Genomic DNA, 72089 nt, shown 5'->3' with positions numbered 1-72089 from the left:
CTCATCACCAGTTTACTCATCAGGATCTCATCTATTTCTCTTTCCAAAAGTGATCCTTACAGCCCTCTTAGGGTCCTCCTTGTTTCCTAGCTTCTCTGGAGCTGTAGGTAGTGGTCTCATTATCCTTTGCTTTACATCTAGTATCACTTATGAGTGAGTACATATCATGTTTGTCTTTCTGACTCTGGGTTACCTCACTCAGGATGATATTCACTTTCTACTTTATCCAGAGGAGCCATCCATGGGTTATATGGGGAGGATGACTGACATTTTTTAAACAAGCCTGCTGATTTCCAGTATCACTTTATAAATACAACCTCATATTCTAGTCATTAAACAAATATTTGGATACCCCTATGAAATTAGCACAATTGAATGAACACAAAAGTAGACATGTAACACAAATCCATGTTACATTTTATTCTGGAAATTTTCTGATATCCATTTGTAGAAATATTCACAACAAACCTATGTGTCTTCTCTTTAACTGGCTTCTAGATGAGATGCACCTGTATTTGTATTGATGTGGTGGAAAAGTATTGCATGAAAAATTATTGAATATGATAATATAGTCATTTGGGTTTTTCACCAGATATCTTGAATGTATCATACACCTTTTATTTGGGTTTCACTCTTCCAAACAAGACACTGACATTTGGATCCCAACACACTACAATGCACAGGTGAAGACAGCAATTCAAGCTCTTGAATTCAGTGTAGAATGAGAAAATATGACTCAGAATAGGGTTAAGACGAGAGAAGTGATTCCAGATAGTGTGCACTCCAAAAAGTTAAACTGAAAACTGTAATATTATTTTGATCTCAATACAATCTTTGTGAATGCATTCTTCACCTCCTTATTCCTTAGGCTATAGACCAGAGGGTTCAACATGGGGATTGCCATGGTGTAGAAGACAGATGCGATTTTGTCAGTGTCCATGGAGTGACTGGAACTGGGCTGCAAGTACATGAATATGACTGTCCCATAGAAAATGGAGACAGCTGTGAAGTGGGAGGCACAGGTGGACAGAGCTTTGCGATATCCTGCCACTGAATGCATCTTTAGTATATTGATGAAAATGAACATGTAGGATATTAAGATAAGTATAAGAGCAAAAAAGATATTGAAGCTGGCTACATAAATAAGAATGAGTTCATTGACATGTCTATCAGAGCAAGATACAATCATGACTGCTGGAATGTCACAGAAAAAATGATGGACCACATTAACCTCACAGAAGGAGAGACTTAATGCATTTACAGTATAGATGGAAGCATTCAGGAATCCACATATATAACAGCCAATGACTAGAAATGCACACACACTTGTTGTCATGGTGGTGGCATAGTGTAGGGGCTTACACACTGCTACATAGCGATCATAAGCCATTGAGACCAAAAGGTAGTTCTCCACATTGGCAAAGGTTGCAAAAAAGAACATCTGAGTGGCACAAGCATTGTAGGACATAATCTTGTCTCCTGTAAGGAATCCAGCTATGACTTTTGGAGTGACTGTTGACGAGTAACAAAAGTCCACTAAGGACAAGTGACAGAGGAAAATGTACATGGGGGTGTGAAGCCGAGAGTCCAAGAGAATCAACAGAAACATCCCCAGATTCCCCACCAAGGTGATGGTGTAGATGAAGAGGAAGGTAAAGAAGAGGGGAAGCTGCAGGTGTGGGTTATTGGTCAGTCCCAACAGGATAAACCACGTCATTTCTGTCCTGTTCTCCATCAATGATATCAGTTGATCAATAGAAGGCCTTAAACAATTACAAAAAAAAGAGATGAATAAGGGACTGGAGAGATAATTCGGGAGTTACAAGCAATGGCTTTCTATTCCAAAGGACTCAGCGCCTACCTGGCAGCTCACAATTGTCTGTAACTCCAGTAACAAGGAATCTAACACCATCTCCTGGCCACCTCAGGCATGAGGCACACATTGTGCACAGATACACATGTTGACAATGCACCCAAACACACAAAATTATTTTAAAAAAAAAAAACTTTAAGAATAGTGCAATAAAGGAATTGAAATCTGTGAAATCTTAATTTATTTTCCACCAAAAATAAAAATTACATGTATTTGTTAACCAGATGCAGAAAGTTTAGTAACTGTGTGAAAATGGTTTATATTAATGTATCTACATGCCTGTTCACATTTCTTGGGCTCTGTAGAACTACTACTGTGCTTCCCTGCCAAGAGATACTATAGAAACAGCCTGTTCTCTGTCAATAACATAATGACTTTGATAAATTGTTATATCGTTCTAAATTGTGAAGCACAAGAGATATAAATTGTATGCATATTTAAATAATATAATTACCAACTTCTGCTTTCAATTCAGGTAAACTTTTCACCCATTGCAAGCTAATTATATAAAATAATTTAACTTAACTATAATGAATAATTGTTTTCTTTTATTTAATGACAGTGAATTTAGTGGCACACTGTATGTTAATTTTATCTTGGTCACCATATAGTTGCTCTCATTAAAGATCAAGCAAGTGAGCTTCCCAACTATAAAATGTTTCTTCTGAATGCTAAAAGTTCTGAATGAAGTAATGAGCTTGAATTGCATTTTAACTCTTCTTTGCACACATATCCTCATGCTTTTATACAGCACATATAGATCCATTGATATAGATATATCCAGAAGCATAAAATTATGATTAGCCCAAAGAAGACCTTATCTTAAATCAATATTGCTAAATGCTGTACATACTGGATTTGTTGAGTTCACAGGTATGTTGAGAGAGTGTTCAATCTCAGAAGCAGTTTGGAATGAAGAAATATCATTAACTAAAACAGAGTTCAAGTTCTTGGAAGAAATACATACCAGAACACCTGCTGACTACCTAGAAAACACCTAACTCCTCTACACACCACATAGCTACCTACAAAATGAAGACTGTAATGAGCCCTACTTGGGGTATTATTGGGAAAATAAAGTAGCATATCAAAGGCAAGAAAATGCTGGTTGTTTAGCATGGTTTAGTGAGTACTACAATCATGTTATCATTACTATGTGATAATAGCACCCAGGTCTTTAGTTCTGGGTAAGTTTAAGTATTAAAAATTCTCTTTCCAAATTTTCCATCCTGCCTTTGGGCCTGTGCCTTCTCATGAATCGGTTTGTTTTTACACTAAGAAACATTGCGGGACATGCAATCTCACATGAAACATCCTTTTCAAAAGTTTCATTCTTGTAATCCATAAATTTAGATAATGTGTTCCTCTTTTGGAATTTTTAGTTTTACTTTTCTCAGAATATCATCCCACAATAAGAACAGAAGTCCAGATTCCCTAGTTCCTAGTTTATGGGCGTTGTTTATTTCATAGACATAGTATTCTTATAGTCCAACAATACTTAAACTTTCTTGATTGGCTGGGAATATTTGGAAGTATATCCACTCTGTTATTTCCTATCATTAATTTCTTGAGCCTTTGGCCACTTTAATTATGTACGTCTACCTTGAAAACATTTATTTGCCAATCATATGCCATACGATAAGTTTTAACATTTGCTATATTATCTACAAATGGAGTGTGTGTGTGTGTGTGTGTGTGTGTGTGTGTGTGTGTGTGTGTGTAAAATAGAATTGAAAGTATTGTTTCTTACTGTGTTTATAGGAAAATTTAATATCTAAGAAGTTACATGGTAATTGCAATTTTTAAGCAGTGTGAAAAACACTCAAAGCGTAACAGTTAAGATTATATCCAACAATGAGCTGGACCTCATGGTATAGGGTGGAAATATGATTGAAAGAATATGCATTTCTTTCTAGCCTTTCATCAGTGTGCAGAAAAATTATTTTATCTTCTGGGTTTGTGTCTTTTATGATTATTTCTAATCTCCAAGTAAATCAAACATATAGTGAACAAAATAAAGTTACATCAACCAAATTACATTTTATATTTATAACTTATATGAATCATTAAATCTCCTGTGCTATTTTGACAACTATTCCTAGACTCAGCATTTCAAAACTAGTTTTAGAAGAATAACCTTAGCTTTTAAACTATTTTAGCACTCAAGACTATATTTAAACAACTGTTTTCAAGTAACTCATAGGTGGTATTCATAGGCCATTTCTTTTTCAGGAATTATTCATCACACTAAGATGTTAATGAAAAGTAGGTAGCCAGTTTTTAGTAGTGGAATGTTTTACATAAAATGGTCACTCTAAAATCTTAAAAGTCCATTATTCAGTACTTCACAAATCCTCTTCCAGGAGCTTGGTCATAGAAGGTGATCAATATTTAATCTTTTCTAAAGGAAGAGAGGAAGAGAGAACTTCTGCTTAGACCAAGGTCTGAATTCACCATGCATTACTTCTCTTCAAGGGTCACTTACCTCTTTATTAGGAATACATACTCTAGGCAAACCAGACAAGATTACTCCTCTCCCCCAGTTTACAGATTGTGTCTGTATATAAAAACAGAAGGAAACACATGAAGAATTTGCCAGATAAGAGTCAATCAATGTAACTTTTATCTTTGAGTGTTTTTCTTCAACTTGTTGAAGTCCCATAGCTGATCTTCAGGTCAGGCAGAAGACCTGCATGTGTTAACAATGACTGCCATTCAGGAAATAAACAGCATCTAATGGATAATGGCAAGCAATGTGCCACCCGGTGTGCCACATTGGGATTTGAGATACTAGTGCACAGAGATGTAGAGAGGATTATAGACACTCAGAGAGCTCTGGAGAGTTCCCTGAGAGTGTATCTGAAGATCCTCATCCTGTCTTCTTAGGAGAAAAACAATTAATGAACCTTGGGGAACAAACTAGTTTCTGTATCTTAGAAGTCAAATTTCCATTATAGTGGATAAATGAAAACACAAAACTCATTACTGAGTATTACTGAGGTACCATGCAATGTTTCTATATATAATGTCTACAGTAAAAGATAAAGCTAGGCAAAGAATGCCTGTCCTCTCAAGCACTATTTCTCTGTTTTAAAAACTTTTAAAATCCTTCCTTATAGAATTTTCATTTCTTCTACTATTTCCAAAAACATAATATATTATTGCCATCAATATTAACCCTTGTGTCCAATAGCACATCTCAACTTCTTGTCTGTGGCCAAGTGTAACTTATAATAGGTGATGATCCTTGATCATTCTTTTATGTGACAACACTTATAGTACTCTACAGAATGTTGTGTGCCTCTTTTTACAAAAATGTCTGCTAATTTCTATTGACCAGAAATTAATTTTTAAATTTTAACACATTTTTGTTTTTATTTATGTCTTTATTTACTCATCTATGATGTTTGTGTGTAGACCTCTAAGAATAACTTATAGAAGTCAGTTCTCTCCTTCTTGCATGTGGGTCCCAGAATTTGAACAAAGACCCTCAGGTGTGGAAATGAGCTCCTTTACCAACTGAGGCATCTCACCAGTCTACATTCAGGAATTATTCACTATTGAGTTTTGCAATTATTTGTCTACTCTATAAATCAGAAATAGCTTTACAGATGCACAATTTTAGCTGGGTTTTTTCCTATTTTGTACATTTTTCTTTTTATTTTGTAGACTTTTTTGCCAAACAGAATCTTTCTTCCTTGAGGCAATCATATTTTTTGTTGGTTTCTATTTGTTTGTGTTTTCCATGTGGTCATCTGTGAGACAAAACAAGAAAAAATGCAAACACTCAATACATTGAAATGAAATGTCTTCAAGTGTCTACCCTATATTTTCCTCTAGTATTGTCATAGTTTGTGGTTTCATTTAAGTCACTTATTTTAAAGATATTCTTGTAGCTGACAAGTTCAGGTATATGTATTTTTCTTTTTCATATGGATAAATTGGTCTCCCAATCTCATTTATTGAAAACAGACCCTTGTCTCAGTGTGTTCTCTTGGGAAAAATTCAAGCATCATGTGGCTATGGATATAAGGCTTTAATTCTACAATCTATTTTTTATTAATCTTTGGGACAGATCCCATTTGATAACAGTAAAACTTTTTCTAATGCACTTCTTGTCTTAATTTCTAAGTACCATGTTGAGGAATTTTCAGCTATACTCATGAGAGATAGTGAGCTTCCACTTCCTCATTTATTGTGCCCTGTTTCCCACTCATTCTGCCACCCTCCATTCATTCTGCCCTGTCTTCCATTCATTGTGCCCTGTCTTCCACTCATTGTGTCCTGTCTTCCATTCATTGTGCCCTGTCTTCCATTCATTGTGCCCTGTCTTCCATTCTTTGTGCCCTGTCTTCCACTCATTGTGTCCTGTCTTCCATTCATTGTGCCCTGTCTTCCACTCATTCTGCCACCCTCCATTCATTCTGCCCTGTCTTCCATTCATTGTGCCCTGTCTTCCACTCATTCTGCCACCCTCCATTCATTCTGCCCTGTCTTCCATTCATTGTGCCCTGTCTTCCACTCATTGTGTCCTGTCTTCCATTCATTGTGCCCTGTCTTCCATTCTGCCCTGTTTTCCATTCACTGTGCACTGTCTTCCATTCATTCTGCCACCCTCCATTCATTCTTCCTTGTCTTCCATTCATTGTGTCCTGTCTTCCACTCATTTTGCCCAGTCTTCCATTCATTGTGCCCTGTCTTCCATTCATTCTGCTCTGTCTTCAATTCATTGTGCCCTGTCTTCCATTCATTGTGCCACCTTCAACTCATTGTGACCTGTCTTCCATTCATTGTGCCCTGTCTTAGCTTCATTGCCTGTTGCTATAATAAAATATCTGATAAAAGCAACTTAAAGTTTAGGTAATTAATTTGGGTCACATTTCCAGGTTACAGTCCATCATTACAGGGAATTCAAAGCTGCAGAAACCTGAAGGAGTTTCTCACATTAATCACAATCAAGAGCAGATAACAATGAATTAATGTTGCATGCTAATGATCAACTCACTTTCACTCTTACAAAATTCAGGATCCTCTGCCCACAGTGTCCAGAACTTCCAGTAAATCAAGAAAATCCCCAACAGACATTCACAGGTCAGTCTATTCTAGATAATCATTCACTGAGACTCTCTTCCCAAGTGGCTCTAGATTTTGTCAAGTTGACAAAACTATTATATTTCCTTATCTGACCCTGGTATCAAGATAAAGCTAGCTGCACAGAATGTTTTTGACAGAATTTCTTCCCCATCTATTGCTTTTTAGTAGAAAATTTAAGCATGTTGAAGGTGAAAAATGAAATTAATTAAAATATAATAGGAATAAACTCTCATTTTTCTGTCCTATCTATGAACCTTCTAATATAACCCAACTCCAAATGGATCAAACACCTTAACATAAAATCAGACACAGTGAAGTCAATAGATAAGAAACTGGGATCATCAGCACAGAAAATGACTTCCTGAACAGGAATACCAATATTGCAAGCACTAAGACTGGCAACTAATAAATGGGACCTCATGTAATTGAAAAGGTTCTGCATGGCAAATGACACCATCTTACTGACAAAGCAGGAGTCTGCAGAATAGGAAAATATTTTTACCCATCCCATATCTGCTAGAGGACTAATATCTAAAATATATAAAGAACTCAAGAACTATATATCAAAAAACCAAATAACCCAACTAAAAAAATTGAGTACAGATCTAAACAAAGAATTCTCAATAGAAGACATGCAAATGGCTGAGAAACAAAGAAACATTTAGCATCCTTTGTCATCAGGGAAATGCAAATCAAAACTAATCTAAGATTTCATCTTACACCTGTCAGAATGGCTAAGATCAATATCACAAATGACAGCTCATGCCATTGAGAGCAAGGAATAAGAGGGAAACTCACCCCTTGCTGATGGGAGTGCAAAGTATAGCCACTATGGAAATCAGTTTAGCAGTTCTTCAGAAACATAGGAATTGATCTATCTCAAAACCCAGCTGTATCAAAATTGGCAATACACCCAAAACATGCTTCATCCTACCACAAGAACACTTGTTCAACCATGTTCATTGCTGCTCTATTAATAATAGCCAGAAACTAGATGTCTCCCAACAGAAGAATAGGTAAAGAAAATGTGATACATTTACAAAATAGAGTATTATTCAGCTGTTGAAAAAACAACATCATAAAATTTTCTGGCAAATGGATTTAACCAGAAAAAAAAACATCCAGAGTGAGGTAACTTAGCACCAGAAAAATGTATATGGTATGTATTCATTTATAGGTGGATATTAGCCACTAAAAAAATCATAACCAAGTTGTGATTGATGACTCAATGAATTTAGGAATGCAAAATACATGGGTTTCCCTTACAGAGAGGAAATTGAATAGATTTTGTGGATGGACAGATAGCAGAGGAATCATGAAACAAATGCAAAGATCAGGTGGGACAGGTGAGGGGAGATGGAGTTGAGGGAAAGATTGCAGGGAGGGACAGCTAGAATTGTGAGACATTTGAGGGGTGGTATGGAAAACTAGTGCAGTGGAAGCCTCCTAAAATATATGAAGGTAACTTTAATGAATTCCCCAAATAATGAGGGGAGACAGAGTCACAGCTTGCCATCTCTTGTCACCAAATGAAGCTTACAGTACCAGGACAAGTTTACACCCAATTGGGCTGTTGACCAAAGGGGTGCCATGAAAATTCCCAAACGACCCAGGCCATTGCAAAGACACTAGGTTGCTCTCCATAAACTGACAGCAAGGCCCCATTGCTGACGACAACACTCACACAATACACAGAAAATGGAGAGGTCAAACTGGTGCCTACATATAAACCTTCACCCCCATGTTTTAGTGTCTTTGCTACAGGAAGGTACTCAGAAGGCTACCAAAAGAGAAATGTAATCATGAGCCCAGCCATGAAACCTTTATTCTACTCTGCAGTCCTGCCTGTAAAATATTCTAGGACCATGGTGGAACAAAGCTTATGGGAGTAAGCAACCAATCTCTTATTTGACTTAAGGCTCACTTCACAAGATGGAACCCATATACGACCTGCTTGGCTTGTCAAGAACCAGAGACTATATAGTCCAGAAATCTAGAGTAAAGCCAAATACTACTGGTCTTTAAAACAAACAAAAAGTAGTGATAAAAATGACTCCTAATGATATTCTGCCTTCTTGAGCCACATCAGAGAAGTTTCCTCCTTCAGCAGTGGGAACAATTACAGACCCCACAGCCAGACATTAGGCAGAGAGACAGACCTTAGAACACACATCTCTAAATAAGATCCATCAAATCCCTTCCCTCAGATGTAGGTGAATTTCTAAAGGGTCTTATTAAATAAAAAAAGAAAAAACATGGAGCCTAATATATGGGTGAAAGCCTTAGAGAAAGATTAGGCAAATAGGGAAAGTCACAGTTAAGCTTACCTCACCAACCTGGGAGCTTCCTAATGCAAGTTGGCTCCTGTCTACGCTACCTTTATTGCCTTGCTGTTCTACCCTCTCATTGGCTCGCTTAGCCCAGCTACCTCACTTCCTCTTCCTACACAGCTCTGTCACTTTCTGTCTAACTGTACAGACCTCTAGGTCTCTATGGTTGGTATTGGGATTAAAGTTGTAGGTCACCATGCTTGGCTCTGTTCCCTAGTGTGGCCTTGAACACATAGAGACCATGCCTGCTAAGTGATAGGATTAAGGGCATATACTACCACTGCCTGACTTCTTTGTTTATGTAAAATGGCTTGCAATTTCCTCTGATCTCCAGGCAAACCTTATTTATTAAAGCACAAATAAAATATCACCACATTTCAGCACAAATTAAAATATCATCACATTTCCCCTTTTCTGTCTAATAAAAAAATAAAATAATAATTTAAAAAGTTATAACATAAGAAAAACTATATACAATAAGTATAATAGCTATATACAATATATACAAGCAATCAATACATCAACATTGTCTACTCCATTTGCATTTGACAAATTCAGAGAAAATATTTCATTATCTATTTTGGTGAGTCCAAAAATACCTAATTCACTTTCTATCCTATCTTTTATTACCAAGAGAAAACTATCTTATGATATCTTTCAAATTTATATACTTTACACCTCTTAATGAATTTCTTTTTTTAATTTTATTTTATAATTAATTTAATTTTACATATCAGCCACGGATTCCCCTGTCCTCCCTCCTCCCAGCCTTCCCCTCCAATCCACAGCCCATTCCCATCTCCTCCAAGGCAAGGTCTTCCCTGGGGATTCAGCTCAGCCTGGTAGATTCAGTTGAGGCAGGTCCAGTCCCCTCCTCCCTACACCAAGGCTGAGCAAAATGTCTCAGCCTGGGCCCTAGGTTCCAAAAAGCCAGCTCATGCACTAAGGACAGGTCCCTATCCCACTGCCTGGGGGCCTCCTAAATAGTTCAAACTAATCAACTGTCTCACTTATCCAAAGGGCCTATTCCAGTTCCATGGGGGCTCCTCAGCTATTGGTTAATGTGTTTTCACTAGTTTGGCTATTTGTCCCTGTGCTTTTTCCAATCATGGTGGTCTCAATATCTCTTGCTCATATAATCGATCCTCTCTCTTGCCAATTGGACTCCTGGAGCTCCACCTGGGGCTTGGCCGTAGATATCTGCATCTGCTTACATCAGTCACTGGATGAGAGTTCTATCGTGACAGCTAGGGTATTTGGCCATGCAATCACCAGAGTAGGTCAGCTCAGGCTTTCTCTTGACCATTGCCAGTAGTCTATTGTGGAGGTGTCTTTGTGGATTTCTGGGGACCTCTCTAGCACTCTGCTTCTTCCTATTCCCATGCCTTCATTTATCTTGGTATCTCTTTCCTTGTTCTCCCACTCTGTTCCTGATCCAGGTGGGACCTCCCACTCCCCTAAGCTCTCTTTCTCCCAACCCTTGCCCTCCATTAACCCCTTCATGTCTAGTTTCCTCATGTAGATCTCATCCATTTCTCTGTCATTGGGCGATCCCTGTGTCATTTATAGGGTCCTCTTTACTAAGTTGCCTCCCTGGAGTTGTAAGTCGCAGTCTGGTTATCCTTTACTTTACATCTAGTATCCACTTATGAGTGAGTACGTACCATGTTTGTTTTTCTGAGTCTGGGTTACCTCACTCAGGATGATATTTTTCTACAAGACAAAATGACAGCCTACAGAATAGGGAAAGATCTTCACCGACCCCACATCTGACAGAAGACTGATATCCAGAATATATAAGGAACTCAAGAAATTAGACATCAAAATAACCAACAGTACAATTGAAAATGGGCTATAGAGCTAAACAGAGAATTCTCAACAGAAGCAGCTCAAATGGCTGAAAGACATTTAAGGAATTGCTCAACATCCCTAATCATCAGGGAAATGTAAATCAGAACAACCCTGAGATACCACCTTACACCTGTCAGAATGGCTAAGATCAAAAACACTGAAGACAGCTTATGCTGAAGAAGATGTGGAGCAAGTGGAACACTCCTACACTGTTGGTGGGAATGCAAACTTGTACAACTACTTTGGAAATCAATATGGCAGTTTCTCAGAAAATTGAGAATCAATCTTCCTTTATACCCAGCTATAACACTCTGGCATATACCCAAGAACTGCTCAATCATACCACAAGGACACATGCTCAACTATGTTCATAGCAGCATTATTTGTAATAGCCAGAACCTGAAAACAACCTAGATGCCCTTCAACTGAAGAATGGATAAGTAAAATATGGTACATATACACAATGGAGTACTACTCAGCAGAGAAAAACAATGACATCATGAGGTTTGCAGGCAAATGGATGGAATTTCTTAACAAGGAAAATTGTTACTACAACTGTCTAATCTTCAACTCCCTCAGAGACCCAATAAGGAAATAATATTACCTAGTAAAACAGGAAGTACAAACAAGTAACTTCCAAAAAATTTATTATGACAGAAACCTGGACAGTCACCTTAGGTTTCTCTGCACATTGGGGCATCATCTTTGGCTTACAGGCTTAGCGTATCTGACAGACTAATTTGTGAAATAGGATGTACACAAGGCCTACAGCTCAACCTCACATTTGGTGTTGAGTATATCATGTACCAGATAAACTTGAATTCCGCCAGTGTCTTGTCATGATTCAGGATTTTAAATTCTGGAAATTACTGGTGTTTTGGGAATTCAGCTTCCCATTCTTCTTGACTTGTAAAGGTGGCTTTATCTCCTTTATTAAATGCAAGTCTACCATTGAAAGGTTAGACTCTATCAGTCTAGTTATTCCTTCAAGATTAACTGTTTCAGCTACTGTTCCACTGCACACCAGAAGCCATTGGGCCACTGCCTATTCAGTTGCCTTGAAAGGGGCACTGTACCTTTTCCACATTGCAAAGCAACTTTAGTGATGGTGCCATATTGTCCTGACCTCAGAGGACACCTGTTGCCAAAGCTGCAATGACACTTGCCTTGGCAAGGATTGGTAGTCCTTTGTTTTGTGTCCTTTTGTCCATTTTAGATAGCATACTGTTAGCAATTGATGTGAGGGCACTTTGCTGCCCAGTGGCTAACTTTTGCCACAATGAAAGTGAATACCATGTGTAGTTTCTTCAGTGCCCATATCTTCTCTGTAGTAGATTGTACTGCCAGGAGTCAACATGTCTCATTGTCTTAAAAAAAGAAAAAATTCTAAGTTATTATAACATTTTAAATGCCATATTCTGTACATCTCTGAAGGGTTTGAAGATGACCTGTCGAAAATGTATCTCTGCTTGATCTTGAAAATATACCAAATATAACTACAAGTTTGATTGTAATGTCTAACTACTAACTTTCATTTCTTTATATCCTAATAGTTGGTAATAATAACATTCAAAGATTAGCAAATTACATTACATTGTTAAATGAACTGTATAGGTACAATATCCTGAACAAGATTAGAAATATATGTACAGCATTTTCTAACAATATCAGTCTCAATATATATAATTTGTATGCAATACATAAAAATCCAATCCAATGTAAAGTATTTGAAACTAGTAGCTCTTTTAAAAGTAAATTCAATAATCTACCTTTTTATCTATATCATATCTACATTCTCTCTTTTTTCTTTTCAGAGTAGATTCAATAATATACCCTTTATTCTATTATTTCTATATATCTTTTTTTTCAGAGTAGATTCAATAATCTGCCGCTTATCCATATCCTCTTTTTGTTTTTTCCAAACAAGAACCTTAAATCTAATCTCCTTTGTTTAGCCCTTTTCCTAACTATTAAAAACAACAACTTGTAACAAATCCTCCTAAACAATGAGGATTGTTATCCTCATTGTTATCCAAAACCCAAAACCCATTGAAAGACCAAAAACCACCCACCCCACCTTTTGGGAATATGGGCATTAGGTTCTTGAAATTACTTCCTGCTGTTTGTGGGGGAAGGAATCTTTAGGGGATCCTGAAAAGAAAATTTTTGAGTTAATTGTAGTTCTGGAAGAGGTACCTGTATCATTTGTTGTCTAGTCTCTGAATAATGCAAAAGTGCAGGGCTTGTCTCAAGTTTTTGCTCAAATAGTCTGTGAGGCTGGATCATCTCAGCTAGCCATCTCGAAATTGTCCTGAGCAGTTCGTAGTCCAATGCTGATCTTTTGGAGATGTTTGTCAGCTTATTGGTATTATTATTGTCCACGTGGAATCATCTTTGTGGGGCCCCATCATCTTTCTGGAAACTCCAAATTCACTGTTAGGCCTGGTCATGATTCCCTGCACTAAACTGATAAAGACTCCAACACAAAAACATGTATAGGCAGCTAAATGAAGCCTTTTTTCTAGAATTAGTTAGAACTCTATATGACCATTAATATCATAACAAAAGTTTAAAATATATATTTATATTAATCTTATAAATTTTGATATAAAATTCATACCTTATGAAAAGTATAAAGACTCAAAATAAAACCAAAGAATTGAGATTAGTGGCAATAGAATAGTCCCTTAATTTTTTGGTTTTCTTCTGTCCCACATCAGAAGATGGCTCTTTCTTCTGACATGATACAGAGATTTTGCATTTTCCTTTTAACAAGGTGCTTGTGTTTAGAGAAGGAGAGAGCCATTCTCCAACTCCAAAGCTAGCTTTAATTTTTTTAATTTAATTTTATTTTATTTTATAGTACAATTCAGTTCTATATATCAGCCACGGATTACCTTGTTCTCCCCGCTCCCGCCCCCCTCGCTTTCCCCCCAGCCTTCCCCCCCCATTCCCACCTCCTCCAGGGCAAAGCCTCCCCCAAGGACTGAGATCAACCTGGTAGACTCAGTCCAGGCAGGTCCAGTCCCCTTCTTCCAGGCTGAGCCAAGCGTCCCTGCATAAGTCCCAGGTTTCAAACAGCCAACTCATGCAATGATCAGAGGACCTGGTCCCACTGCCTGGATGCCTCCCAAACAGATCAAGCCAACCAACTGTCTCACCTATTCAGAGGGCCTGATCCAGTTGGGGACCCCTCAGCCATTGGTTCATAGTTCATGTGTTTCCATTTGTTTGGCTATTTGTCCCTGTGCTTTATCCAACCTTGGTCTCAACATTTCTCACTCATATAAACCCTCCTCTTTCTTGCCAATTGGACTCCCGGAGCTCCACCCAGAGCCTAGCTGTGGATCTCTGCATCCAGATTCCTCAGTCCTTGGATGGGGTTTCTAGCACGACAATTAGGGTGTTTGGCAATCCCATCACCAGAGTAGGTCAGTTCCGGCTGTCTCTCGACCATTGCCAGCAGTCTATTGTGGGGGTATCTTTGTGGATTTCTGTGGGCCTCTCTAGCACTTTGCTTCTTCCTATTCTCATGTGGTCTTCATTTACCATGGTCTCCTATTCCTTGTTATCCCTCTCTGTTCTTTATCCATCTGGGATCTCCTGCTCCCCCAAGCTCTCTTTCCCTTGACCCTCGCCCTTCATTACCCCAACTCGTGTCCAGGCTGTTCATGTAGATCTCATCCATTTCTCCGTCATTGGGTGATCCCCATGTCTTTCTTGGGGTCCTGTTTTCCAGACCTAATTTTTAATTGAACTGTAACTACAAAAAGATCATTTGTGTTAAATGTCTGTAGAACATAGCAGAAACAAACATTTAGGAAGACTTAGGAAATTTTGTATGTGATATACCAATATGCCAATTTACTCTTTTTCTTGGGACATTTTTTTATAGATGATTTGTCCTTTTTCTTCAGATATCTTATTTGTCCAGTGTTCTTCAGATTCCTTAGCCTTCCTTCTTCTGAAAGACAAAAACAAAAACCCTTCCCCAAGCCTAACTTTGGGGAGGTTCCCTTTTGGTAAGTTATATCTGATTAAATGAAAAATATTTGTTAGTGGTATAAGTTAGTTTAAATTGGATGGTCATGCTAGTTGATGAACTATCACCTCTTTTAAATGAGAGGCCTCTCTTGTTCAGATCAAACCTTTATCAATTTTGATGGTATCCACAGCTTATCTTCTCCTGTAGAAACAAAAGCAAAACCTCGTCCCCAACATAACACATATCCTGGTTTCCATTCTAAGGTCAGCACATCCTTAAAGTATATAGGCTGATTTAATTCTGTAGTTTTTCTATTATCCAATGTCTCTCCACAGCTGTTTTTCATTTCTCATTAGCATTGAGAAAATTCAAAGTTAATAGAGCATTAAGTAATCTATTTCTGGGGGATTTGTTACCCCTTTCTGATTATTTAGCATATCCATTAAAGTTCGATTTGATCTTTCTATAACTGCTTGGCCTGTATTATCAAACAGAGACCAAATTCATTCCCTTATAAAAAATATGTCTCTTTTAACTAATTCTCTTTTAACTAATTTCACCCTGTAAAATATCTTAATTGACTTACCAAATCTGTTGACTATGTAGAACAATAGAAGTCCAAGAGAATTTTAACTATATATGTATATTTATACACTTAATTGCATGTATTATAAGGTCTGTTTAGGTAAATAGCTAGTAGTATGATTCCTTGTAACTTTTTCAGACTTCCTAATTGTTATTTTATACACTTTCCCCCTTCTTCTGTATTTATCTCCATCTTCTCCCTAAGAGCCTCCCTTTTACCATTGTCTATATGAGTTCACTTGCATTCTGCAATTCCCCTTCACTCTCCTCCCATGAAAACCAAAAAAATATAACCAACCAAGATGCACACTTGTAAAGCCCTGTTCCAATAGATACATCTACAAAACATTCATGCACTTAAGTCATGTAAAACATTGCGGAAGAGGATGTAGAATGACTGTAAGAGTCAGAGAATGAGGGAGTTTGCTATGAGATTCTGTCTCCTAGTAACATAAAAACCTACGTCCATGAAGCATCACCTACATGACTGGCCAAATATGAGCTTAAAAAGATGACACCAATGAACATGCCAAAGTAGACAGGGAAAAGTCCATAATACCTCAAGCCTTCACAAAGAACTATAGGTAACTCACAAAAGTTGGGAGCATACGCCAATTTCCCAAAGGAAGAGCATATCAACTAGACATCCAGTACCAAGCCATAAACGCTGAAGACATACATAAAAGTAACATTATATTGACTGAACCAGTATATATAGTAATATATGCATATATGTGTACATGTGTGCATGCAATAACAATTAGTGAAATGGTGGGCTATCAATTTGCAAGAGAATAGAGGGAGGCATACTGAAGAGTTTGGAAGGAGGAAATAGGAAAGATAAATGACATAATTATATTATAATCTCAAAAAGAAAATAGAAGAAAAGAACAAAAAAAGAAGCAGGTTTCCACCTGATGTAACACATACCCTTCATTTAATTAACCCTCCTATATTCCATCATGTCTCCATCCCTGATGAAAGCTTAGTGATCTCCAGTCACATTCCTGTTGTTACAAATAATAAAATATTTGAATGGATCATTAGTACATATTATATACAAACCACTTGAGTACTATCTTATCTTTATTCCACAATTACCTGGGAACATTTATGATTTCTTTCAATTTCTTGTGTATTGTGATCACCACTACAAAGATAGTTAGTTGTTGTCCAAACTGATTTTATTTCTTTTGAAGTTTTACTCAGTAACAAGGAATTGGATGCTCCCTATAATTATCCATACTGCTTATGTTGATCTATAATCCTACCAGAATCATGCAGCAGTTACCCTCTTCCATGCCTCTGTTACAGCAGATTCTGTGTTAAGGTAACAGTCACTATGGTTTGGACTCTCTCATGCCAGGATTAGACACCAGACACATTGCTCACATTTCACATAGTTGCTTAGGCTTTTAACTCATGACCTTATGTTTGTACAGCAAGTACTTTACCCACTGAAAACTCTCACAATCTTTGCAGATTTATTTTTTGCTAGAAATTCATGAGATTAGGAAAGGTTGTAAGACTTGCATTGAACCATTTCTATGATAAACAGCCAGTAAATAGAGCTGAATGATTCAACTTGAGCTCATACCTGATGATGGGGAGGGGAAACTGTAATTAGTGTATTCTTGGAGACTGAGAACATGAGAGGGTATGGGAGACAAAAAGGGGGGGATAAATATCACTCAATGACTTATTTAAAGAAGAAGGTAGCTTCTTTTTTCATGACTTTATAAATTTTTTTTATTTTACATACCAACCACAGATCCCCCTCTCATTCCTTCTCCTACTCCCCTCCACCTTCCTCCCTTACCCCTCATCCCCTCCTCCAACAGGGTAAATTCTCCCATGGGGGGGGGCAGCTAAGCCTGGTTCATTCAGTTGAGGCAGGACAAAGCCCCTCACCGTTTTATCAGGGGTGAGTTAGGGGTCTGAACATAGGTAATGGGATCCAGAAAGCTGGCTCATGTACCAGGAATATATCTTGATCACACTGCCAGGAACCCCTCAAACAAACCCAACTCTCTCGGGTATGCAGAGGATCTAGTGCTGTCCCATGCAGGGTCCATAGCTGTCAGTCTAAAGCTAGTGAGTTCTTTAAGCTTGGTTCAGTTGTCTCTATAGATTTCCCCATCATGATCTTGACTACCTTTCTTATATAATCCCTATTCCCTCTCTTCAACTGGACTCCCAGATCTCAGCCTGGTGTTTGATTGTGGATCTCTGTATCTGCTTACATCAGTTACTGGATGAAGGATCTATGATGACAGTTAGGGTATTCACCAGTTTGCTTACCAGGGTAGGCCAGTTCAGGCACCCTGACAACTGTTACTAGTAGTCTAATCTAGGGTTGTCCTTGTGGATTCCTGGAAATTTCCCTAACACCAGGTTTCTCCTTTACCCCATAATGTCTCCCTCTATCAAGATATCTCATTCATTGCTCGCCAGCTCCATCCCTCCCCCAGCTCCACCATCCTGTTCCCTCATGTTCTTATCCCCCAACCCCTCCTTTCTACTGCCCCCATTATCACCAGTTTACACATGGAAATCTCCTCTGTTTCCCCCTCCCAAGGTTATCTGTACATCCCTCTTAGAGTCTTCCTTGTTTCATAGCTTCTCTGGAGCTGTGGGTTGTAGTCTGATTATCCTTTGTTTTATATCTAGTATCACTTATGAGTGAGTACATCCCATGTTTGTCTTTCTGAGTCTGGGTTACCTCACTCAGGATAATATTCACTTTCAACTTTATCCAGATGAGCAATGCATGGGTTAGATGAGGAGGAGGACTGACATTTATTAAATAAGTCTGCTGATTTCCAGTATCATTTTTTTAAATACAACCTCATATTCTAGTCATTAAACAAACATTAAATGTTTGGCGTGTTCATTTAGATATCCCTATGAAATGAGCACAACTAAATGAACACAAAAGTAGACATTTATAGACAAAAGTAGGATATAACACAAATCCATGTTGCTTTTTTTTTTTTTTTTGGTTTTTGGTTTTTTCGAGACAGGATTTCTCTGTGTAGCTTTGTGCCTTTCCTGGGACTCACTTGGTAGTCCAGGATGGCCTCGAACTCACAGAGATCTGCCTGTCTCTGCCTCCCGAGTGCTGGGATTAAAGGATTGTGCCACCACTGCCCGGCCCATGTTGCATTTTATTCTGGAAATTTTTTGGCATCCACTTGTAGAAGTCTTCACAAGAAATCTATGGGGGTGTCTTTTCTTTAACTGGCTTCTAGATACAGCTGTATACATAGATTTGTATTGATGTGATGGAAAAATATTATATGAAAAATTATTGAATATGATAAATTTAGGATAGTTTATGAAAAAACTAAATTTATCATATTCCTTTTATTCAGGTTTCACTCTTCCAAATAAGACACTGACGTTTGGACAGCCACCACACTATTGCACAGGTGAAGACGTCAACTCAAGCTCTTGAATTCAGTGTCACATGAGAAAATATGATGCACTACAGGGTTAGGACGAGAGAAGTGATTCCAGATAGTGTGCATTCCAAAAAGTTAAATTGAAACCTGTAATACTATTTTGACCTCAATACAATCTTTGTAAAAGCATTCTTCACCTCCTTATTCCTTATGCTGTAGACCAGAGGGTTCAACATGGGGGTAGCCATGGTGTAGAAGACAGATGCGATTTTGTCAGTGTCCATGGAGTGACTGGAACTGGGCTGCAAGTACATGAATATGACTGTCCCATAGAAAATGGAGACAGCTGTGAAGTGGGAGGCACAGGTGGACAGAGCTTTGCGATATCCTGCCACTGAATGCATCTTTAGTATATTGATGAAAATGAACATGTAGGATTTTAAGATAAGTATAAGAGCAAAAAAGATATTGAAGCTGGCTACATATATAAGAATGAGTTCATTGACATGTCTATCAGAGCAAGATACAATCATGACTGCTGGAATGTCACAGAAAAAATGATGGATCACATTAAACTCACAGAAGGAGAGACTTAATGCATTTACAGTATAGATGGAAGCATTCAGGAAACCAATAATATAAGAGCCAATGATTAGACATGTACACAAACTTGTTGTCATGGTGGTGGCATAGTGTAGGGGCTTACACACTGCTACATAACGATCATAGGCCATTGAGACCAAAAGGTAGATCTCCACATTGGCAAAGGTTGCAAAAAAGAACATCTGAGTGGCACAAGCATTGTAGGACATAATCTTGTCTCCTGTAAGTAATCCAGCTATGACTTTTGGAGTGATTGTTGACGAGTAACAAAAGTCCACTAAGGACAAGTGACAAAGGAAAATGTACATGGGGGTGTGAAGCCGAGAGTCCAAGAGAATCAACAGAAACATCCCCAGATTCCCCACCAAGGTGATGGTGTAGATGAGGAGGAAGGTGAAAAAGAGGGGAAGCTGCAGATGTGGGTTATTGGTCAGTCCCAACAAGATGAACCACGTCACTTCTGTCCTGTTCTCCATCAATGATATCAGTTAGTCAACAGAAGGCCTTAAACGATGAAATAAAAAAAAGTACATGTATTTGTTAACCAGATGCAGAAAGTTTGCTAACTGTTTGAAAATGGTTTATTTTAGCGTATCTCTATGCCAGTTCACCTTTCCTGGACTCTGTAAAACTAACACTACTGTGCTTCCCTGCCAAGAGATACTATAGAAACAGACTGTTCTCTGTCAATAACATAATGACTTTGATAAATGATTATATCCTTCTAAATTGTGAAGCACAAGAGATATTAATAGTCTGCATATTTAAATAATATAATTACCAACTTCTGTTTTGAATCCAGGTAAATTGTTCACCCATTGCAAACTAATTATATAAAATAATTTAACTTAACTATAATGAATAATTGTTTTCTTTTATTTAATGACAGTGAATTTAGTGGCACACTGTATGTTAGTTGTATCTTGGTCACCATATAGTTGCTCTCATTAATGATCAAGCAAGTGAATACTCCCAACTTTAAAATGTTTCTTCAAATACTAAAAGTTCAGAATGAAGTAATGAGCTTGAATTGCATTTTAACTCTTCTTAGCACACATATTCTCATGCTTTTAATACATAACATCTAGATCCATTGATACATATATATGCAGAAGCATAAAATTATGATTAGCTCAAAGAAGGCTTTGTTTTGAATCAATATTGCTAAATGCTGTACATACTGGATTTGTTGAGCTCATGGGTATGTTGGGAGAGTGTTCAATCTCAGAAGCAGCTTGGAATGAAGAAATATTATTAACTAAAACACAGAGAGTTCAAGTTCATGGAAGAAATACATACCAGATCACCTGCTGACTGCCTAGAAAACACCTAACTCCTCTACACACCACATAGCTACCTACAAAATGAAGACTGTAATGAGCCCTACTTGAGGTATTATTGGGAAAATAAAGTAGAATATCAAAGGCAAAAATGCTGATTGTTTAGCATGCTTTAGTGAGTACTACAATCATATTATCATTACTATGTGATAATAGCACCCAGGTCTTTAGTTCTGGGTAAGTTTAAGTATTGAAAATTCTCTTTCCAAATTTTCCATCCTGCCTTTGGGCCTGTGCATTCTCATGAATCTGTTTGTTTTTACACTAAGAGTACCAACGCTGGTCATGCAATCTCACATGAACCATCCTTTTCAAAAGTTTGATTACTGTAATATATAATTTTAGATAATGTGTTCCTCTTTTGGAATTTTTAGTTTTACTTTTCTCGGGATATCATCCCACAGTAAGAACACAGGCCCAGGAGCCCTAGTTTCTAGTTGATGGGCTTTGTTTATCTGATAGACATAGTGTTCTTATAGTCTAATGATACTTAAACTTTCGTGTTTGGCTGGGAATATTTGGAAGTATATCCACTCTGTTATTTCCTATCATTAATCTCTTGAGGCTTTGGCCACTTTAATTATGTACGTCTATCTTGAAAACATTTATTTTCAAATCATATGCCATATGATAACTGTTAGCATTTGGTATATTATCTACAAATGGAGAGAGAGAGAGAGAGAGAGAGAGAGAGAGAGAGAGAGAAAGTGTAAAATGGAATTGAAAGTATTATTTCTTACTGTGTTTGTAGGAAAAAATAATATCTAAGAAGTTTCAAGGTAATTGCAATTTTTGTAAACAGTTTGAAAAACATTAAAGTGTAACAGTTAAGATTCTATCCAGCACTAGAAAAAAATCATCCTGAGTGAGGTAACCCAAACCCAGAAAGACAGTCATGGTATGTACTCACTCATAGGTGGATTCTAGATATAAAATAAAGAACAATCAGACCACAACCCATAGAACCATAGAGGAGATATATATATATATATATATATATATATATATATATATATATATATATATCATGAAGGTCCCAAGGACAACTGTGGCTTATAATAAATTTCAGTTTTACTCAATTATTGAAAAAAATAGCCAAATAAATGGAAACACATGAACTATGAACCAAAGGCTGAGGGGCCCCCAGCTGGATCAGGCCCTCTGAATAGGTGAGACAGTTGATCGGCTTGATCAGTTTGGGAGGCAACTAGGCAGTGGGACCAAGTCCTGTGATCATTGCATGAGTTAGCTGTTTGAAACCTGGAGCTTATGCAGGGACACTTGGCTCAGTCTGGGAGGAAGGGACTGGACCTGCCTGGACGGAGTCTACCAGGTTAATCGCAGTCCTCGGGGGAGGACTTGTCCTGGAGGAGGTGGGAATGGGGGGTAGGCTGGGGGTAAGGGGAGGTGGTGGAGGGGGGAGAATAGGGGACCCCATGGCTGATATGTAGAACTGAATGGTATTGTAAAATTATATATATATGAAAACAAACAAACAAAAAAAAAAGAGGTTGAGACACTTTGCTCAGCCTTGGTGCAGGGAGGAAGGGACTGGACCTGCCCCAACTGAATCTACCAGGCTGTGCTGAATCCCCAGGGGAGACCTTGCCTTGGAGGAGGTGGGAATGGTGGGTGGATTAGGGGGGAAGGCTGGGGATGGGAGGAGGGAGAACACGGGAATCTGTGGTTGATATGTAAAATTAAATTAATTATAAAATAAAAATATTCATTAAAAAATCTAAACTAACTTATAAGACTAAAAAAAAAAGATTCTATCCAGCAATGAGCTTGACCTCATGGTATAGGGTGGAAATGTAAATGAGAGAATATGCATTGATATCTAGCCTGTCATCAGTGTGCAGAAAGATTATTTTATCTTCTGGGTTTGTGTCTTTTATGATTATTTTTAATCTCCAAGTAAATCAAACATACAGTGAACAAAATAAAGTTACATTATTAAATTACATTTTATATTTTTTCTGAGAAAAACTTATATGAATCATTAAATCTCCTGTACTATTTTGACAACTATTCCTAGACTCAGCATTTCAAAACTAGTTTTAGAAGAATAACCTTAGCCTTTAAACTATTTTAGCCCTCAAAACTATTTTTTAAACAACTGTTTTCAAGTAACTCATAGCTGGTATTCATAGGCCATTTCTTTTTCAGGAATTATACATCTCACTATGATGCTAATGAGATGTAGGTAGCCAGTTTTTGGTAGTGGATGTTTTACATCGAATGGTTACTCTAAAATCTTAAAAGTCCATTATTCAATACTTCACAAATCCTCTTCCAGGAGCTTGGTCATAGAAGGTGATCAATGTTTAATCTTTTCTAAAGGAAGAGAGGAAGAGAGAACCACTGCTTAGACCAAGGTCTGAATTCACCATGCATTACTTCTCTTCAAGGGTCACTTACCTCTTTATTAGAAAAACATACTACAGGCAAACCAGACAAGATTACTCCTCTCCCCCAGTTTACAGATTGTGTCTGTATATAAAAACAGAAGAAGGAAACACATGAAGAATTTGCCAGATAAGAGTCAATCAATGTAACTTTTATCTTTGAGTGTTTTTCTTCAACTTGTTGAAGTCCCATAGCTGATCTTCAGGTCAGGCAGAAGACCTGCATGTGTTAACAATGACTGCCATTCAGGAAATAAACAGCATCTAATGGATAATGGCAAGCAGTGTGCCACCCGGTGTGCCACATTGGGATTTGAGATACTAGTGCATAGAGATGTACAGAGGATTATAGACACTCAGAAAGCTCTGGAGAGTTCCCTGAGAGTGTATCTGAAGATCCTCATCCTGTCTTCTTAGGAGAAAAGCAATTAATGAACCTTGGGGAACAAACTAGTTTCTGTATCTTAGAAGTCAAATTTCCATTTTAGTGGATAAATGAAAACACAAAACTCGTTACTGAGTATTACTGAGGTACCATGCAATGTTTCTATATATAATGTCTACTGTAAAAGGTAAAGCTAGGCAAAGAATGCCTGTCCTCTCAAGCACCATTTCTCTGTGGTTAAAAACTTTCAAAATCCTTCCTTATAGAATTTTCATTTCTTCTACTATTTCCAAAAACATAATATTTTTTGTTATCAATAGTAACCCTTGTGTCCAGTAGCACATCTCAACTTCTTGTCTGTAGCCAAGTGTAACTTGTCATAATAGGTGATAATCCTTGATCATTCTTTTATATAACAACACTTATAGTACTCTACAGAATGTTGTGTGCCTCTTTTTACAAAAATGTCTGCTAATTTCTATTGACCAGACATTAATTTTTAAATTTTAACACATTTTGGTTTTTATTTATGTCTTTATTTACTCATCTATGATGTTTGTGTGTGGAACTCTAAGAATAACTTATAGAAGTCAGTTCTTTCCATCCTGCATGTGGGTCCCAGAATTTGAACAAAGACCCTCAGGTGTGGAAATGAGCTCCTTTACCAACTGAGGCATCTCACCAGTCTACATTCATTAATTATTTACTATTGAGTTTTGCAATTATTTTTCTCTAAAAATCAGAAATAGCTTTACAGATGCACAATTTCAGCTATTTTTCCTATTTTGTAGATTTTTCTTTTTATTCTGTTGACAATTTCTTTTTGCCAAGCAGAATCTTTCTACTTTAAGACAATCATATTTTTGTTTGTTTGTATTTGTTTGTGTTTTCTGTGAGGTTAAAAAAAAACACTTAATCCATTGCAGTGCAATGTCCTCAAGTGTCTCCCCTATAGTGTCCTCTAGTATTGTCATAGTTTTTGTCTTTCATTTAAGTCATTTATTTTGAAGATAGTCTTGTAGCTGGCAAGTTAAGGTGTGTGTAGTTTTCTATTTCATATGGATATCTTGCTCTCCCAATCTCATTTATTGAAAACAGACCCTTGTCGCAGTGTGTTCTCTTGGGAAATTTTCAAGCATCACGTGGCTATGGATATAAGGGTTTAATTCTAGAATCTACATTTTATTAATCTTTGGGACAGATCCCATTGGATCACTGTAAATACTTTTTCTAATGCACTTCTTATCTTAGTTTCTAAGTACCATGTTCAGGAATTTTCAGCTATACTCATGAAATATACTGAGCTTATGCTTCCCCATTCGTTGTACCCTGTCTTAGCTCACTTCTTGTTGCTGTAATAAAATGTTCTAACAAAAGCAACTTAAAGGTTAGGTCATTAATTAGGGCCACACTTCCAGGTTACAGTCCATCATTATAGGGAACTCAAGGCTGCAAAACCCTGAAGGAGCTTCTCACATTAATCGCAATCAAGAGAAGAAAACAATGAATTAATGCTGCATGCTAATGATCAGCTCACTTTTACTCTTACAAAATCCAGGACCCTCTGCCCAGAGAATGAAGTCACTACAGTGTCCAGGACTTCCAATAAATCAAGAAAATCCCCAACAGACATCACAGGTCAGTCAACTCTAGACAATCATTCACTGAGACTCTCTTCCCAAGTGGCTCTAGATTTTGTCATGTTGACAAAACTATTAAATTTTCTTATCTGACTTTGGTATCAAGATAAAGCTAGTTACATAGAATGTTTTTGACAGAATTTCTTCCCCATCTATAGTTCTTTAATAAAAAATTTCAGCATGTTAAAAATAGAAAAAAAGAAATTAATTAAAATATAATTGTAATAAACTCTCATTTTTCTTTCCTCTCTATGATCCCTCTGATATAACCCAACTCCAAATGGATCAAGCACCTTAACATAAAACCAGACACAGTGAAGTCAATAGATAAGAGACTAGGGTCATCAGCACAGAAAACATCTTCCTTAATAGTAATAACAATATTGCAGGCACTAAGATTGGCAATTAATAAACGGGACCTCATGTAATTGAAAAGGTTCTGCATGGCAAATGACACCATCTTACTGAAAAAGCAGGAGTCTGCAGAACAGGAAAATATTTTTACCCATCCCACATCTGCTAGAGGACTAATACCTAAAATTTATAAACAACTCAAGAACTAGATATCAAAAAACCAAATAACCCAACTAAAAAATGGAGTACAAATCTAAACAAAGAATTCTCAATAGAGGACATGCAAATGGCTGAGAAACAAAGAAACATTTAGCATCCTTTGTCATCAGGGAAATGCAAATCAATACTAATCTAAGATTTCATCTTACACCTGTCAGAATGGCTAAGATCAATATCACAAATGACAGATCATGCTGTTGAGAATGTGGAATTAGGGGGGAATTCACCCCTTGCTGATGGGAGTACAAAGTATAGCCACTATGGAAATCAGTTTGGCAGTTCTTCAGAAACATAGGAATTGATCTATCTAAGACCCAGCTGTATCATTCTTGGCAATACACCCAAAACATGCTTCATCCTACCACAAGGACACTTGTTCAACCATATTCATTGCTGCTCTATTAATAATAGCCAGAAAATATATGTCCCCCAACAGAAGAATGGGTAAAGAAAATGTGATACATTTACAAAATAGAGTATTACTCAGCTGTTAAAAAAAAAAGACATCATAAAATTTTCTGGCAAAAGGATTTAACCAGAAAAAAAAACATCTGGAGTGAGGTAACTAAGCACCAGAAAAATGTATATGGTATGTATTCATTCATAGGTGGATATTGGCCACTAAAAAATAATAACCAACCAATGAGTTTAGGAATGCAGAATAATACATGGGTTTCCCTGACAGACAGAAATTGAATAGATTTTTTGGATGGACAGATGACAGAGGAATAAGGAATAAAATGCAAAAACCAGGTAGGACAGGTGAGGGGAGATGGAGTTGAGGGAAAGATTGCAGGGAGGGACAGCTAGAATTGAGAGACATTTGAGGGGTGGTATGGAAAACTAGTGCAGTGGAAGCCTCCTAAAATATATGAAGGTAACTTTAATGAATTCCCCAAATAATGAGGGGAGACAGAGTCACAGCTTGCCATCTCTTGTCACCAAATGAAGCTTGGCTTGGCGGCAGGTCCGCTTTCCCGCAAGGGCGGCAGGCGGCGGCGGCGGCAGCGGCGGCACACGGCGGCCGGCGGCGATCGGCTTCTTAGTCCGAGCTGCTGGCGTCCTAGTCCGGGTAGCAACTTCTAGCCCGGGCCTAGGTCTGTGAGCAGCTTGCCTAAAGCCGGTGCTACAAACAACTCAGACCTGCGCGTAAAGCCAACGCACGTGGTCGGAGCTTAAGGAAGCCAGACCCAAGCCTTGACTCGGCACAAGAGGGAACACGTGGCTGCATTTAAGCTTTAGCCGGCTACGCTTTCTTGTGCGTTCTCTCTTTCCTCTCTCTCTCTCTCTCTCTCTCTCTCTCTCTCTCTCTCTCTCTCTCTCTTCTCTCTCTCTCTCTCTCTCTCTCTCTGGATTTACACCTGGGACACTAGGTGGCTGCTTTGAAAATCCCCTCGGATTTCTACTGTTCTACGCAGATTTGGTAAGTCATAATATATCAGATATTTTAAAGGAAACTATCTAAAAGAGAATTTTTTTCCACATTAAAAAACAAATGGGTTTTATGTGTACATTGGAAGAAAATTGGTTTTTGTTCGAAATTTTAGGCAGTCTGGCAATGGAACAACTATATAATATTAGTATTGGTGGAATTATGCACCTCATCACTATAATAATCCACATTTTAATATTTAAAAAGATAGTCAATTTAAGTGCCAGGATAACAGCGTTAGAAGAACTTGTTAAACCTGTAAAAATTCAGACAGAAGAAATTAACAGTGAAGTTGTTTCAAGTCGGGATCATAAGGTTGCAGAAAGAAAGCCTGTTTTCACACAGTCACCCTTAATTTATCCTGTAACAGTACAGCAGATGCCTGATCAAATGGCTACACAAAATACTTGGGCTCCAATTGAAATGTTGGATTTAAAAAGGTTTAAGGAGGCAATAGTATCTTATGGCATGCATTCCCCATATGTAAAGCAAATGTTAAACACTTGGTCAACATATAATAGGATAGTACCACAGGACTGGCGGGACCTCGCACAAGGTGTTCTGGAACCCAGCCAGAGACTTCAATTTCTGACTTGGTTTAAGGAGGAGGCTAAAAACATAGAAAAACAATGGAGGGATAAAGGAGTACAAGTTTGCCAGGATCAGCTTATGGGCGAAGGCCAATATGCTTCAGCACAAGCACAATGTTTATATGATGTCCAAACCCTAATTTTATGTCGAACGGCAGCCTTGAATGCATGGGACAAAGTTGAGGAACCAGGAAAAAAATCTGAGTCATTTACAAAGGTGAAGCAAGGCCCAAAAGAGTCTTTTACAGATTTTTTACAAAGACTGGCTTCAGCAGTAAAGAGAACGGTCTCGGATTCAGAAGCTGGTAAGGCAATAATTGAATCTTTGGCCTTTGAGAATGCGAATGCAGCATGCAAAAGAATAATCAGGCCATTAAGGGCAAGATCTGCACCTATGGAAGATTGGATTAGAGAAACAATTAATGTTGAAGCTGATGAGCATGATGATACATGGGTAGGAGAAGTAATTTCAAAAGGTTTGAGGAGTGTTAGATGTTTTGGATGTGGAAAGCAAGGACATTTGAAAAGGGACTGTAGACAGGTCATTTCCAGAAACAATGTTTCTTCAAGGAACAATGGCAACAGAATGCCCCTTCCTTCTGGAGTATGCAGAAGGTGTGGTAAGGGAAAACACTGGACCAACGAATGTAGATCAACAAAGGACAGACAGGGTAATCCTTTGCCTCAGTCTTCGGGAAACTCCCAGAGGGGCCTCAGGCAGGCCCCCAGTGCAAATCCAGTTCAAACCTTTCCGGCAGCCATAGAGGAAATGCCTGCTCTGGAGAGCGATTAAATAACCAAATGCCTATTGGAATAAATCATGCTGGTCAGAATGATGAAACAGAGAGAATAGAAAATTCAGGAGAAAACATAAAGAAAATTTTTTGGCAAACTTCTATTAATGAACAAAGACCAAAATTAACGATAAAAATAAATGGTGTTTTGTTGTCTGGTCTGGTAGACACAGGTGCGGACGTTACCATAATTGCACCAGAATTTTGGCATCCAACTTGGCCTCTTCAGGAGGTAAACGTTCAACTGTTAGGAATTGGGACATTATCTCAGGTGAAACAGAGTGCAAGATGGCTCGAATGTATAGGTCCAGAAGGACAGAGAGGAAAATTAAAACCATATGTGGCTAACATAACTATGAACCTGTGGGGTCGAGACTTGTTGCAACAATGGAATACTCAGATTAACATCCCTCCAATCTCAGAAACAAATCATAAACTAGCACATGTTACTGAGAGAAATATTAGAAGATATTGTTCTAATGAGTGGTCACCAGCCATCCATATTATACAAGAACAGGGCACAATAACTGATGATCTTCCAAAGACACCAACAGCTCTACCTTTAAAATGGTTAACAGACAAGCCTGTATGGGTCCAGCAATGGCCTTTAACAACAGAGAAACTCCAGGCTTTAGAAGAGCTGGTAGAAGAACAGTTAAATGCTCAGCATATTGAAGAATCAACCAGCCCTTGGAATTCTCCTGTATTTGTTATTAAAAAGAAATCTGGTAAATGGAGAATGGTAACAGACCTTAGGGCAATTAACAAAGTAATTCAGCCAATGGGTTCTCTACAATCTGGGATGCCTTTGCCTACTCTGTTACCAAAAGGATGGCCTCTCATAGTTATTGATTTAAAAGACTGTTTCTTTTCAATACCCTTACAAGAAAAAGACAGAGAAAGATTTGCTTTTACAGTGCCTACTTATAATAATTCTCAACCGGTTAAAAGATTTCAATGGAGGGTCCTCCCACAGGGAATGTTGAATAGCCCAACTCTGTGCCAATATTTTGTACAACAGCCATTGGAAGTGATACGTAAAAAATTTCCTAAATCTATAATTTATCATTATATGGACGATATTTTACTAGCTGACTCAAATGCAGATACTTTAGAAATAATGTTTGAAGAAGTAAAGAAAATTTTGCCTCGCTGGGGATTACAAATTGCTCCTGAAAAGATACAAAGAGGAGATTCTATTAATTATTTAGGATATAAAATAGAGCTACAAAAAATTAGACCCCAAAAGGTGCAAATTCGGAGAGATAGACTACAGACTCTTAATGACTTTCAAAGATTATTTGGAGATATTTCTCATCTACGAACTATTGTTGGGGTAAAAAATGATGAACTGACTAATTTGTTCAAAACCTTAGAAGGTGACAAGGACTTAAATAGTCCAAGAGAATTATCACCTGAAGCTGAGAAAGAATTAGCCTTGGTAGAAAAGAAAGTGCATGAAGGACACGTGAATCGTATTGATCCAAAGCTGGATTGCATTTTGATTATCTTACCTTCTAGGCGTTCTCCTACTGGAATATTAATGCAGAGGGAAGATATTATATTGGAATGGATATTTTTACCAAATAAACCAAATAAAAAATTAAAAACTTATGTGGAAAAAATCTCTGACTTGATTTACAAAGGAAAACTGAGACTTCGTCAATTAGCAGGCATAGACCCAGCAGAAATTGTCGTACCATTAACTAAGGAGGACATTGAAAAATTATGGACAGAAAGTGAACCTTGGCAAAGAGCTTGCAGTAATTTTTTGGGAGAAATTAACAGCAAATATCCCAAAAGCAATAGAATTGATCTTATAAAGAGAGCTGAATGGATCTTGCCTCGAATTGTACGGCAAAAACCCATATCTGGAGTTCGTACATTTTATACAGATGCCAACAAAGAAGGAAAGGCAGGTTACAAATCAGAAAATTTAAGTAAAGTGGTTCAAAGTCCGTATAATTCAGTTCAAAAATCAGAATTGTATGCTATTCTGTTGGTATTAATGGATTTTTCAGAACCTCTCAACATAGTAACTGACTCTCAGTATGCTGAAAGAGTGGTGTTACATATTGAGACTGCAGAATTTATCCCTGATGCTTCAGAATTAACTTCACTATTTATTCAATTACAAGATACAATCAGGAAAAGGAATCATCCTTTATATATAACTCACATTCGATCCCATACTGGTCTGCCCGGCCCTCTAGCACAAGGCAATGATGAAATTGATAAATTATTGATAGGAAATGTGCTGGAGGCCTCAGAATTTCATAAAAAACATCACGTTAATAGTAAAGGTTTAAAAAAGGATTTTTCCATAACCTGGCAACAAGCCAAAGAAATAGTAAAGAAATGTCCTACTTGTTCCTTCTACAATCAGACGCCATTACCAGCAGGATGTAACCCAAAGGGTACTCAGAGAAATGAAATCTGGCAGATGGACGTGTTTCACTTTGCAGAATTTGGAAAATTGAAATATGTACACCACACTATCGATACTTATTCAGGATTTCAATGGGCAACTGCTTTGAGTTCTGAAAAAGCTGATTCTGTAATCACTCATTTGCTAGAAGTTATGGCCATCATGGGTATACCTGCACAAATCAAAACTGACAATGCTCCATCATATGTCTCTGTTAAAATGAAACAGTTTTTTGCTTATTAAAATATAAAGCATATTACAGGCATACCACATAATCCTACAGGTCAAGCAGTTATAGAAAGATCAAACAGAACTCTAAAGGATATGCTAAATAAACAGAAATGGGTAACAAAAACCCCCAGAAATAGACTGCATAATGCTCTTCTAACTTTGAATTTTCTGAATGCCAATGAGAAAGGAACAACAGCTGCAGAGAGACATTGGATAATAGAAAAAACTACAGAATTAAATCAGCCTATATACTTTAAGGATGTGCTGACCTCAGAATGGAAACCAGGGTATGTATTACATTGGGGACGTGGTTTTGCTTTTGTTTCTACAGGAGAAGATAAGCTGTGGGTACCATCAAAATTGATAAAGGTTCGATTTGAACAAGAGAGACCTCTTAATTAGAGGAGGTGATAGTTCATCAACCAGCATGAACATCCAATTTAAACTAACTTGTATCAATAACACATGCCTTTTCATTTAATCAGATAATAACTTGTCAAAAGGAAACATCCCCAAAATTAGTCTTGGGGAAAGGTTTTTGTTTTTTTCTTTTAGGAGAATGAAGGTTAAGGAATCTGAAGAACACTGGACAAATGAGACAACTGAAGAAAAGGGACAAATCATCTATCCCAAGAAACAGAGTGAAACGGTGTATGGGTATATATTATCTAAAAAAATTTTATGTCTTCCTAAATGTTTGTTTCTGCTTTTCTCTAAAGATTTAACACTATTGGTCTTCTAACAGTCCCAGTTCAATTAAAATTTAAAGCTGACTTTGGAGTTGGAGAATGGCTCTCTCCTTCTTTAAAATCAAGCATGTTGTTAAAAGGAAAATGCAAACTCCCTGTATCATGCCAGAATAAGAGCCATTTCTGCTATGGTACAGGACAAAAGCAAAATTAATTAAGGGACTATTCTATTACTAATCTCAACTCTTTGATTCTATTCTGATTCTTTAAATTGTTCTCAAAGTATAAATTTTATATCAAAATTTACAAGATTAATATATATATATACATTTTAAACTTTGTTAAGATATGAATGGTCACATAGAGTACTAACTAATTCTAGAAAAAAGGCTAGCTGCATATATATGTTTTTGTGTTCGAGTCTCTTATCAGTTTTCTGCAGGAAATCATGGCCAGGCCTAACATCAACTGAAGTCTCCAGAAAGAAGATGGGGCCCCACAACAACAACAATTCCACGTGGACAATAATAATATCATTAAGCTGACAAACATCATCCACAGATCAGCTTTGAACTACAAGGTGCTCAGAGCAATTTTGAGATGACTAGCTGAGATGATCCAGTCTCAAAGACTACTTGAATAAGGACTTGAGATAAACCCTGAACTTTGGCATTATACACAGACTGGATAATGAAGGATATAGTTACCTCTCTTAGAATTTGACAATTAACCTAAAATTTTTCTTTCAGGATAAAGAAAACTTCGCCCATACCCAGCAGGAAGCAATTTTAAGAATACGACGCCCACATTCCCAAAGAGGTGGTGTGGGACGGGTGGTTTTTTGGTCTTTTTAATGGGTTTTGGGTCTGGGATAATTTTTAGTATTTAGGGGGGTTGGTTACAAGTTATTGTCAAGGGTTAGGAAAAAGGCTAAGCAAAGGAGATTAGATTTAAAGTTCTTGTTTAAAAAAAAAAAAGAGAAAGAAAGAAAAGAAAAAGACAATTACTAGTTTTAAATACTTTACATTGGATTGAATTGTTTTATATTGTACACAAATTTGAAACTGATATTGTTAGAAAATGCTATATGTATATTTCTAATTGTATTAATTCCATCCATTTAACAATGTAATGCAAATTTCTGATCCTTGAATGTTATTATTATCAACTATTAGGATATAAAGAAATGAAAGCTAGTAGTTAGACATTATCATAGAACTTGTAGTCATATTAGATATGTTTTAAAAATTGAGCAGAGATGTTTTAGACAGGTCATCTTCAAACCCTTCAGAGATCTACAGAATATGGCATTTAAAATGTTTTAATAACTTAGAAAATTTTTCTTTTTTGAGACATGTCGGCTCCTGGCAGTACCAATCTACTTTAGAGAAAATATGGGCATTGAAGAAACTGCATATGGAGTCAACTTTCATTCTGGCAAAAGTTAGCCACTGGACAACAAAGTATCCTCGAATCAACAGGACAAAATGGACAGACAGATCACGAAACAAGGGACTACTGATTCTTGCCAAAACAAGTGTGGTTATGGCTTTATCAAAAGGCATCTTCTGAGGCCAGGACAATATGGCCCCATCCCTGAAGTGGCCTTCGCATCCGGAAAAGGTACGGTGCCCTTTTCTTCGAAGGCAGCTTAACAGGCAGAGGGCTGATGGATTCTGTTGTACAATGGAACAGCAGCTGAAAGCTCATGCCTCTCAAAAGTAGACTGGCATTTAATAGAGGGATGTGGAGAAGAAGGGGATGCTGAGATGAAGCCATATATACACAGCCAAGAAGAATGGACAGCTGAATTAAAAAACTGTCAACAATTTCCAGAATTTAAAATCCTGAATCATGACAGGACACTAGTGGAATTCAGGTGTTTCTGGTACGTGGACTGCTCTCACCCAATGTGAGGTTGAACTGTTGACCTTGTGTACATCCTACTTCACAAATGAGTCTGTCAGATACACTAAGCCTATAGGCTGAAGATGATGCCCCAACACTGCGGAGAAACCTCAGGTGACTGCCCAGGCAGCTGGCTGTTTCTGTCAACTCACAAAATTTTTTTTGGAAGTTGCTTGCATGCACTTCCTGTTTTTATTTTTGTTAGCTAATATTATTCCCTTCTTGGGTCTCTGAGGGAGTTGAAGATTAGTTAGTTATGGTTGAAGATTAGTTAGTTATAGTTGAAAATTAATTAGGATAGAAAGTACATTAGATACATCTTGGATTTACCAAAATAGGATAGAAAATGGAATTATTTTCTCTGATTCGTCAAATACCTGTTTAGGTATTTATTACTTGTATATATTGTATATAGTTATTGTACTTTTGTATATAGTTATTCTTTTGTTAGTCATAACCTTTTGCTTTTTTTCTTTTTATTAAAATAGAAAAGGGGAAATGTGGTGGTAATCTAATTGTATTGAAATATTATTTTGATTTGTATTGAAATATTAATTTGATTGTATGTTAATAAATAAAGTTGTCTGGGGGTCAGAGCTATTAGAGCCATAGCAAGAGTGTGGCGGTGGTGGCACACGCCTTTAATCCCATAGATATCTGTGTGTTCAGGGTCAGAGCTATTAGAGCCATAGCAAGAGTGTGGCGGTGGTGGCACACGCCTTTAATCCCATAAGATCTCTGTGTGTTCAGGGATACAGCCAGCATTGGAGACATATGCCTTTAAGACCTAGGGGGCTGTACATTCAGACAGTGACGAGGCAGTCATGTGTTTGGGTTTACAACCAATGAGAAGGCAGAACAACATACTTTAAAAATACGAACGGACAGGAAGTAGGTCTCTTTTCGCGAAGCTGGGACAGCAGGAGGAAGGGTGAGATTTTAGCTCTGAGCTCTGACCTCTCGGCTTTCTCTTTTACATTGTTTCTGTGTTTCTTATTTAATAAGACGGTTGGTTACATCTACAAGTACCAGGACAAGTTTACACCCAATTGGGCTGTTGACCAAAGGGGTGCCATGAAAATTCCCAAACGACCCAGGCCATTGCAAAGACACTAGGTTGCTCTCCATAAACTGACAGCAAGGCCCCATTGCTGACGACAACACTCACACAATACACAGAAAATGGAGAGGTCAAACTGGTGCCTACATATAAACCTTCACCCCCATGTTTTAGTGTCTTTGCTACAGGAAGGTACTCAGAAGGCTACCAAAAGAGAAATGTAATCATGAGCCCAGCCATGAAACCTTTATTCTACTCTGCAGTCCTGCCTGTAAAATATTCTAGGACCATGGTGGAACAAAGCTTATGGGAGTAAGCAACCAATCTCTTATTTGACTTAAGGCTCACTTCACAAGATGGAACCCATATACGACCTGCTTGGCTTGTCAAGAACCAGAGACTATATAGTCCAGAAATCTAGAGTAAAGCCAAATACTACTGGTCTTTAAAACAAACAAAAAGTAGTGATAAAATGACTCCTAATGATATTCTGCCTTATTGAGCCACATCAGAGAAGCTTCCTCCTTCAGCAGTGGGAATAATTACAGAGACCCCACAGCCAGACATTAGGCAGAGAGACAGACCTTGGAACACACATCTCTCAATAAGATCCATCAAATCTCTTCCGTCAGAGCTCATGGAACCCTGTGAAAGAGGGGGCAAAAGTAGTGTAAGAGCCAGAGGGGATGGAGGACACTATGAGAACAAGGTCTTCTAAATCAACTGAGCAAAGCTCATATGAACTCACAGAGACTGGGGCAGCATGCACAGTGTCTACAGTTCTGCCCCAGGTCTCCGCTCGTATACTATAGCTTTTAGTCTAGTGTTTCTGTGGGACGTCTGTGTGAAAAAGTGGGTCTCTGAACTTTGCGCCTTTGCTTAGGCTTTATTCCTTCTGTTTGTTTGTCTTGTCCCACTTTGAAGTGTTGGTCTCTTTTTTAATCTTATATTTTATTTTGTTGCTTATTTTATAAGGCAATTCTTTATAGATTCTTTGGGAATTTCGTATCATGCACCTGAATCCCGCTCACCTCCCAGTTTCTCCATACCTGCACCTCACTGCTGTGGGATGGTCTGTATGTCAAATTGCTCTGATTGGTCAATAAATAAAACACTGATTGGCCAGTGGCCAGGCAGGAAGTAGGTGGGACAAGGAGAGAGGAGAATTCTGGGAAGCGGAAGGCTGAGGCAGAGAGACACTGCCAGCTGCCGCCATAACCAGCAGCATGTGAAGACACCGGTAAGCCACCAGCCACGTGGCAAGGTATAGATTTATGGAAATGGATTAATTTAAGCTATAAGAACAGTTAGCAAGAAGCCTGCCACGGCCATACAGTTTGTAAGCAATATAAGTCTCTGTGTTTACTTGGTTGGGTCTGAGCGGCTGTGGGACTGGCGGGTGACAAAGATTTGTCCTGACTGTGGGGAAGGCAGGAAAACTCTAGCTACACCTCACTCCTTCGGCATTCCCTCCCCAAAGAACACTGCCCCCATATTAATTCTTTTCGTTGTTTTATTATTAAGAGATTTTTCTATTCATTTTACATACCAACCACAGATTCCCCTCTCCTCCCTCCTCCTGTCCCCCAGCCTTCTCCCCCAACCCACCCCTCACCCCCACCTCCTCCAAGGCAAGGTCTCCCATGGAGAGTCAGCACACCTGCTACATTCTGTTGAGGCAGGTCCAGGTCTCTCCTCCCTGCACCAAGGCTGCACAAAGTGTCCCACCATAAACACTAGGCTCCAAAAAGCTGGCTCATGCACCAGGGACTGGTCACAACCCCACTTCCTGGGGGCCCCCTAAACAATTCAAACTAAACAACTGCCTTGCCTATGCAGGGGGCCTAGTCTAGTACCATGGGAGCTACTCATCTGTTGGTCCATAGTTCATGCATTTCCACTAGTCTGCCTGGTTGTCTCTGTACATTTTCCCATCATGATCTCAATGTCCCTTGCTCAAAAAACACACTTTGCTCTTCCATCTTTCTAACACCTCATCATTTATCCTAGTGGCATTGGGAATGGCGGTGTGACACATAGTATACCCTTTTGTCCAATCAGCTCCACCCCCAAAATGTTCATTGCAATGAATCATTGGTCTGGTTCAAGGGTCTAACACACCATCACCACTGGACCCTCACCAAAACTCCTCTTGCATATCCTGCTGTTTCCCATGGAATCCTGAAGATACTGTGGCTATTGTTCCCTGGACCAGTTCCTTCGAACACTTCAGTAGATTGTAGATGGGGAAGGTGCTGAAATGGACCAACCCAAGCCCCAAGATGTGTGTCTGGGTGGTAGCTGTTAAAATAAGGTTGTTTATATGCTTATATGAGTATTGGTAGGAGGTTATTTACTGAAGCATGAGCAACTTATGATTGAAAACATGATACCCCCTCCAACATCAGCTATCAACAGTCCTCAGGGATGGGTGGGGCCCCATGTGCCTTTCCTCTTTCCAGGATGAAATATTGAGGGGCTCAATCTTATGTAGACCTTGTGGGTATAACCACAACTGCAAAGAGTCCATGTGCCATGTCATGTCCAGAAGACACCGTTTCACAGAAGTCCTCTCAACCTCTGGCCCTTAACAGTCTTTCTGACCACTCTTCCACAATATTGCAGGATCCTTGGGATGGGGGCAGGTGGTATATAGATTGCCTGTTTAAGGATGAGCAGTCTATAGACAATAGGTTTTTTTAAAAGTCCGTGTATAGACTTACAAGAAATTTTGCAATCAATTCACTTAATTATAGAAGCCAAAAATACCCAGTATGTTTTCTGTGAAGGCTCAAAACCAGGAAGGCTGATGGGCTAATTAAAGTATAGTTTGTAGATGCAACTGTCTTATTAAAATAGAAACACAGAGCCAAATGCAGAGTTGAGAGCCCAAGAGGTCAGAGCAATAGCTAAGAGCTAAAATCCCTTTCTTACCCTTCACTGCTGCTGCTGTCTTTCCCCTCAGAAAGAGACCTACTTCCTGTGTCTTTTTATTGACTTTCTGTTCTGCCTTCTCATTGGTTGTAAACCCAATCACATGACCTCTTTGTCACTGCCTGTCTATACAGACCTCCAGGTCTTCTATGGTTGGTATTGAGATTAAAGGAGTGTGTCTCCATGCTGGCTGTATCCTTGAACACACCGAGATCCGCCTAGCTCTGCCTCCCAAGTGCTGGTATTAAAGGTGTGCACCACCACCGCCCGGCTTCTGCTATGGCTTGCTATTAGCTCTGACCCCCAGGCAACTTTATTTATTAACATACAAATAAAATCACATTTCAGTACAAATAAAATATCACCATAATAGTTCAAAGACCTGAGAAAGGGGAAGGGGAGTAAAGACCAAGGGCTTGAGATCCAGTAGCTCCAGTATCTAGATGTGACAGAAGATACATGTCTGTCTCAGACAAAGAAAGGAAAACAGGAAGAGGGAGAAAACTGCAATGAGGGAAGGAGAGAGAGAGAAAGATAGATGCAGGGAGGTAGAGAGAGGGGGAGTTCCTACTTCATTCTATCTAGGTGAGCCCTCTCAGTTTGGAGGATGGGCACCCACATTGATCAGAACAAATCTTCTTTGATGAGACAACAGCTTCCAGTAATTACTTTCAGAAATGTTATTATAAGCTCTCAGAAAGACATAGTTTGGGACATTTTTATTATTGATTTTTTTCCATTGATTTTTTTCATTCTGCTTTTTGTTTTTCCACTGACTATGTAACTTAAATTAGTCTCAAACTAAAAAAATCCATGCATATCACCCCCTTCATTGCTGAGAATCCATGGGTTTGCCACCAAATTTGACAAGAAGAGTTTTATTACTAAAGTATTACTTAATACAGTCAAACTAAACCATAAAACTACCACGTAAAAGCAAATTTCTTCCAAAAACTTAGCCACATTTGTGTTCATGTGTTCTCCCACATAAGGGACTTTCATGGACTCCGATGCATAGTCTGTATTGTGTTCTTATTGTACAAACATTTGCACTTTCACAAGTAGACATGAATTGATGAAAGATGAGCTAATCGATCCATATCTTATTTTACTTGATAAGAAAACCCCAGCACCATTAGCATTTTCATTAGGATATTATGACTCTGAATATCTCTGTTTTTCTGTAAGGTATCACTTCAGGAAACTGAATTCAGAGTTGGTTTTTGTAATGGAGGGCATAGCAAAGAAACCACCAAAATCACTGCTCCATGATTGGAGGGATGGTTTTATTGTAAATAAGAGGGAAAAAGCCAGAGGCATCTGGGAGGGTCCAGAGCACAGAGAATAAGAAGCAGACCAGACATGGCCAGGGCTATCTTCAAGAGAAGTGAGAATTGCAAAGGAGAGAATGGCAGCAATAGTAGGGATAAGGGACTACCTTTGTCTTATACAGAGAACCAACTTATATGTGGGAGGAGGGAAACTTGCTACTCATAGCAACCTGGGCTATCACAGTAGAGAAAGAGAAGTGAGAAGGGCCAGGATTCTAGACTGGACTTTGAAATGTACAACAGATCTGTGTGAATAGGACTGAAGGAGTCTGGAGGCCAGCATGGACTTTTGTATACAATCTGTATAGCCACAGAAAGTGGCCCTCTCGGCTAAGCAGTACCCCATTTTTTTGCAGGTTCCTGGCAAATGCTGACTTTGGGCTTTTATCTGTCTGAAAGAAATCCTTCTATAGTCCAGCTTGAGATGAGCCTACACTGTAATTTCTGGACATATGAACTGGCCCTTGGAGTTTGGGAAAATGGAATTTCCTTTCAACCTGAGGGTTTTCAAATGTGATTCAAGAGTAAAGTGATTTAGTGAGTAAAGTGCTGATTGCCAAAGCTACGAGCCTGAGTTTGAGCCTCAGAATCTATGTGGTAGAAAGAGAGAGAACTGCCTTACACAGGCTGTTCTCTCTCTCTCTCTCTCTCTCTCTCTCTCTCTCTCTCTCTCTCTCTCTCTCTCTCTCTCTTTCACACACACACACACACACACACAAAGACGAAGGGTTAATAGACAGACAGACAGAAAGATAGATAGATAGATAACAAATTAAATCTGATTCCATGAAAAAGATGTGAGAGAAATGAATCCAGGCATTGCACATCTCAAATGTATAAAATAAATATTGTAAATGTCATTTTGCCCTGAAAACAATCTTTTTGAATGCACTCTTGACTTCCTTGTTCCTCAGGCTGTAGACCAGAGGGTTCAACATGGGAATGACCATGGTATAGAACACAGACACAGTTTTGTCAGTGTCCATGGCATGACTGGAGCTAGGCTGCAAGTACATAAAAATTACAGTCGCATAGAAAATAAAAACAGCAGTGAAATGGGAGGCACAGGTGGAAATGGCCTTCTGATGTCCTGCAGCTGAGTGCATCTTTAGAATTGTGATAAAAATCATTAGGTAGGATATTAAGATGACTGTGAGTGCAAAAAAGATATTGAAACTAGCTACACAAACAAGAATCAGCTCGTTCACATGTCTATCAAAGCAAGAGAGTACCATGACTGCTGGAATATCACAGAAAAAATGATGGACCACATAGGGCTCACAGAAGGAGAGACTGAATGCATCTGCAGTGTAGATACAGGCATTCAGGAAGCCACAGGCATAGCAGCCTGCAATCATCCATGCACACATACCTGCAGTCATGGTTGTGGCATAGTGTAGGGGCCTACACACTGCTGCATATCGATCATATGCCATTGAGGCCAACAGGTAATTTTCCACAGTAGCAAAGCCTGTAACAAAGAACATCTGAGTAGCACAGTCATTGTGGGACATGGCTTTGTCTCCTACTAGAAACCCAGCCATAACTTTCGGAGTAACACCTGAAGAGTAACAGAAGTCCACCAGTGATAGATTACCAAGGAAAATATACATGGGAGTATGGAGCCGAGAGTCTAGGACAATCAGCAGGATCATCCCCAGGTTTCCCATCAGGGTGATGGTATAGATGAAGAGGAAGATGATAAAGAGGGGAAGCTCCAGTGCTGAGTCATCGGTGAGTCCCAGCAGGATGAACCATGTTGTTTCTGTCCTGTTCTCCATTAGGGTTAGCAGAGAATCAAAGAGTGCTCTGTGTCAAAGTGTCAAAAGTTACAAAAAGATTAAGAAGTTAAATTGAACTTCACATTATCAAGCAATATTTACTTTGATATTTTCTAGGAAAGCATGATCTTCAAAGAAATGATTGTGAATTATATTCAGGATTACAAGCTATCTGTGACATCTTTACCAATGTTCTGCCTAATTTCAATTTTATAGATTGTTAGGTGAAATGTAAACAGTTTGATAATCTAATCAAAATGATTTTTCTGGATGAATCTATCTTCTAATCCGTTTCTCTTTAGTTCAGTCAAACATATGTTTCTCATCTGCCAAGAACTGCCATAAAAAAAAAACTTTAGGATGTATTCATTGTTTCCTCTCAACAGAATTCTGTGTTCAATTGTCTGTTCTCATCTTATACAGTATGAGTGTGAAGCACAAAAGATAAGGTCACTTGTTCATGTTTACATAAGCCTAATTTGGTGATTTCTGTCCAGAATTCGAGGCAATCTTAAACCCATTCTGCGTCACTTCTAGTTCTAATAGTCTAATACACATTTAACTGAATTTGTGCCAATGTACAATTTCCACTTTGGTTCAGCCTCTGTTTAGAGTTTCATTATGAACTTGGGAAATTGCACAGGTAGCAGTTTTATCTTGTACACTAAGTATTTGTGGTTCATTAACAGAGCAGAAAACATACCTGGAAATGAAGCTACAAAAGTGCCATTAATAAACTAAGAAGCCTGAATTGCATTTTTTCTCTCCAATATACACTCATTTTATGCATCTTATCTTTAGGACACATTGACAATGTTGTGAGCTAAAGCATAAACTTTTGACTAGGCTGAAGATAATACAGGATGAATTCTGAAATTATCCTTGTACGTCTCTATGCATGGTGGATGTGGTGGGATAACTGACATGACGGAAATGTTCAGCCTCAGAGACATTCTTACTGAAGATCTGTCATCAGATACATATATAGAGCCCATGTTCCTGGAAAAGGTGCATGTAAGACAGACATTTACAATGTAAGAGTCACTGATCCTGACAGAAATTCCCTGAATATCTTATTCTCATCTGCAAAGTGAAGACAGTAATGAGACCTGCTTAGAGATGTTACTCTGAGAATTTAAGCAGAAAATATGCTAAAGGCAGTAGATATGTGCTCAGCACAGGCAGGTAAGTTTTGTTTATCATGTTACTGTTATGCTTTCATAGCATTGTATATATTAGTTTGATCAAAGTGGATGTTGACACACAGGCTTTGATTGTCTGCAAAGATTTGCCATTTTAAAATTTCTCTTTTCAATCTGAAAATATTTGGGGGAAGAGAAGGGAATAATATGATCGAAATATATTTAAATATTAAAATTATTCTAAATAATAAAAAATAAAAAGAAATTTCTATCTCCAAATTGTTTCTGGGCTATATTACAGCCACTGGGATTTTCTAAGCTTTCCAGTGTCGTCAGTCTGTCCTTATTCCACAAATGTGATTGGTGATTTCATAATTCTAGATGAGTCTGTATTTTACCTTTGATATAAAGAATTAACTTTTGATAATCATCCAATATCTCATCAATGGCAAACCTTAGCCAAAGCAGAGTTCATAAATTAAAGTGTTCCTGAATTATGGGATGTCTTTAGCTCACAGATTTATTTTGATGGCAGTTACCATCCTGGATGCTATTGTATCTGAGTCCCTTCTCATGTAGTAATAGCATATTAAATTTCTTGATTGTGACTGAAGCTTTTGAAGAATATTCTTCCAATTCTAACTACTATTCCTGACCTTTCACCTTCAAAATATCAATTTAAAAGACTGATTTGAACATTGTATTCTACCTTTAACAAATACAAGATCAACTTAGAAGATACTTATCTCTATAACCAGTATTAAAGGTTTATATGTAAATATATGTTTGTATGTCTCTGTGTCTATGTTTGGGGAGATGAGTAACATTTTTCTTCTTCACTATTAGAAATCTGACAGTTGAAATGTATACAATATCCTAAAAATCATACATCCAGGTTTTTTTAAAGGTCAAGATTCAAAAGTTAAAGGTGTTTTCAACCTAATTAAACGTCTATGATTTTTATCCATACCACTGTCAAAATGTGTATGTGTATTTGTGGTAATTAGCATGAGATCATGGGATAAAGTGTTTGAAACTTGTTAATCCTTTAAGTACTCTTGTTATGAAGGAAGCATTCTTTCACTTTGAGGATTAAATGTTATCTTTGCTTGTTGCTTTCCTCCAATAAGAAGCAAGTACATAATTAACAATGTGAGAGTAGAGCCTAATCAGCTAGGACATCATGTTTTGTTTTTGTTGACCCTTACTGAGAAATAAGCATGATGTGTCATAAGAATTTCTACATTCCTTATGATGGAATTTTTCACATTTACCTCAGATTTTGAAAATATGTTGAAATCATCTACTTTTCTTTTAGGATAACTCACAATGAGTGTAGTTGCCTTGCTGGTTTAGCATACAAAAATCATGAAAATTTCATGGAGGAGAAGCTTACCAGTTTCCTTGGAGAGAACAGCCAATCTGAAATAACATTCTGAAATCCCCAGATCATCCATGGAATACTGTGTAAGTGCTGTGAGAGAAGTTCCCTCTCAGACAGTGGTCCAAAAGTCCCAAATACTCTACTGCAGTGAATGGAGAAGAAAAGAGCATTTGCATGAATTAATGTCCAAACCTCCTTTAATTCTTGGATCCTTGGAAGAGCCTCCAACTTCCTCTTAATTTGCTTCATATACACAATAAAATTGCATCTCTCATGTTGTTCACAAACTATGTCTGTACATAATTCAGTTCTACAAAGCTTCTCATGAAGAGATTATTACTTAAGTCTATCAATGTGAATTTATCTTTGTTTTCCTAGATCTTAGTTGAAGGATTGTAGCTAATCCTCAGGGGAAGAAGGCCTGTAGGTGCTGAGAGTGATTGTCATTCAGATCAATGACTAATGGCCAATGAAGCATGGAATACAGTGTGTTCCTCCTAAAATGGCATCACTTTGACTTACATTGCACTTAGAGGCCAATACAAGGAGATCTGGGGGTGATGGGAATCCTAGAGACCTTGAAACCTCTAGAGAGTGATTCTGTGAGATCATCTAAACTTCCTAATCCTACAGGGTAGAAGCAATTAAGCTGTCTGCAGAGATTCAGCTGGTTTTTTATTGTGCACATTTTTATTATTTTTATTCCTTTTCTTTTAATTGATATATAATTTGCATTCAGAAATATCTCACTTTCTAATGTGTAACTCTAGGGAATCTCATCCAAATAATAGACAACAAATTCAAAGTCATATAGGTCAATTATCTGAGCTTCTCCTTGATAACTTTCCATCCCAATTCCCTGAAAACTGGCTTTATCCAAATATGGTTGTCTTATCCACAAAATGGATAAGACTGATAAAACAATACAAACTTGGGAGAATGTTCATACTTCCAAAATTGACTCTAGTGAGAAAAGAAATTTAATATTACCTAAGACAATGTATATTGAATTAATAATAAACATTTTCATAGATAAAAGCCCAGGAGCAGATGACTTCACTTGTAAATTCTCTAAAGTTAATATGTAATATTTATATATGTTTATAACAGAGAAGAAACCAAGTGAGAGTTTGTTAGCTTTCTATAGGTGCTCTAACAAATTATTGTAAGCTTGGAGGCTTACAGTGATATATGTTTTTATCTGCCATATCTGGAATCCATAAATGGAAAATCTCAAGTTTCACAGGGCTTAAGTCTATGAAAGATCCAAACTACATTTCCCTGTATGCTCTAGTGGACACTTTCTTGCTCTTTCTCTCCTAGAGTGGCTGCTGACATTCCATAGCTTATGGTCACATTCATGTTGTTTCTTGGTCTCACTGTCTACTTTCTTTCATATGTGGCCCATTATTTCTAACTATGCTTTATAAGGATTCATGTAATATTCTTTAGAATATACGCATATAATCTTGCCAATTTCTCAGTCTCTTAAAAGTTAAAAATGACTATCTTACAAGTCTCTAGCACTTTGGGGGCACATACAGAATTATGAAAGGTTTAAAAATTAATGTGGACTTTTTTTATTTTATAATTTAATTTAATTTTACATATCAGCCACAGATTCCCCTGTCCTCCTTCCTCCCACCTACCCCATACCCTCCCCCTAGCACACACCCTATATCTGTCTCCTTCAGGGCAAGGACTCCCCTGGAAATTCAACTCAGCCTGGCAGATTCAGTCCAGGCAGGTCCAGTCCCCTCCTCCCAGGCTGAGCAAAGTGTCTCTGCATAGGCCCTACGTTCCAAACAGCCAGCTCAAGCACTAAGGACAGGTCCTGATCCCATTGCCTGGGGGCCTCCTAAATAGTTCAAGCTAATCAACTGTCTCACTTATCCAGAGGACCTGATCCAGTTGGGGGCTCCTCAGCTATTGGTTCATAGTTCATGTGTTTCCACTAGTTTGGCTATTTGTCCCTGTGCTTTTTCCAATCATGGACTCAAAAATTCTCATTCATATAATCCCTCCTCTTTCTCACCAACTGGACTCCTGGAGCTCTACCTGGGGCCTGGCTGTGGATCTCTGCTCAATAAATTAGACATCAAAATGCCCAACAGTCCAATTAAGAAATGGGCTATAGAGCTAAACAGAGAACTCTCAACAGAGGAAGCTCAAATGACTGAAAGACATTTAAGGAATTGCTCAACATCCCTAATCATCAAGGAAATGCAAATCAAAATGACTCTGAGATACCACCTTACACCTGTCAGAATGGTTAAGATCAAAAACACTGAAGACAACTTATGCTGGAGAGGATGTGGAGCAAGGGGAACATTCCTACACTGTTGGTGGGAATGCAAGCTTGTACAGCCACTTTGGAAATCAATATGGCACATCCTTAGAAAATTGGGAATCAATCTCCCCAAGACCCAGCTATACCACTCTTAGGCATATACCCAAAGAATGCTCATTCATATCACAAGTGTACATGCTCAGCTATGTTCATAGCAGCATTATTTGTAATAGCCATAACCTGGAAACAACCTAGATGCCCTTCAACTGAAGAATGGATAAATAAAATGTGATACATATACACAATGGAGTACTACTCGGCAGAGAAAAATAATAACATCATGAGGTTTGCAGGCAAATGGATGGATCTAGAAAAAATAATCCTGAGTGAGTTAACCCAGACTCAGAAAGACAAACATGGTATGTACTCACTCATATGTGGATACTAGATGTAAAACAAAGGAAGACGAGACTGCTACTCACAACTCCAGGGAGGCTACCTAGAAAAGAGGACCCTAAGAAAGACACAGGGATTGCCCAATGACAGAGAAATGGATGAGATCTACATGAGCAAACTGAACGTGAAAGGGGATAATGAAGGGCAAGGGTTGAGGGAAAGAGAGCTTAGGGGAGCAGGAGATCCCAGCTGGATCAAGAACAGAGAGGGAGAACAAGGAAAAAGAGACCATGATGAATGAAGATCCCATGGGAATAGGAAGAAGCAAAGTGCTAGAGAGGTCCCCAGAAATCTGCAAAGATACCTCCACAATAGACTAGTGGCAATGGTCAAGAGAAAGCCCAAACTTACCTGCTCTGGTGATCGGATGGCCAAACACCCTAACTGTCATGGTAGAACTCTCATCCAATGTGGACTTTTTGTCAAGCCCCTATTAAACCTGATAGGGTCTATTATGGAAACACTCTATACTATATAGAATTTTTTCTTATAAATCCAAACTAATTATAAAATTAGTGGACAGTACTATGCAGGCTGTGGGGTAGCAATGACATCAATATTAGTACCCAAGTGATTAACCCTGAATACTTCAAAACTGGCCTTCTAGACCAGATGAACCCATGGGTACAATAGTGACATGGAGGTTATGGAGGGTAACCAATCCTTTTTTTTTAATTAGATTTGAAATCTGGTGTATGGGTTGTTGGGGGAAGGTTATGCTTGATTCTTTTAACCTAATAAAAAAATATGACTAGGAAGGCCATTTACCCCTAGGGAAACCTACTATTGTTTTGCCAAATCGGTATGTTGTCAATCTCTTTATAAATATTTATTTTTATGTACCTATCTGTGTATATATAGATGCATCCTGCTCTCAGCCTTGGTCAGAGAACCTTTTTACAGTGGATAGTGCTTAATGGAGAGTCTCAAATCTGCCTGAACCCTGAGAAGAAGTGGTCATGAGTACCTAATTTAGGTGCAGCATCCATATCACCTCACCCACTCAAAGTTCAAGGACCATCTCGGAAGAGAAGCAGAAAGAATATGAAAGCCAGAGCAGGGGAAGAACACTGCGAAATGCTATCTTCCAGACATGGCATGGAAGACACACCTGTAGCAGCTGCACTTACTGCACAAGATAAAGCCAAGTTCAAACTTGAATTCCCCTCTGCTCCATGGCTCATAGCAACCATCAGGTGTGCATGCTTAGTGCCAGGGGTGCTGTAGCAGAGACATAGTTCTTACCACTTACCTATTCCAGTGGAGGTGAAAGCATGTGATGCCCAGTCATTTCTGCAAGTGTTTAACATTGTGAAGTAAAGAAATGGGTTATGGAAAAGTCACTACTGGTGGTGTAGGTATTTGTGATGCAATATTATACTTTGTTGAATAAAGCTCCAGAATATTCACGCAGGTTTTATGGCAGGAATTCCTCCAATGAAAATGCTGAAATGGATATGGTGGAAAACCCCAGGAGGCAGCCTTTGGTCAAAATGATTGATATATGCCACAAAGTGTTGTCTCTGAACTTCAATGAACCACCTGACCATTTTATAAGATGCTGAAAAAACCTTAGACAAAATCCAACATCAAATTAAATGGAGAGATACTTAAAGAAATTCCACTAAAATCAGTAACAGGACAAGGCTATTCAATCTCTCCATATCTATTTAATATAGTATTCAAAGTTCTAACTAGAGCAACAAGAAAAAAGGGATATAAATGTGATACAACTTGGAAAAGAAGTCAAAGTATCCCTATTTTCAGATGACATGATGGTATACATAAGTCACCAAAAAAATCTACCAGAGAATGCCTGCAGCTGATTAACACCTTTAACAATGCAACTCAAGCGATTAACTCAAAAAACTCAGTAGCCCTCTTATATACAAATGATGAAAGGACTGAAAAAAATTGAGGAAACAACACCCTTCACAACAAGCACAAACAATATAAAATATCTTAGAGTAACTCCAACCAAGCAAGTGAAAGACCTATATGACAAGAACTTCGAGTCTTTGAAGAAAGAGATTTAAGAAGATATTAGAAGTTGGAAAGATTGCCCATGTTCATGGATCCATAGGATTAACATAGTGAAAATGACCATCTGACCAAAAACAATCTATGAATTCAACATAATCCCCATCAAAATTTCCACACAATTCTTTACAGTGCTCAAAAGAACAATACTCAACTTCATATGGAAAAACAGAATAGTTAAAACAATCCTGTACAATATAAGAACTGCTGGAGAGATCACCATTTGTAATCTCAAGCTCTACTACAGAACTATACAAATAAAAAATGCCATGTTTTGGGGAAAAAAAGACAAGTGTATCAATAGAATCGAATCAAAGATCAAGAAATAAACCCATATACCTATGGACACTTGAATTTTACAAAGAAAACAAAATTTTACAACCGAAAAAAAGAAAGCCTCTTCAACAAATGGTACTGGCATAACTGGATGTCACCATGTAGAAGATTGCAAATAGATCCATATCTGTCACCATGCACAAACTCAAGTTCAAGTGGGTCAAAAACATGAGCATAAATTCAGTAACACTGAACCTGATAGAAGAGAAAGTGGAAAATAGCCTTAAATGCATTGTCATAGAAGACCACTTCCTGAATAGAACATCAGTAGCACAGACACTAAGATTGACAATTAATAAATGGGCCTCCTGAAACTGAAAAGCTTCCATAAGGCAAAGAATGTAATTACAAAACAGTAATGTACAGAGTGGGAAAAGACCTTCACCAACCCCACATTTGACAGAGGACTGATCTCCAAAATATATAAAGAACTCAAGAAATTAGACATCAAAAAAATAATAATCTGATTGAAAAATGAGCTACAGGTCTAAACAGAGAATTCTCAATAGTAGACTCTCCAATGGCAGAGAAACACTTAAATGTTCAGCATCCTTAGCCATCAGGAAAATGTAAATAAAAATGGCTCTGAGTTTCCATTTTACTCCTGTCAGAATGGCTATGATCAAAAACACAAATTACAGCTTATTCTGGAGAGGATATAGAGCAAGAAAAACATTCCTTCATTTCTGGTGTAAACTTGTACAGCCACTTTGGAAAGCAATATGGTGGTTTCTTAGAAAATTGGGAATCAATTTACCTCAAGACCCAGCTATACCACTTTTGGGCATATACTCAAAGGATCTTCAATCATACCAAAAGGACACTTGCTCAACTATGTTCATAGAACTTTATTAATAATAGTCATAATCTGGAAACAAATTAGATGCCCCTCAACCAAAGAATGGATAAAGAAAATATACATATACACAATGGAGTATTACTCAGCTGTTAAAAACAATGATATCAGGAAATTTGAAGACCAATTGATGGAACTAGAAAAAAATTATTCTGAGGGATGTAACCCAGACCTAGAAAGACAAACATGGTGTGTACTCAATCATAAGTGGATATGACCTGTAAAGTAAAGGATAAACATACAAAGTCCACAGACCCATAGAGGCTAGGTGACAAAGATGACCTAAGGGAGGATACATGAATCTCCCTGGGAAGGGGAAATAGAAGAGATCTTCTGAGTGGACTGGGGGCAAGTGGGAAGAGAAACTTGGAGGATTGGGTTGGGGAGTGGATAGAGGAGTAGAGTACTGAGAGATGACTGGAAAGGACAGGGTACTTTAGGGTCAGAGAGACACCTGATGCAAAGGAAACTCCCATAAATATACAAGGATGACCCCAACTAAGACTCCTAGCGATGGCGGATATATAGCCTGAACTGGCCTTCACTTGTGATCAGATTGGTGACTACCACAATTGTCATCAGATAGCCTTCATCCAGCAATTGGATAAAACAGACACAGAGACCCACAACCAAACATTAGGGCGAGCTCAGGGAGCCCTGCTGAAGATAGGGAGGAAGGATTATAGGAGGCAGAGGAGTTAAGGACATCACAAGAAAACCCCCAGAAATAGCTAACCTGGCTCATAGGAGCTCTCGGAGACTGAACCAACAACCAGGGAGCCTACATGGTACTGACCCAGGTCCTCTGCATATATGTGACAATTGTGTAGTTTGGTTTACTTGTAGGACTCCTAACAATGGGAGCAGGAGCTGTCCCTAACAATTTGACTGGTTCATGAGATCCTGTACCTCATACCTGATTGTCTTGCCCAGCCTTAATCTTACTTACTGCAACTTTATATGCCATGCTTTGTTGATACTATGGAAGGCCTGCCCCCTTTCTAAATAGAAACAGAGGAGTGGTTTGAGGGATTGTGAGGTGTGATAAAACTATGGTCAGATTGTAAAATAAATTAATTAATTAAATAAAAATATTGGAAACTCAAATAGTGGAATTTGTGCAATAGGAGGATCTGCCCCCGCCACTCCAGTACAAACCAACAGAAATGTGTTATTTACTCATTAAACTACACTATCAGGTATTCTGAAGTCATTATCATTTACATCTGGACCAGGAGGCAACAAGGAAAAAAGTCTTTCATTTTCTTTTCCAATAGAGAGTAGTTTGTGAAATGATAAGTGCATTTTATCTGCTTGCTATTACCAGCCTGTGCACACACAAACCTTAACAAGACTGCAAATATATACCAGAAGAAAAGCACTTAGTTATGAACAAAATAACAAAGATTAGAACCTCAAATGCTATGGTCTTTAATATTAGACCAGATTTAGTGGCTCCATATCAGAACATATTATATGAAAAATATTTGTTTTAAATTAAAAGGGAATAAGTTAAGGCAAAAGGATAAGTTGTTAAATAATAGATAAAGAATACTGATAAAATTAAAAATTACCATCCCTCAAGTAATATAGAATGGGTAGACTGATGACTCCATGGTTAAGAATGGGAATTGCCCTTGAAGAGTACCTGAGCTAGGTTCCCAACATTCATTTTTGATGGTTCACAGCAATCTGGAACTCCAACCCCAGGGAATATAAAGTCCTCTTCTGGATTCAACAAACACATTTCTAAACAGATACCCATAATTATATACATAACTAAAAATTTTGTTTAAAACTTTTTCGAGCATAAATGGGGGAGGGGCTACCAAGGCTTCTCCTCTAGCTGAGGAGCTATTGATAGTTGGCAACTGCCGAAGTGGGGAAGAATCACTTTTCTTTGGACATGTGACCACTGGGACCATGCCCCAGTAGGTGTACCCACATTTCTGCATATATGGGCAACTTTTATTGGTCTCAGTGGATTCTCTTTGAAAAGGAAGACATGAAGTGGGAAGGGAAATATGTTAGGTATAAGGCAAAGTTGAAACAAGGAGTGTGGATAGATATGACCAAAATGCATAATACACATGTACATGCATGACATTTTCAAATAATAAATTAAAATAACATTTAAAATAATAATTATTACTTATATGGTTCCAGCATGAAAAATATCACAAGTACAGATGTGAATATTTGTGTTACACTGTACTGCTATACAAGTTCCAGCACAAAAATCTCTGTATATCCAAGTCAACTTCTATGAATATCAAGGTTCTTGTACTTCTATTGTATGGTGATTGTAGAATGAACATGGAGGTGTTAATCCCACTGATCAAGAATAAGGCCACTACCACACCCACAAGACATATATGTTCCTACTAACCTTAATCCAGTGAATAGAGAGCTCAGAGATAAATTCTGAGCCTCGGCCATAAATGCAGCCATGGCAGCAGTGGTGACGAGCTGCTGTTGGCAGCTAAGACAGCAAAAATATCTGACCCATTTCTGTCTTAGCTCCATGCTTGCAACAAAATTGATGAACACACCAGAAAATATACATAGAACTTTACAACCTAACAAGCATACTTAACTGCCGAGAGAAATACACAAAACTTTCTACAAGAAACAAAACTTTCCAACCAGAAACAGATGGGTGGGTGGGCAACATCTCGCTGTATGCCCTGGGTGGGAGAATATTGGGGTCCCATCCAACCCCTCCACATCCCAGATAGGGATTCCACAAAACAGAACCAAACTATGACTCACTAGGAGGTCTCTGTAGATGCTTGCTGCAAATCTCAGCATGGTAGTTCACTCTGATAGGCTACAAACTAAAGGCAGCCTCAGAGCCTTGAAACTTCTCAAGGTATGTGCCTCCTAAAGTGGCCCTTCAACCCCAGAATTCTGGAATGGAGGTGTAGCTTTAGAATTTAGGTGGGTGATCTGAAGCTCACTGGGGCCTCCAGAAAATGTTAATCACACCGATTGAAATAAGCCCAGTATAACAGTTTAAAACCAAATTTGAAGCAAGCTTTAATTAAATACTGGCCAGGTAGGTGGACTCTGTCTAGGTCCATACCCATGTTCCTGGGAAATGGCCCACAATCAAGCATGGCAAGGGTTTAATAGGGGAAAACTCATGATTCATTGCATTTCCCATCAGGTCCAGTCAGGGACAAGCATATATCCTGACATAGTTCCTGCAGACATACCTCCTGCCCACATGTGATCAAGCATATTCAGTGCAGAAGGGTCAAACAAACTCATTTAGGGGAGTGAAAACGTGTGGCTTGTTATCTCCCATAAACAATAGCATCCAGTATTTCAGGAACTATCTGTCCTTGGGCATTTTTGTTTCATGACTCTCTAAGGCACAGTAATTAAAACTGTTTAATTAAAAAATTAAAATGTAACGTTGGTGCTCACAGAAGCACATGTGTATTTTGATCATATCCACTCCTTTACCCAGCCCTTTTTTCTCATTCCTCTTTACTTCTTCTCATCTCCTTCCTTCCCCTACAGTCTTTATGATGTGTGTGTGTGTGTGTCCAAATATACATGTATATGGAACATATTTACAGCCTTGTTAAGGTTTATGTATACACAGGCTGGTATATATGGAACATATATGGCATCAAATTCTCTCTATATGTCATAGGGGTCTTGGGGGGAATAGGAAGGTTAGAGTGAAAGGTGGATATGATCAAAACACACTGTGTATATGTATGAAACTTTCAAGGGATAAATTAAAATCTAAAAGTAACATAAAACTGAGAAAATTCACTATTTTAATTATTTTTAAGTGCACATTTTAGTATAACAGTAAGATTGTTCTTGTTATTGTATGCTTGATAAAGTACTAAGTGTATTGTAAATTCCATTAAAAAATATAAAGATTTTATTTTGTATTAACATGAAGGAAATATATCACTTGGATTTGCAATGATTTTCCTAGATATAAAAGTACAGACACAAGAAACAAAACTATATTAGTCAGATTTCTATTACTGTGAAAAAATATCAGAGCAAATGGACTACAAGAAGGAATTTTTTTTAACCTACAATTTCAGAAATTTAGATGCATGGCCACTTAACCCTGTGACCTTTGGACTTTGATGAGATAATATATTATGGCAGGGCAAACGTAGCAAAGGAAAATTTGCTTGATGGCAGCAAAGAAGCAAAGAAGAGGGTGGAAAGTGAATGTGATCCCATATCCCCTTCAATTGTACACCTCCTGTGACCTAACTCCTTTCCACCGGTCTCCAACCAATTAAAATTTGCACAACCTCCCCAAAGGGCCAATAGCAGAGGATCAAGACTTCAACACATGAGCCTTGGAAGGGCAGGGTGTAGAGAGTGTTGGTGGCAATTATGACACAAACTTAAACAATAATGAAAATATGGACCTTCAACAACTCTGTAGCATAAAAACATAAACAATTTAAAATAAGAATTTCACAAAAGACAAACAAATATACAGTAGATCCAGAAGAATATACTTACCATTAGAAATAACCAGGGCACTGAAAACAAAACCACAAAGACATTTTATTTCAAAATATCTATTGTTGAAACTAAAAGTTGACTGTTAATGGTGAGGGTTTAAATAAATTAGAGTGCCTACTTACTATTTTTGAAGGAAAACAAAACTGCTATGGAAACTATAAAGTAGTTGTCCAAATTTTGGAAATGGACTTACCACATGTGCTAGTAATTTTCATCCTGTCTCTATAAATGGAAATTAGGACATAAATTAGATAAATATATTCTTGACATTGTTTACAAGCATCAAGAGGTAGAATGAGCTAAATTTTATCATCCCTGTTTGGGTGCCAATAGATATAATAGGATAAAAGGGTAGATTATTGAATCTACTCTGAAGAGAAAAAGGGGAGGATGTAGATATAAGATAAAAAAGATTATTGAATCTACTTTTAAAAAGCAACTACTAGTTTTAAATATTTTATACTGGATTAGATTTTTGTATATTGTATACAAATTATGTATATTGATACAAACTTGAGATTGATTTTGCTAGAAAGTACTGTATATATATTTCTAATCTTGTTCAAGGTATTGTACTTATACAGTTCATTTAACAATGTAATGCAAATTGTTAGTCCTTGAAAGTTATTATTACCAACTAATTAGGACATAAGAAATGCAACTTAGTAGTTAGTCATTACAATCAAACTTGTAGTCATATTAGGTATGTTTTCAAGGTTAAACAGAAATATATTTTAGATATGTCATCTTCAAGTGCTTCAGATGTTTTAGTAACATAGATTTTTTTTCTTTATTTTTATGACTATGAGACATATGTATGCTCTGGGCAGCACCAATCTACTTTAGAGATGATGGGCATTGAAGAAACTCCATATGGAGTTTACTTTGTGGCAAAAGTAAGCCACTGGGCAAGAAAGTGCCCTTACATTGACTGCTGACAGTATGCTGTGCAAAATGGACAAGCAGTATTGAGAGCCGCTGGTAGTAAAAGTCCATGAGAGTATACTGTACATGTAACCAACTGTCTTATTAAATAAGAAACACAGAAACAATGTAAAAGAGAAAGCCGAGAGGTCAGAGCTCAGAGCTAAAATCTCACCCTTCCTCCTGCTATCCCAGCTTCCCGAAAGAGAGAGCTATTTCCTGTGTGTAAGTCGATTTTCCAGTCATTCTGCCTTCTCATTGGTTGTAAACCCAAACACGTGACTGCCTTGTCACTGTCTGAATGTACAGCCCCCTAGGTCTTAAAGGCATATGTCTCCAATGCTGGCTGTATCCCTGAATACACAGAGATCTATGGGATTAAAGGTGTGTGCCACCACCGCCACACTCTGTCTATGGCTCTAATAGCTCTGACCCCCGGGCAACTTTATTTATTAACATACAACCAAAATCACATTTCAGTACAATTAGAATACTACCACATTTCCCCTTTTCTATTTTAATAAAAAGAAAAAAAGCAAAAGGTTATAACTAACAAAAGAAAAACTATATACAAAAGTACAATAACTATATACAATATAAACAAATAAAAAATACCTAAACAGGTATTTGACAAATCAGACAAAATAATTCCATTATCTATCCTATTTTGGTAAATCCAAGATGTATCTAATGTACTTTCTATCCTAATTAATTTTCAACTATAACTAACTAATATTCCACCATAACTAACTAAACTTCAACTCCCTCAGAGACCCAAGAAGGGAATAATATTAGCTAACAAAAATAAAAACAGGAAGTGAATGCAAGCAACTTCTAAAAAATTTGTGAGTTGACAGAAACAGCCAGCTGCCTGGGCAGTCACCTGAGGTTTCTCCACAGTGTTGGGGCATCATCTTCAGCCTATAGGCTTAGTGTATCTGACAGACTCATTTGTGATGTAGGATGTACACAAGGTCAACAGTTCAACTTCACATTGGGTGAGAGCAGTCCATGTACCAGAAACACCTGAATTCCACTAGTGTCCTGTCATGATTCAGGATTTTAAATTCTGGAAATTGTTGACAGTTTTTTAATTCAGCTGTCCATTCTTCTTGGCTGTGTATATATGGCTTCATCTCAGCATCCCCTTCTTCTCCACATCCCTCTATTAAATGCCAGTCTACTTTCGAGAGGCATGAGCTTTAGGCTGCTGTTCCATTGTACAACAGAATCCATCGGCCCTCTGCCTGTTAAGCTGCCTTCGAAGAAAAGGGCACCGTACCTTTTCCGGATGCGAAGGCCACTTCAGGGATGGGGCCATATTGTCCTGGCCTCAGAAGATGCCTTTTGATAAAGCCATAACCACACTTGTTTTGGCAAGAATCAGTAGTCCTTTGTTTTGTGTTCTTTCTGTCCATTTTGTCCTGTTGATTCGAGGATACTTTGTTGTCCAGTGGCTAACTTTTGCCACAATGAAAGTTGACTCCATATACAGTTTCTTCAATGCCCATATTTTCTCTGAAGTAGATTGGTACTGCCAGGCGCCGACATGTCTCAAAAAAGAAAAATTTTCTAAGTTATTAAAACATTTTTAATGCCATATTCTGTAGATCTCTGAAGGGTTTGAAGATGACCTGTCTAAAACATTTGTGCTCAATTTTTAAAACATATCTAATATGACTACAAGTTCTATTGTAATGTCTAACTACTAACTTTCATTTCTTTATATCCTAATAGTTGGTAATAATAACATTCAAGGGTCAGAAATTTGCATTACATTGTTAAATGAATGGTATAAATACAATTAGAAATATACATATAGCATTTTCTAACAATATCAGTTTCAAATTTGTATACAATATAAAACAATCCAATCCAATGTAAAGTATTTAAAACTAGTAATTGTCTTTTTCTTTTTTTTTAAACAAGAACCTTAAATCTAATCTCCTTTGCTTAGCCTTTTTCCTAACCCTTGACAATAACTTGTAACCAATCCCCCTAAATAATGAAAATTATCCCAGATGCAAAACCCATTAAAAAGACCAAAAAACCACCCGCCCCACACCACCTCTTTGGGAATGTGGGTGTTGTATTCTTAAAATTGCTTCCAGCTGGGTATGGGCGAAGTTATCTTTATCCTGAAAGAAAAATTTTAGGTTAATTGTCAAATTCTAGGAAAGGTAACTATATCCTTCATTGTCCAGCCTGTGTATAATGCCAAAGTTCAGGGTTTATCTCAAGTCCTTATTCAAGTAGTCTTTGAGACTGGATCATCTCAGCTAGTCATCTCAAAATTGCTCTGGTAATGGCGTTTGATTGTAGAAGGAACAAGTAGGACATTTCTTTACTATTTCTTTGGCTTGCTCCCAGGTTATGGAAAAATCCTTTTTTAAACCTTTACTATTGACGTGATGTTTTTTATGAAATTCTGAGGCCTCCAGCACATTTCCTATCAATAATTTATCAATCTCATCATTGCCTTGTGCTAGAGGGCCTGGCAGACCAGTATGGGATCGAATGTGAGTTATATATAAAGGATGATTCCTTTTCCTGATTGTATCTTGTAATTGAATAAATAGTGAAGTTAATTCTGAAGCATCAGGGATAAATTCTGCAGTCTCAATATGTAACACCACTCTTTCAGCATACTGAGAGTCAGTTACTATGTTGAGAGGTTCTGAAAAATCCATTAATACCAACAGAATAGCATACAATTCTGATTTTTGAACTGAATTATATGGACTTTGAACCACTTTACTTAAATTTTCTGATTTGTAATCTGCCTTTACTTCTTTGTTGGCATCTGTATAAAATGTACGAACTCCAGATATGGGTTTTTGCCGTACAATTCGAGGCAAGATCCAATCAGCTCTCTTTATAAGATCAATTCTATTGCTTTGGGGATATTTGCTGTTAATTTCTCCCAAAAAATTACTGCAAGCTCTTTGCCAAGGTTCACTTTCTGTCCATAATTTTTCAATGTCCTCCTTAGTTAATGGTACGACAATTTCTGCTGGGTCTATGCCTGCTAATTGACGAAGTCTCAGTTTTCCTTTGTAAATCAAGTCAGAGATTTTTTCCACATAAGTTTTTAATTTTTTATTTGGTTTATTTGGTAAAAATATCCATTCCAATATAATATCTTCCCTCTGCATTAATATTCCAGTAGGAGAACGCCTAGAAGGTAAGATAACCAAAATGCAATCCAGCTTTCGATCAATACGATTCACGTGTTCTTCATGCACTTTCTTTTCTACCAAGGCTAATTCTTTCTCAGCTTCAGGTGATAATTCTCTTGGACTATTTAAGTCCTTGTCACCTTCTAAGGTTTTGAACAAATTAGTCAGTTCATCATTTTTTACCCCAACAATAGTTCGTAGATGAGAAATATCTCCAAATAATCTTTGAAAGTCATTAAGAGTCTGTAGTCTATCTCTCCGAATTTGCACCTTTTGGGGTCTAATTTTTTGTAGCTCTATTTTATATTCTAAATAATTAATAGAATCTCCTCTTTGTATCTTTTCAGGATCAATTTGTAATCCCCAGCAAGGCAAAATTTTCTTTACTTCTTCAAACATTATTTCTAAAGTATCTGCATTTGAGTCAGCTAGTAAAATATCGTCCATATAATGATAATTTATAGATTTAGGAAATTTTTTACGTATCACTTCCGATGGCTGTTGCACAAAATATTGGCACAGAGTTGGGCTATTCAACATTCCCTGTGGGAGAACCCTCCATTGAAATCTTTTAACCGGTTGAGAATTATTATAAGTAGGCACTGTAAAAGCAAATCTTTCTTTGTCTTTTTCTTGTAAGGGTATTGAAAAGAAACAGTCTTTTAAATCAATAACTATGAGAGGCCATCCTTTTGGTAACAGAGTAGGCAAAGGCATCCCAGATTGTAGAGAGCCCATTGGCTGAATTACTTTGTTAATTGCTCTAAGGTCTGTTACCATTCTCCATTTACCAGATTTCTTTTTAATAACAAATACAGGAGAATTCCAAGGGCTGGTTGATTCTTCAATATGCTGAGCATTTAACTGTTCTTCTACCAGCTCTTCTAAAGCCTGGAGTTTCTCTGTTGTTAAAGGCCATTGCTGGACCCATACAGGCTTGTCTGTAAACCATTTTAAAGGTAGAGCTGTTGGTGTCTTTGGAAGATCATCAGTTATTGTACCCTGTTCTTGTATAATATGGATGGCTGGTGACCACTCATTAGAACAATATCTTCTAATATTTCTCTCAGTAACATGTGCTAGTTTATGATTTGTTTCTGAGATTGGATGGATGTTAATCTGAGTATTCCATTGTTGCAGCAAGTCTCGACCCCACAGGTTCATAGTTATGTTAGCCACATATGGTTTTAATTTTCCTCTCTGTCCTTCTGGACCTATGCATTCGAGCCATCTTGCACTCTGTTTCACCTGAGATAATGTCCCAATTCCTAACAGTTGAACGTTTACCTCCTGAAGAGGCCAAGTTGGATGCCAAAATTCTGGTGCAATTATGGTAACGTCCGCACCTGTGTCTACCAGACCAGACAACAAAACACCATTTATTTTTATCGTTAATTTTGGTCTTTGTTCATTAATAGAAGTTTGCCAAAAAATTTTCTTTATGTTTTCTCCTGAATTTTCTATTCTCTCTGTTTCATCATCCTGACCAGCATGATTTATTCCAATAGGCATTTGGTTATTTAATCGCTCTCCAGAGCAGGCATTTCCTCTATGGCTGCAGGAAAGGTTTGAACTGGATTTGCACTGGGGGCCTGCCTGAGGCCCCTCTGGGAGTTTCCCGAAGACTGAGGCAAAGGATTACCCTGTCTGTCCTTTGTTGATCTACATTTGTTGGTCCAGTGTTTCCCCTTACCACACCTTCTGCATACTCCAGAAGGAAGGGGCATTCTGTTGCCATTGTTCCTTGAAGAAACATTGTTTCTGGGAATGACCTGTCTACAGTCCCTTTTCAAATGTCCTTGCTTTCCACATCCAAAACATCTAACACTCCTCAAACCTTTTGAAATTACTTCTCCTACCCACGATCCATCATGCTCATCAGCCTCAACATTAATTGTTTCTATAATCCAATCTTCCATAGGTGCAGATCTTGCCCTTAATGGCCTAATTATTCTTTTGCATGCTGCATTCGCATTCTCAAAGGCCAAAGATTCAATTATTGCCTTATGAGCTTCTGAATCAGAGATCATTCTCTTTACTGCTGAAGCCAGTCTTTGTAAAAAAAAATCTGTAAAAGACTCTTTGGGGCCTTGCATCACCTTTGTAAATGACTCAGATTTTTTTCCTGGTTCCTCAACTCTGTCCCATGCATTCAAGGCTGCCATTCAACGTAAAATTAGGGTTTGGACATCATATAAACATTGTGTTTGTACTGAAGCATATTGGCCTTCTCCAATAAGCTGATCCTGGCAAAGTTGTATTCCTTTATACCTCCATTGTTTTTCTATGTTTTTAGCCTCCTCCTTAAACCAGGTCAGAAATTGAAGTCTCTGGCTGGGTTCCAGAACACCTTGTGCAAGGTCCCGCCAATCCTGTGGTACTACCTTATTACATGTTGACCAAGAGTTTAACATTTGCTTTACATATGGGGAATGCATGCCATAAGATACTATTGCCTCTTTAAACCTTTTTAAATCCAACATTTCAATTGGAGCCCAAATATTTTGTGTAGCCATTTGATCAGGCATCTGCTGTACGATTACAGGATAAATTAAGGGTGACTGTGTGAAAACAGGCTTTCTTTCTGTAACCTTATGATCCAGACTTGAAACAACTTCACTGTTAGTTTCTTCTGTCTGAATTTTTGCAGGTTTAACAAGTTCTTCTAAAGCTGTTATCCTGGCACTTAAATTGACTATCTTTTTAAATATTAAAATGAGGATTAGCATAGTGATAAGCTGCATAATTCCCAATACTAATATTATATAGTTGTTCCATTGTCAGACTGCCTAAAATTTCGAACAAAAACCAATTTTCTTCCAATGTACACATAAAACCCATTTTTTTTAATGTGGAAAAAAATTCTCTTTTAGATAGTTTCCTTTAAAATATCTGATATATTATGACTTACCAAATCTCGTAGAACAGTAGAAATCCGAGGGGATTTTCAAAACAGCCACCTAGTGTCCCAGGTGTAAATCCAGAGAGAGAGAGAGAGAGAGAGAGAGAGAGAGAGAGAGAGAGAGAGAGAGAAAACGCACAAGAAAGCGTAGCTAAAGCTTAAATCCAGCCACGTGTTCCCTCTTGTGCTGAGTCAAGGCTTGGGTCTGGCTTCCTTAAGCTCCAACCACGTGTGTTGGTTTTACAGGCAGGGCCCTGTTCAGCAGGGCAAGTCTGAGTTGTTTGTAGCACTGGCTTTAAGCAAGCTGCTCACAGACCTAGACCCGGGTTAAGAAGCCGCCGCTCAGACTAGGAAGCCGACCGCCGCCTGCCGCCGCCTGCCACCGCCTGCCGCCCTTGCGGGAAAGTGGACCTGCCGCCAAGCCAAGCGGTTTTTAATGGATTCTTTTCACTTTGGGCGCTAGATGTAGATGTAACCAACCGTCTTATTAAATAAGAAACACAGAAACAATGTAAAAGAGAAAGCCGAGAGGTCAGAGCTCAGAGCTAAAATCTCACCCTTCCTCCTGCTATCCCAGCTTCCCGAAAGAGAGAGCTATTTCCTGTGTGTAAGTTGATTTTCCAGTCATTCTGCCTTCTCATTGGTTGTAAACCCAAACACGTGACTGCCTCGTCACTGACTGAATGTACAGCCCCCTAGGTCTTAAAGGCATATGTCTCCAATGCTTACTGTATCCCTGAACACACAGAGATCTATGGGATTAAAGGCGTGTATCAGCACTGCCACACTCTGTCTATGGCTCTAATAGCTCTGACCCCCGGGCAACTTTATTTATTAACATACAATCAAAATCACATTTCAGTACAATTAGAATACCACCACAGTATACAGTAGTGACAACTAGTGTTCAGAAGGTCAACCTATCAGAACTAAGGGTTCTGTTAGAGGAAACCATCACACAAGGTGTTATCGAATTACTGCCTTTTGAATGAACTGGCTGTCTGTTGTTGTAAACTTCTTGTGCAATAACAGCTATGAGTCTCCCCATTTACCATGCATCTCCATGTTATGTGTATATGTAATCTCATGATTGAATGTCAATCTTGGGCACAACTTTCCCTATACATTGGAGTAATTGGACAACTGTCCCCAGCTGCATTTATTTTTCATTAACATGTATCTGGCTAGTGTCATTCTCCAGACAAAAGTATTTCAGCAAAGATACCTTTTTCCAAAACAAAACTGCACATAGATAAACATTAGCTCATCTCACTCACAGATAGAGAAAAGAACCACTAACAATTAAATTCTCAACTTCTTACCTTCACCCGGAGTTATTTACACAGGACCCTAACTTAAGAGATTTACTGCTCACATTCCTGGGACAAAGTTTTAGCCATTTGCTAGATACTGAGTTAAGGCAGTTACTTCCCACTGACCCAAGGAGATTGCCTCCAGGCCAGGCAGGCAATAGGTGCAAAGCTTCTTTCTTGTGCAAATTAAGTTTTTATTCTTTCTCTGTCAGGTGCTATTCCTAGATTTTCTCCTCAGCAATTACTCTGAGTGAAAGTGCTTTTACTAACCAAATACTACATGCTCTGACATAGGTTGCTTAGCCACCTAATATATGTCCCCCTCCCTATCAGAAAGCAGTTGCAGCTGGGATGAGTGGAAAAAGTGGTGCCAAAGACAGTTTACTTTCTTGTGACTTACTGACCCCTAACATTCTACCTAGCCATTTCTAGATTATAGTTTGAGCACATAAATTCCCTAATGATCTTAGCCTTTAGTTAACCCTACCAGAGAACTCGCCTTTAGTCACTCCCCTTTTGAGTTGTAATTGGAAGCTGACAATTAATTGCTTTATGAGTGGGTCCTTATCACCTCTCTCTGAGACCCTAAAAACTTCAAGCCTCACATGTAGATGTAACCAACCGTCTTATTAAATAAGAAACACAGAAACAATGTAAAAGAGAAAGCTGAGAAGTCAGAGCTCAGAGCTAAAATCTCACCCTTCTTCCTGCTGTCCCCGCTTCGCGAAAAGAGACCTACTTCCTGTCGGTTCGTTTTTTTATAGTATGTTGTTCTGCCTTCTCATTGGTTGTAAACCCAAACACATGACTGCCTCATCACTGTCTGAATGTACAGCCCCCTAGGTCTTAAATGCATATGTCTCCAATGCTGACTGTATCCCTGAACACACAGAGATCTTATGGGATTAAAGGCGTGTGCCACCACCGCCACACTCTTGCTATGGCTCTAATAACTCTGACCCTGAACACACAGATATCTATGGGATTAAAGGCGTGTGCCACCACCGCCACACTCTTGCTATGGCTCTAATAGCTCTGACCCCCCGACAACTTTATTTATTAACATACAATCAAAATAATATTTCAGTACAATTAGATTACCACCACATTTCCCCTTTTCTATTTTAATAAAAAGAAAAAAAAGCAAAAGGTTATAACTAACAAAAGAAAAACTATATACAAAAGTACAATAACTATATACAATATATACAAGTAATAAATACCTAAACAGGTATTTGACAAATCAGAGAAAATAATTCCATTATCTATCCTATTTTGGTAATTCCAAGATGTATCTAATGTACTTTCTATCCTAATTAATGTTCAACTATAACTAACTAATCTTCAACCATAACTAACTAATCTTCAACTCCCTCAGAGACCCAAGAAGGGAATAATTAGCTAACAAAAATAAAAAACAGGAAGTGCATGCAAGCAACTTCCAAAAAATGTTGTGAGTTGACAGAAACAGCCAGCTGCCTGGGCAGTCACCTGAGGTTTCTCCACAGTGTTGGGGCATCATCTTCAGCCTATAGGCTTAGTGTATCTGACAGACTCATTTGTGATGTAGGATGTACACAAGGTCAACAGTTCAACCTCACATTGTGTGAGAGCAGTCCATGTACCAGAAACACCTGAATTCCACTAGTGTCCTGTCATGATTCAGGATTTTAAATTCTGGAAATTGTTGACAGTTTTTTAATTCAGCTGTCCATTCTTCTTGGCTGTGTATATATGGCTTCATCTCAGCATCCCCTTCTTCTCCACATCCCTCTATTAAATGCCAGTCTACTTTCGAGAGGCATGAGCTTTCAGCTGCTGTTCCATTGTACAACAGAATCCATCGGCCCTCTGCCTGTTAAGCTGCCTTCGAAGAAAAGGGCACCGTACCTTTTCCGGATGCGAAGGCCACTTCAGGGATGGGGCCATATTGTCCTGGCCTCAGAAGATGCCTTTTGATAAAGCCATAACCACACTTGTTTTGGCAAGAATCAGTAGTCCCTTGTTTCGTGATCTGTCTGTCCATTTTGTCCTGTTGATTCGAGGATACTTTGTTGTCCAGTGGCTAACTTTTGCCAGAATGAAAGTTGACTCCATATGCAGTTTCTTCAATGCCCATATTTTCTCTAAAGTAGATTGGTACTGCCAGGAGCCGACATGTCTCAAAAAAGAAAAATTTTCTAAGTTATTAAAACATTTTAAATGCCATATTCTGTAGATCTCTGAAGGGTTTGAAGATGACCTGTCTAAAACATCTCTGCTCAATTTTTAAAACATATCTAATATGACTACAAGTTCTATTGTAATGTCTAACTACTAACTTTCATTTCTTTATATCCTAATAGTTGATAATAATAACATTCAAGGGTCAGAAATTTGCATTACATTGTTAAATGAATGGTATAAATACAATTAGAAATATACATATAGCGTTTTCTTTTTTTTTTTTTTTTTGGTTTTTCGAGACAGGGTTTCTCTGCGTAGCTTTGCGCCTTTCCTGGAGCTCACTTGGTAGCCCAGGCTGGCCTCGAACTCACGGAGATCCGCCTGGCTCTGCCTCCCGAGTGCTGGGATTAAAGGCGTGCGCCACCACCGCCCAGCCACATATAGCGTTTTCTAACAATATCAATTTCAAATTTGTATACAATATAAAACAATCCAATCCAATGTAAAGTATTTAAAATTAGTAATTGTCTTTTTCTTTTCTTTCTTTCTTTTTCTTTTTCTTTTCTTTTTTTTTAACAAGAACCTTAAATCTAATCTCCTTTGCTTAGCCTTTTTCCTAACCCTTGACAATAACTTGTAACCAACCCCCCTAAACACTGAAAATTATCCCAGACGCAAAACCCATTAAAAAGACCAAAAAACCACCCGCCCCACACCACCTCTTTGGTAATGTGGGTGTTGTATTCTTAAAATTGCTTCCTGCTGGGTATGGGCAAAGTTTTCTTTATCCTGAAAGAAAAATTTTAGGTTAATTGTCAAATTCTAGGAGAGGTAACTATATCCTTCATTATCCAGTCTGTGTATAATGCCAAAGTTCAGGGTTTATCTCAAGTCCTTATTCAAGTAGTCTTTGAGACTGGATCATCTCAGCTAGTCATCTCAAAATTGCTCTGAGCACCTTGTTGTTCAAAGCTGATCTATGGATGATGTTTGTCAGCTTAATGATATTATTATTGTCCAAGTGGAATTGTTGTTGTTGTGGGGCCCCATCTTCTTTCTGGAGACTTCAGTTGATGTTAGGCTTGGCCATGATTTCCTGCAGAAAACTGATAAGAGACTCGAACACAAAAACATATATATGCAGCTAGCCTTTTTTCTAGAATTAGTTAGTACTCTATGTGACCATACATATCTTAACAAAGTTTAAAATGTATATATATATATATTTATATATATATATATATATTAATCTTGTAAATTTTGATATAAAATTTATACTTTGAGAAAAGTTTAAAGAATCAGAATAGAATCAAAGAGTTGAGATTAGTAATAGAATAGTCCCTTAATTAATTTTGCTTTTGTCCTGTACCATAGCAGAAGATGGCTCTTATTCTGGCATGATACAGGGAGTTTGCATTTTCCTTTTAACAACATGCTTGAGTTTAAAGAAGGAGAGAGCCATTCTCCAACTCCAAAGTCAGCTTTAAATTTTAATTGAACTGGGACTATTAGAAAACCAATAGTGTTAAATCTTTAGAGAAAAGCAGAAACAAACATTTAGGAAGACATAAAAATTTTTTAGATAATATATACCCATACACCGTTTCACTCTGTTTCTTGGGATAGATGATTTGTCACTTTTCTTCAGTTGTCTCATTTGTCAAGTGTTCTTCAGATTCCTTAACCTTCATTCTCCTAAAAGACAAAAACAAAAACCTTTCCCCAAGACTAATTTTGGGGATGTTTCCTTTTGACAAGTTATTATCTGATTAAATGAAAAGGCATGTGTTATTGATACAAGTTAGTTTAAATTGGATGTTCATGTTGGTTGATGAACTATCACCTCCTCAATTAAGAGGTCTGTCTTGTTCAAATCGAACCTTTATCAATTTTGATGGTACCCACAGCTTATCTTCTCCTGTAGAAACAAAAGCAAAACCTCGTCCCCAATGTAATACATACCCTGGTTTCCATTCTGAGGTCAGCACATCCTTAAAGTATATAGGCTGATTTAATTCTGTAGTTTTTTCTATTATCCAATGTCTCTCTGCAGCTGTTGTTCCTTTCTCATTGGCATTCAGAAAATTCAAAGTTAGAAGAGCATTATGCAGTCTATTTCTGGGGGTTTTTGTTACCCATTTCTGTTTATTTAGCATTCTGTTTGATCTTTCTATAACTGCTTGACCTGTAGGATTATGTGGTATGCCTGTAATATGCTTTATATTGTAATAAGCAAAAAAACTGTTTCATTTTAACAGAGACATATGATGGAGCATTGTCAGTTTTGATTTGTGCAGGTAGACCCATGATGGCCATAATTTCTAGCAAATGAGTGATTACAGAATCAGCTTTTTCAGAACTCAAAGCAGTTGCCCATTGAAATCCTGAATAAGTATCGATAGTGTGGTGTACATATTTCAATTTTCCAAATTCTGCAAAGTGAAACACGTCCATCTGCCAGATTTCATTTCTCTGAGTACCCTTTGGGTTACATCCTGCTGGTAATGGCGTTTGATTGTAGAAGGAACAAGTAGGACATTTCTTTACTATTTCTTTGGCTTGCTCCCAGGTTATGGAAAAATCCTTTTTTAAACCTTTACTATTGACGTGATGTTTTTTATGAAATTCTGAGGCCTCCAGCACATTTCCTATCAATAATTTATCAATCTCATCATTGCCTTGTGCTAGAGGGCCTGGCAGACCAGTATGGGATCGAATGTGAGTTATATATAAAGGATGATTCCTTTTCCTGATTGTATCTTGTAATTGAATAAATAGTGAAGTTAATTCTGAAGCATCAGGGATAAATTCTGCAGTCTCAATATGTAACACCACTCTTTCAGCATACTGAGAGTCAGTTACTATGTTGAGAGGTTCTGAAAAATCCATTAATACCAACAGAATAGCATACAATTCTGATTTTTGAACTGAATTATATGGACTTTGAACCACTTTACTTAAATTTTCTGATTTGTAATCTGCCTTTACTTCTTTGTTGGCATCTGTATAAAATGTACGAACTCCAGATATGGGTTTTTGCCGTACAATTCGAGGCAAGATCCAATCAGCTCTCTTTATAAGATCAATTCTATTGCTTTGGGGATATTTGCTGTTAATTTCTCCCAAAAAATTACTGCAAGCTCTTTGCCAAGGTTCACTTTCTGTCCATAATTTTTCAATGTCCTCCTTAGTTAATGGTACGACAATTTCTGCTGGGTCTATGCCTGCTAATTGACGAAGTCTCAGTTTTCCTTTGTAAATCAAGTCAGAGATTTTTTCCACATAAGTTTTTAATTTTTTATTTGGTTTATTTGGTAAAAATATCCATTCCAATATAATATCTTCCCTCTGCATTAATATTCCAGTAGGAGAACGCCTAGAAGGTAAGATAACCAAAATGCAATCCAGCTTTCGATCAATACGATTCACGTGTTCTTCATGCACTTTCTTTTCTACCAAGGCTAATTCTTTCTCAGCTTCAGGTGATAATTCTCTTGGACTATTTAAGTCCTTGTCACCTTCTAAGGTTTTGAACAAATTAGTCAGTTCATCATTTTTTACCCCAACAATAGTTCGTAGATGAGAAATATCTCCAAATAATCTTTGAAAGTCATTAAGAGTCTGTAGTCTATCTCTCCGAATTTGCACCTTTTGGGGTCTAATTTTTTGTAGCTCTATTTTATATTCTAAATAATTAATAGAATCTCCTCTTTGTATCTTTTCAGGATCAATTTGTAATCCCCAGCAAGGCAAAATTTTCTTTACTTCTTCAAACATTATTTCTAAAGTATCTGCATTTGAGTCAGCTAGTAAAATATCGTCCATATAATGATAATTTATAGATTTAGGAAATTTTTTACGTATCACTTCCGATGGCTGTTGCACAAAATATTGGCACAGAGTTGGGCTATTCAACATTCCCTGTGGGAGGACCCTCCATTGAAATCTTTTAACCGGTTGAGAATTATTATAAGTAGGCACTGTAAAAGCAAATCTTTCTCTGTCTTTTTCTTGTAAGGGTATTGAAAAGAAACAGTCTTTTAAATCAATAACTATGAGAGGCCATCCTTTTGGTAACAGAGTAGGCAAAGGCATCCCAGATTGTAGAGAGCCCATTGGCTGAATTACTTTGTTAATTGCTCTAAGGTCTGTTACCATTCTCCATTTACCAGATTTCTTTTTAATAACAAATACAGGAGAATTCCAAGGGCTGGTTGATTCTTCAATATGCTGAGCATTTAACTGTTCTTCTACCAGCTCTTCTAAAGCCTGGAGTTTCTCTGTTGTTAAAGGCCATTGCTGGACCCATACAGGCTTGTCTGTTAACCATTTTAAAGGTAGAGCTGTTGGTGTCTTTGGAAGATCATCAGTTATTGTGCCCTGTTCTTGTATAATATGGATGGCTGGTGACCACTCATTAGAACAATATCTTCTAATATTTCTCTCAGTAACATGTGCTAGTTTATGATTTGTTTCTGAGATTGGAGGGATGTTAATCCGAGTATTCCATTGTTGCAACAAGTCTCGACCCCACAGGTTCATAGTTATGTTAGCCACATATGGTTTTAATTTTCCTCTCTGTCCTTCTGGACCTATACATTCGAGCCATCTTGCACTCTGTTTCACCTGAGATAATGTCCCAATTCCTAACAGTTGAACGTTTACCTCCTGAAGAGGCCAAGTTGGATGCCAAAATTCTGGTGCAATTATGGTAACGTCCGCACCTGTGTCTACCAGACCAGACAACAAAACACCATTTATTTTTATTGTTAATTTTGGTCTTTGTTCATTAATAGAAGTTTGCCAAAAAATTTTCTTTATGTTTTCTCCTGAATTTTCTATTCTCTCTGTTTCATCATCCTGACCAGCATGATTTATTCCAATAGGCATTTGGTTATTTAATCGCTCTCCAGAGCAGGCATTTCCTCTATGGCTGCAGGAAAGGTTTGAACTGGATTTGCACTGGGGGCCTGCCTGAGGCCCCTCTGGGAGTTTCCCGAAGACTGAGGCAAAGGATTACGCTGTCTGTCCTTTGTTGATCTACATTCGTTGGTCCAGTGTTTTCCCTTACCACACCTTCTGCATACTCCAGAAGGAAGGGGCATTCTGTTGCCATTGTTCCTTGAAGAAACATTGTTTCTGGGAATGACCTGTCTACAGTCCCTTTTCAAATGTCCTTGCTTTCCACATCCAAAACATCTAACACTCCTCAAACCTTTTGAAATTACTTCTCCTACCCATGTATCATCATGCTCATCAGCTTCAACATTAATTGTTTCTCTAATCCAATCTTCCATAGGTGCAGATCTTGCCCTTAATGGCCTGATTATTCTTTTGCATGCTGCATTCGCATTCTCAAAGGCCAAAGATTCAATTATTGCCTTATGAGCTTCTGAATCCGAGACCATTCTCTTTACTGCTAAAGCCAGTCTTTGTAAAAAAAATCTGTAAAAGACTCTTTTGGGCCTTGCATCACCTTTGTAAATGACTCAGATTTTTTTCCTGGTTCCTCAGCTCTGTCCCATGCATTCAAGGCTGCCGTTCGACATAAAATTAGGGTTTGGACATCATATAAACATTGTGTTTGTGCTGAAGCATATTGGCCTTCTCCAATAAGCTGATCCTGGCAAACTTGTACTCCTTTATCCCTCCATTGTTTTTCTATGTTTTTAGCCTCCTCCTTAAACCAAGTCAGAAATTGAAGTCTCTGGCTGGGTTCCAGAACACCTTGTGCAAGGTCCCGCCAGTCCTGTGGTACTATCCTATTATATGTTGACTAAGAGTTTAACATTTGCTTTACATATGGGGAATGCATGCCATAAGATACTATTGCCTCCTTAAACCTTTTTAAATCCAACATTTCAATTGGAGCCCAAGTATTTTGTGTAGCCATTTGATCAGGCATCTGCTGTAGGGTTACAGGATAAATTAAGGGTGACTGTGTGAAAACAGGCTTTCTTTCTGCAACCTTATGATCCCGACTTGAAACAACTTCACTGTTAATTTCTTCTGTCTGAATTTTTACAGGTTTAACAAGTTCTTCTAAAGCTGTTATCCTGGCACTTAAATTGACTATCTTTTTAAATATTAAAATGTGGATTATTATAGTGATAAGGTGCATAATTCCACCAATACTAATATTATATAGTTGTTCCATTGCCAGACTGCCTAAAATTTCGAACAAAAACCAATTTTCTTCCAATGTACACATAAAACCCATTTGTTTTTTAATGTGGAAAAAAATTCTCTTTTAGATAGTTTCCTTTAAAATATCTGATATATTATGACTTACCAAATCTGCGTAGAACAGTAGAAATTCGAGCGGATTTTCAAAGCAGCCACCTAGTGTCCCAGGTGTAAATCCAAAGAGAAAGAGAGAGAGAGAGAGAGAGAGAGAGAGAGAGAGAGAGAGAGAGAACAAGAAAGCGTAGCTGGCTAAAGTTTAAATGCAACCACGTGTTCCCTCTTGTGCCGAGTCAAGTCTTGGGTCTGACTTCCTTAAGCTCCGACCACGTGCGTTGGCTTTACAGGCAGGGCCCTGTTCGGCAGGGCAGGTCTGAGTTGTTTGTAGCACCGGCTTTAAGCAAGCAGGATTTAAGCAAGCAGCTCACCGATAGTCCAGCCTGAGGTCAAGCAGAACTAGACCCAGGCTAAGAAGCCGCTGCTCGGACTAAGAAGCTGATCGCCGCCGGCCGCCGCGTGCCACCGCTGCCACCGCTGCCGCCGCGGGCCGCCTGCTGCCCTTGCGGGAAAGCGGACCTGCCGCCAAGCCAAGCAGTTTTTAATGGATTCTTGTCACGTTGGGCGCCACTCACATTGCTTTACCAAAGAATTACTGTATGGGTATATACACTGGTTCTTTGAGAGCACTGAGAGAAGAGGATTGATGGAGAAGAGAAGAGGATTGATAGAGAAGAACGAAAATGAGGACAGAGATGGAAAGAACTAGGTAGAATGATGAGAGAACAGCAGAAGGGACTGAAAGCAGAAGGGACTGAGAGGAGCTAAGTAAGAGAGCAGAAAAGAAACTGTGCAGATAGAATCACCATGGAAGAATAAAGTGAATGGACTAAAGAACTCAGTGTGATTAGATTCATTGAATATCCCTCAGATTAGAATCTTCAGCTGGTTGGTAGACTCTTCCACGGACCCTGGGAGCAAGCAATATAGGCTGGACCTAATATTGTTTGTGTTAAAGCAGGACAGAAAAGAAAGGACTGCTGATCCTTGCCAAGACAAAGTAGGACAGCCCTTCAGAAAATCCTGCTTCACAAAAAAAATCTGTCAGGTATGGTAGGCCTGTAGGCCAAAGATATATGCCCTAATGTTGCAGAGGA

General features: G+C 38.0%; 4 protein-coding genes across 4 annotated transcripts in view; all 4 read right to left on the bottom strand.

The window, feature by feature from the left end:
• Positions 1-811: 811 nt before the first annotated feature.
• LOC102927790 (olfactory receptor 5B3-like) lies at positions 812-1740 on the bottom strand. Its single transcript, XM_006995036.2, has one exon. The coding sequence runs from the start codon at positions 1733-1735 to the stop codon at positions 812-814; it is 924 nt and encodes a 307-aa protein (XP_006995098.1). The 5' UTR covers positions 1736-1740.
• Positions 1741-19277: 17537 nt separating this feature from the next.
• LOC102928089 (olfactory receptor 5B3-like) lies at positions 19278-20204 on the bottom strand. Its single transcript, XM_006995037.1, has one exon. The coding sequence runs from the start codon at positions 20199-20201 to the stop codon at positions 19278-19280; it is 924 nt and encodes a 307-aa protein (XP_006995099.1). The 5' UTR covers positions 20202-20204.
• Positions 20205-40325: 20121 nt separating this feature from the next.
• On the bottom strand, positions 40326-41252 carry LOC102928379 (olfactory receptor 5B3-like). The gene has a single exon (XM_006995038.2). It carries the CDS (start codon positions 41247-41249, stop codon positions 40326-40328), a length of 924 nt encoding a protein of 307 aa, XP_006995100.1. The 5' UTR covers positions 41250-41252.
• A 29993-nt stretch (positions 41253-71245) lies between these two features.
• LOC102916896 (olfactory receptor 5B2-like) overlaps positions 71246-72089 on the bottom strand; it is a 4636-nt gene continuing 3792 nt past the window's right edge. The window contains exon 2 of the mRNA XM_006994225.3: positions 71246-71422. Coding sequence (XP_006994287.2) covers positions 71360-71422 — 63 coding nt within the window. The 3' untranslated portion in view covers positions 71246-71359. The remainder of the gene's footprint in view (positions 71423-72089) is intronic.

The sequence above is a fragment of the Peromyscus maniculatus genome, chromosome 1 (genome assembly GCF_049852395.1).
Source record: "Peromyscus maniculatus bairdii isolate BWxNUB_F1_BW_parent chromosome 1, HU_Pman_BW_mat_3.1, whole genome shotgun sequence".
Taxonomy (NCBI): Eukaryota; Metazoa; Chordata; class Mammalia; order Rodentia; family Cricetidae; genus Peromyscus; species Peromyscus maniculatus.
This window is presented reverse-complemented; position numbering and strand designations above follow the sequence as displayed.

Bases quoted from the DNA above. Each gene is read 5' to 3' on its own strand.
- LOC102928379 (XM_006995038.2), bottom strand. From the start codon at position 41,249: ATGGAGAACAGGACAGAAACAACATGGTTCATCCTGCTGGGACTCACC.
- LOC102927790 (XM_006995036.2), bottom strand. From the start codon at position 1,735: ATGGAGAACAGGACAGAAATGACGTGGTTTATCCTGTTGGGACTGACC.
- LOC102928089 (XM_006995037.1), bottom strand. From the start codon at position 20,201: ATGGAGAACAGGACAGAAGTGACGTGGTTCATCTTGTTGGGACTGACC.